The 53,577-nt window shown below is 37.7% G+C and overlaps 2 protein-coding genes across 3 annotated transcripts; one reads left to right on the top strand and one right to left on the bottom strand.

Moving 5' to 3' along the window:
- Positions 1-855: 855 nt before the first annotated feature.
- LOC149816007 (ATP-dependent 6-phosphofructokinase 5, chloroplastic-like) lies at positions 856-29,111 on the top strand. 2 transcript variants are annotated; one of them, XM_089986751.1, is made up of 13 exons: positions 856-1,385; positions 1,516-1,606; positions 17,318-17,391; positions 19,877-19,988; positions 23,709-23,804; positions 23,918-24,019; positions 24,102-24,176; positions 25,288-25,428; positions 25,571-25,687; positions 25,763-25,867; positions 26,272-26,352; positions 28,275-28,403; positions 28,580-29,111. In XM_089986751.1, the coding sequence occupies exons 1-13, from the start codon at positions 1,078-1,080 to the stop codon at positions 28,745-28,747; spliced, it is 1,599 nt and encodes a 532-aa protein (XP_089842877.1). In that variant the 5' UTR covers positions 856-1,077; the 3' UTR covers positions 28,748-29,111. The 2 variants fall into 2 exon arrangements, with proteins under 2 accessions (XP_089842877.1, XP_089842878.1); XM_089986752.1 differs by lacking the exons at positions 28,275-28,403; positions 28,580-29,111 and adding an exon at positions 27,840-27,976 and having other exon boundaries at positions 862-1,385.
- A 2,365-nt stretch (positions 29,112-31,476) lies between these two features.
- On the bottom strand, positions 31,477-33,598 carry LOC149816008 (cyclin-D3-1-like). Its single transcript, XM_089987749.1, has 6 exons — positions 33,317-33,598; positions 33,074-33,160; positions 32,822-32,920; positions 32,507-32,711; positions 32,244-32,365; positions 31,477-32,089 (listed from the first exon to the last, which is right to left on the bottom strand). The coding sequence occupies exons 1-6, from the start codon at positions 33,596-33,598 to the stop codon at positions 31,850-31,852; spliced, it is 1,035 nt and encodes a 344-aa protein (XP_089843875.1). The 3' UTR covers positions 31,477-31,849.
- Positions 33,599-53,577: the final 19,979 nt, after the last annotated feature.

Here is a 53,577-nt window from a genome sequence, read left to right on the forward strand (position 1 = left end):
CCCTAATTCAAATCCCAATGAAAGAAGATAAAAAAAAATCCTGATCAAATACAACAAAATCCCTAATCAAATTAAGTATAAGAAGCCCTAATTAAAAAAAATTGATTCAAAACCTCAAACAAAGAAAATAAAAAATCTAACCTAATCAACAAAAATCAAAGAAAAAACCCTAATCAATAAAAATCAAGGAAAACTTTCTAATCAATGAAAATCAAAGAAAAAAACACTAATTATTTAAAAGATCTAACCTAATCGACAAAAAACAAAGAAAAAAAGATTTAATCAATAAAAATAAAAAAGTCCTTTAATCAATAAAAATCAAATAAAAAACCCTAATTAAGATCTAACTTAATCAACAAAAATCAAAGAAAAAAAACTCTAATCAAGAAGAATAAAAAGGAGGAGGAGAGACACATATATAGAGAGAGAGAGGAACGAAGGGGAAGAAAGAAGAAAAGGAGAGAGAGAGAGAGAGAGAGAGAGAGAGAGAGAGAGAGAGAGAGAGAGAGAGGTCTCACGGAAGAAGAAAGATGAAAAAGGGTGCAAGGCAGCAAAGTGACAGTCAATGGAATTAAATGCTTTTAAGGCGCGGGGTTGCTATGAAGCAAAAAGAAAACTTTCAAAGTTTGAGTTGTCGTAAAAACTTTTCTTCCAAAAAAAAATTCTTGCAAAAATTAGAAAAAAGAAAACTTTTATGAGAAAATTTTCCGATTGGTCGATGGAGTAACCGTCAACTGCTTCCAGGCTCCTGCTTTTTGGGAAGGCAGGGGAATGAGGCAAAATTAAAGGCAGATGCAATTATTTTGGAATGCTTGGTAGAGAGCCAGGTGTCTTGATGCAATTCGGCGGCCAAGTGGAACACTTTTGTTGAAAAAGTGAGGTACATTGTGTTGTGCGGGTACGTCCCTTTCCTGGACTCAAAAGAAGACCGCCTGCACCCGAAAGGAGAAGAAGAAAAAGAAGAAATGGACTCCTCCTGCTTGGCTTTCCTAACCTTAAAACCGGAGACAGAGGGCGAGGTTTCCTGTTAGACTTTAGCAGCTTCCTTGTTTAACTGCTGGAGCTCGTGGTGGGGCAATGGAGGCCGTCTCTCCTTGTTTCTTCTCCATTGGAAACGCCTCCAAATCTCGCCGTTGCCTCCAATCCTCTCACAAGTCGACCACCGCCCCTGCTGCTGCTGCTTCCCTCCAGCCGAGAAGGATCTCAATTTCCGCAAGCAGGACCCGTTTCTTCGCTCGAGCTTCAAGTCAAGAACAGCTCGACTTCATCGATCCGGAATGGAAAACAAAGTACCGGCAGGAATTCGAGCGCAGGTTCAACATTCATCATGTCAGAGATATCTTCGACCTTCAGCCCATTCCCTCCACCTTTTGCCTCAAGAGCAGGTCTCTTCCTACCTCCCTCTTTTCCTTTTTATATATTATACACACAACCTGCAAGTGGTGGGATACTGTCGAGCATCGTTATAATGGTCTTGTTTTGGAATTAATTGTTTTCTGGCTCTTACTATTACAGGCGTCCTGTAACGGATGATTTCTTGAATGGGTATCCGTCAGATGAACGATGGAACGGATACGTGAATGATAATGACAGGGTGCTTCTCAAGGTACTTAATACCAAACTCTGCATTGATTTTCTTGTCAATTTCCATATCACTTTCGCTGAGGGCCTTCGTTTGTTCTTAGTCTTCCCATTTATCCGTCAATTAGTTTCGGCTCCTTCATGGCTAAGGCTAGCGGAATCCTTTTCTTTTTCTCTTAATCGTAACCTTAAAGTTCATGTATGTAGAAATTTGGTTTATCATTGATCTGCTTAACTTTAGTGTTGAGTAGCTCCGGTTGGGCCATAGGGGTTATCCATAAATATTCTCTCACAGTCAACGTGCAAACGGAATATCTTTGAGAGAAAGAGGAACATGTAGGTCCATGATTCTTAAGTTTCTGAACGTAATACACCCCTTTTCAATCCTAGATACATCATTGTATAATTTGTCCTGGAATTTGGCATCTTTGGTTCCTCAAGTTCAGCTCAACTGTTACTGATATATTATGAATAATGCCACTATTTTTGGAAGCCCTGATACCTTATCATTTGCACAGAGGATACCTTCAAGATCAATCAATAAAACGATTGGTGAAGATAGGCTCTCTCTTCCCAGATCATTAATTGTGAAGTCTGTCATCCCCTGCACCATAAATGATAACCAGAGTTTTTCCTGCAAGCAAGGTTACTAATATCATTCACTCTGCACAGTTTCAAACAAAGGGGACCCAGTAGTTTCGACATTTCATATCCCTCATATTCTGTTAAAGTTTTGATTGCCTTTTTTTTTACTCTTTTTTCCAACTATGCAGCAACTTATGCTGAAAAATAACTGTAAGAAATATGTAGTATAGAAACAAGTTGATCTTGCATTTTCATGTTTATATAATCATGACCCCTTTGTAATGAAGTAAAAAGAGCACTCAAATCAAACCTCACACAAGAGGTACAAAACACACTCAAAATGTGTTCACTCACATAAGCCATTAAGGGCCAGCAAAAACACACTTAAAAAATATATATTATTGAGAGAGGAATGCACAAAGAATGCATTAGGAAAAAACATAACTTGCTGATCCTCCATTGTGCACGTGTGATGGTCAGCATGCAAAAATGTGCAAAAGCCCTTTAAGACGCAAAAATGATGCTTTAGCGATACTTTTGAAACACCGCTAAAGGTCATAGTTCCACTGGGACCTTTAGCGGCACTTCGAAATGCCGCTAAATGGCCCAACGTGGGCATGCACAGTATTAATGGTTTGTGTTTTAGTGGCATTTTGAAGCGCCACTAAAAGTGTTTTTTTTTGCGTGTTTTGCACGTTTTTGCACAAAAAAATGCAGATGCTGTTCAAAATGGGACAAGAGGTCCCTATTTATATACAAACAAGAGGGCCAAGAGGACCCATATAACTGTTGGGAAAGGCCCCATCAACTGAAAATATAGTTGTCGGAGATTCTCTCAACAACTATATTGACCAAAAGACAAAACTAATTCTAGCTGTTGGAGATTCCCAACAGCTATATTGACTAAAAGACAAAAAAAGGCCAGTTCTGCCCCTAAAGGGCAGAGCCTATTATGTACAAAATTGTCATTTTTTCTCTAAAGGGCAAAGCCTATTATATGTACATAATTACCGACATACCCTATTATATGGTGAAATTACCAAAATACCCCTAGTGATTATTTCCTATTACAAGATAGAAAAAATATTATATATATGTGAATACACACACACACACACACACATATATATATATATATATATATACATGAACATAAAAATATGTATATATATTACTATTTATATACTATATATTCTGAGTAGAGCCTAGGTGCTTAACGATAGGTGTTTAATGATACATACTTAATAGGTTTTCTAAGTTTTTTTCGTTTCATTTTTAAATTCTGACTATATAGATGTGATCTATGTACTTGATTTTATAGGGATCAACTCTTGAAGTGTTTGATTCCGACACATGGGTTGGTTTTTATAAGGTTAAAAAAATCAACGGTTCAAAATCTTTATAAATATCATTTTTTTATTGAAAATGCATGATCTAGGTATGGATTCCTCGTAAATCGACCATGCCCAACACATTTATTTGGTCGGAACTGCAAAAAAAATATCAGAAGAGCAAAAAAAACCCATTAAGCACGTATCATTAAGTACCTATCATTAAGCATCTATACTCTACTATATACTATATATATACATGTTACTACATGTGTTACATATACATGAACATATTTTAACACCTCCTTCAAACTCACGATGTGACAACCAAGAGTTTTCCAATGAGAAAGTAGAATCTTTTAGACAAGCGCTTTGGTGAAGAAGTCCGCCAGTTGATACTCAAATGATACATATGACAATGTAATGGTATTCTTCAAGAATTCTTCTCTAACATAGTGACAATCCATTTCGATGTGTTTGGTTCACTCATGGAATATATGATTGCATGCAATATAAACAACGCTTTTGTTACCACAACATAATTTTGAAGGTTATGTTAAGTGGACAGAATGCCTGCAGTATATGGTACGGAATGTTGGGCTGCCAAGAGACATCATATTCAAAAAATAAGTGTAGCTGAGATGCGTATGCTTCGATGGATGTGTGGAAATACAATAAAAGATAAGATTCGAAACGAGGAGATACGTAAGAAGGTAGGCGTTGCATCCATTGAAAATAAGATGAGAGAAAATCGTTTACGGTGGTTTGGACATATTCGGCGAAGGCCTAGTGATGCTCCAGTTAGAAGGATGGACAAATGGAAAAATATATTAGTCAAAAGAGGTCGAGGTAGGCCTAAGAAGACTTGGATGGAGATGATCGGAAAGGATATGAATGCTTTGAACCTCACCGAGGACATGGCATTGGATATAAATGATTGGAGGAGAATGATTCATGTGGAAGACCCAGAATGATTTTCTTTTTTGGTTCATATCGCCGACCCTAATTGTTTTGGGATGAAGGCATAGTTGTTGTTGTTGTATGTTAAGTGGACACCTAAGTCTTCTAGCAATTGTCTCAACCACACTAGCTCTGAAGTCATAGTGGCCATGATGCAATACTCGACTTCAGTAGATGATAGAAACACCTTTTGTTGTTTCTTGCACTTCTATGTTTTTAAGGAGTCACCTACAAAAACACAAAATTCAGTGGTTGCGCATCGATCGTTTACATCTCCTCCTCAATCAGAGTCATTAGCAATAACTTCTAATGAGGAAGAAGATAACAAAAATAAACCCTGATTAATAGTGTTTCTAATATAACTAACTATCCTCATTGCAACACTTATATGTATTATAGTGGAAAAATGCTGGAATTGACTAACAAAATGAATAACATGTGAAATAGCAGGACAAGTAATAGAAAGATAAGTTAGAGCTCCAATCATTTGTTTGTATGGAATTGAATCTTTTAGAGGTTCTCCATCGTCTTTCTTCATTTTTACATTGATGACCTCTAGCGTATCAACTCTCTTTTCCTCAGTAAGCCAAAATCTTTCTATTGTCTCGATTGCATATTTAGTGTGTGATAAAAAGTACCTACGAGATGAATATGCAACTTTAATTCCAAGAAAATAATGAAGGAAACCAAGATCTATTATATAAAAATTTACCTTGAGCACATCTTTGATATGACTAACTCCATATTTATCACCTCCTGTGATAATCATGTCATCTACACAGAGAAGTAGAATGACTATACTTACAACAGAAGACTTAACAAACAACGCATTGTCAATATAACATGACTTAAAACCTAGTTGAACCATAACACTGCTACAAACGGTCATAGCAAGCCTTCAGGGCTTGTTTCAGACCATACAAGGCTTTGCGTAGATGAAGGACCTTTCTATGTGCCAATCCTAGTCCAGGAAGAGGTTCCATATAAACTTTCTCATTAAGATTACCATTAAGAAGAATATTTTTAATATCCATTTAAAAAATATGCCATTTCCTAATAAAGGCTATTAGCAATAAGAGTCTTCATCGTAGTGATTCTAGCTACTGAGACAAATGTTTCCTCATGATCTATTTCATATTCTTGACTATAACCCTTGGCTATTAACCTAGATTTGTATATTTCTAAAGTACCATCACTTTTAGTCTTAATTTTATAGACCCATTTATATCTTATTGTTTTCTTGCTTATAGATAAAGATTTAATTTTCCATCGTTTTTCTTTTTCTAAGGCTTCTAATTCATTATTTATGGCCTGAATCCATTCTTGGTGATTCTTAGCCTCATTATAGGAGGATGGTTCTATATATGAATGAATAGCCATAAGATACACTCTATACTTAGGTTCAAATGATTCATAGAATACAAATCTACTAGGTGCTTTAGAGATCCTCATAGATCTTTTAACACTAGATTGATCCATGACTTGATCTTGAGAGTATTTTTCCAAGCCACATGGGGGGATGGTTTTCAATACGGCTAGTATAAACTTAAATCTCATTGTGTGGTTCAACTACATCATTTTGACTATCATTGTCATTCTCATGTGCATCAGGAGTGTCATCATTGTCACTCTCATGCACATCATGAGTATCAATGTCATTACTCTCATGCATATCACTATTAAGTTTATCATTGACATTGGCATGCTTACTAATTAGATAAAAAAGAGAATAATCATGATGTTTCTTAGATTCAATTTTTCTAAAACCATTTTATTTTTCAAGAAAGTTAAATGTTTTTGAAACATTAAGTTTGTCCTTCTCAATCTCATAACATCTATATCATTTTTTATTTTTGGCATATCCTAAAAATACACAAGGAATGACTTTTGTGGAAAGTTTATCATTTTTGTTAGTAAGGACAAAACATTTACAACAAAAACTTCTCAATCTTTTTTAATCGGTGTTAAATTATGTTGTTTTGATATGCATATATATGTATATGTATATATGTATACATATACATATGTTGTAAACCGAAATACCCATTAAGGGTATTTCGGTACTTTCACTGTAATAGGCATCAGCCCAATAGGGGCTGACAACCCTTTTTTATCCTCTTTTTATTTTCTTTCATTCTTTTTTGTATTTTTTAAAGTTACTTTTTGGGTCATTGGGAGCAGCTCCAATATGACTGTTGGAGCTGCTCCCAACAGTCATTGACCGTTGGAATTCTGACTCTTTGGAGCAGCCCAACAGTCACATTGGGCTGCCCCAACAGCCCCCTCTTGTTCTATAAATTGGCCTTGTATTTTTGTATCACTCGCTTGAGAGATTATATGCAATATTAATTTTGCTAGACCCTTGTGTGGGTGGTTCAGTGATTCAATCAAGCATTCCACTTGATTGAAAATGTGTTCTTACATGTGTATCGGATTCAATCCACTTCATTACATGGTATCAGAGCTTTGGTGTTCCAAAAGACGCTTGTTAGAAAGAAGGTCGTGATCAAAAGGAGGATCTTGGACTTGGGAAAATTTTGAGAGTTGCATCAGGAGGCAGACCATCTCCAAAAAGGCCTTGTATCACTTTCTTCTTCTCTCTTCCACTCTTCTCCATCTTCTCTTGTTTTTTTATTCCCGCTTGTTGTATATGGAGAATGAAAGGGAAGTGATTGTCTCCATTCCCATACGCCTAAATGACACCAACTATGTGATGTGGGCATCCATAGTTAAACATAAGATATGGGAAAAAGGGCTTTGGGGGTTAGTTGACGGCACCGACAAAGAGCCTAAACTCATCCTTACAAAGTTGAAGAATGGAAAAGAAATTGCGCTTCAAGGAGAGGAAATGGCTAAAGTCGTTTCCGAATATGAGAAAAAATGGAAAGAATGGAGGATGGGTTACTCCAAAATTATTGGATGGCTCATTAATAGTGTGGACATTCACAAATGTTCTAGTTTGCCGAAGTTTGACTTCGCTAGTGATGCTTGAAAATACCTTAAAGACATGTATAGTCTTAAGGATATTGCGCATATATGTAATGTCCAAAATAAAGTAAGAACCATGATTCAAGGAGAGATGAGCATAAGAGAGTACTACAATGCTCTCTCTCCTTTGGGATGAATTGGCTCTTCTTGAGTCAAAGTGGCATTGCCCACAAGATGTTGAGCTCCGTGAAAATCAAATCAAAGCGTAGCATTTTTATCAATTCATAAATGGTCTTAGGCCCGAATTTGAAGGAACTAAGTCCTCTCTTCTTCATAGAAGAGGGGTCCCTTTCATAGTTAAGACACTTGAAAAATTAACTATGGAAGAGAATAGGTTGAAAAGGCCATCTACTTTTAAGGATGAAGAATCCGTGCTTGCTATGTCAAAGCCCGAAAACCATACGAAGAGTTATAAACCACCTCATTTTGTAAGAAATGAGAATGGAAGGAACCCCAACAACTATGAAAAGAGGGGTGATCATGAGTCAAAGAAAGGTGGAAAAATTATTTGCTATCATTGCTATGAGCCAGAATACATCAAACCTTTTTGTCTCAAAAGAAAGAAGGAGGATTATAAAGAAGACAAAATAGTGGCTTCGGTGGAAAAGAGTGAAGTAGACGACTCCAAATGCATCGGTTCACTATCCTTGGCTCAATTGATGGAAGCATTGCAACCTATGTTTAAAGCTCAATCTCTCTCTTATTCGGGAGTTGCCGTATCGACAAGTGACAACCATGGTAAGACCTCTTGGATCTTAGATTTCAGTGCTTCATTTCATATGACCCCTAATGAGTCTATATTGTCCGAATGCAAGTTTAACTCAAATGATTCTTGTGTTTCTACTGCCGATGGCACCTCTTTAAAAATCAAAAGTTTTGGCATTTATCGAAAAACACCTATATTTCACATACCAATTATTAGAGTAGTACCAAAATTAAATTTAAACATCGTATCGGTTTCTCAAATTGCGGACTATGGTTGCAAAATTGTTTTCTCATCTAATGATTGCCTAATACAGGATCTCCAGTCCGAGAAGCCGATTGGCAAGGCCATAGAAGATGAGATCTCTATGTTATGGACAATCTTGAATTGCCAAAACAATCTTTTTGTAATTTTGTGGAAAAGAAAGATGTAGGAATTTGGCACAAAAGACTAAGACATCCTAGTGTGACCAAATTACAATTATTTTCATTTCTTTCAAATTGTAAAAGGAAAAATTTTGTATGTGAAGATTGCATTCTTGGAAAAATGAAGTCTTTACCTTTTGGAACAAGACATCTTATAACTAGGAATCCATTTGAACTTGTGCATTCGGATGTATGGGGACCTGCACCATTCATATCCATTTTTTTTAAAACACAAATCAGAAGTATTTGATTGTTTTAAAAAAAATCATAGTTATATACAAAATCAATTTAAAACCAATATCCAACTTTTTAGAACTGATTCTGGGAGATAATTTGTGTCAAGAGAATTTAAAAATTATCTTGACACAAATGAGATTGTTCATAAAAAATCATGTCCCTATACCCCTCAACAAAATGGTCTTGCCAAAAGAAAGCATAGATACATTATTGAAACCACTAGAACTCTTCTAGTATCTAGAAATGTTCCAATTTTTTTTTGAGTTGAAGCTGCCCTTACGGCAGTCTACTTGATAAATAGAATGCCTTCAAAAAATATTGAAAACATTTCTCCTATTAAAAAACTTTGTAAAATATCTCTCGATTATAAAAGATTGAGGGTTTTCGAGAGTAAATGCTTTGTTCTTACCAACAAAAATGATAAACTTTTCCCAAAAGTCATTCCTTGTGTGTTTTTGGGCTATGCCGAAAACCAAAAAGGATATAGGTGTTATGACATTAAAAGAAACAAGTTATATGTTTCTAGAAATGTTACGTTTCTTGAAAATAAAAGCGGGTTTACCAAAGATAATATCCAATAGAGTTGTGATTATTCGTTCCTATTTGACCTAGTCAATGACAAGAGTGAATGTATTCATGAGAGTCAAAACATTTATGAGGCAAATGAGAATATGAGTAGGAGTCTTGACAATGTGGACCCACCTCACGATAATTTACACACCTATGCTCGTCGTACTGAAGATCACCCACAAAGTGCTTTAGAAAGATACTCCCAATGCCAAGAAGAAGATTCTTTCAACCTTAGAAAATCCATAAGAATTTCGAAAGCTCCTAGTAGATTTGTATCATATGATTCCTTTGAACCTAAGTTTAGATCCTGCCTAATGGTCATTCACTCGTATTCTGAACCTCAATCATATCATGAGGCTAAACACCGGCATGAATGAATTAAGGCCATGAATGAAGAGTTGGAAGCATTAGAAAAGACAAAAACTTGGGAGATCCAAACATTACCCAAAGGAAAAAAAACTATAGGATGCCGATGGGTTTACAAGGTAAAAACCAAGTACGACAGAACATTAGAAAGATATAAGGCTAGGTTAGTAGCCAAGGGATACAGTCAAAAATATGTGATTGACTATGATGAGCCATTTGCCCCAGTTGCTCGCATAACTACTGTTAGAACTCTCATTACTATAGCATCAATTAGGGAATGACCCATATTTCAAATGGACGTTAAGAATGCTTTTTTAAACGGCAACCTAGATAAATAAGTATACATGGATCCTCCTCCTGGTTTGTCTTTAACACATGTAAAAACTCTCTGATTACGTAAAGCCTTGTATGGTCTAAAGCAAGCTCCAAAGGATTGGTATGATAGGTTCAATGATGTGATGACACAACTTTATTTTAAATCTTGTTTTACTGATACTGCATTGTTTGTTAAGTCTTCTAATGTAGGAAATGTGATTCTACTATTGTACGTAGACGATATGATAATCATTGGAGATGATAAGCAGAGAGTTAACCATATCAAGGATGTGCTTAAAGACAACTTTGATATGACAGATCTTGGGTTTTTACGATATTTTCTTAGAATAGAAGTTGCTTACTCAAATCGTGGTTACTTTTTGTCACAGACCAAATATGCAACGAAGATCATTGAAAGATCAGGACTCTCGGATGAAAAATTATTAGATACTCTGGAAGTCATAAATGCCAAAATGAAGATAGATGATGGAGAGCTCTTGCAAGATCCAACGCCTTACAGACAAATGATTGGAGCTTTGTCTTATCTTTCAATTACTCGTCCTGATATATCTCATGCTATTCATTCTGCTAGTCAATTTCAGCATGCTCCCACTATAGTATATATGAGTGTTGTAACGAGAATTGTTAGATATATTAAAAAATCTATTAACCTTGGCTTGTTTTTATCATCCACTTCCTCACTAGAAGTCATTGCATATTCTGACTCTGATTGGGGAGGGGATGTCAATGATAGATGCTCAACCACTGGTCTATGTGTTTTTGTAGGTGATTCTCTAATCTCATGGCGATGCAAAAAACAACAGAAGGTGTCGCTCTCCTCGACTGAAGCTGAGTATAGGGCCATGACAACCACTACGTCGGAGTTAGTTTGGCTGAGACAACTTCTCAAAGATTTGAGGGTTCATACTGCAGAACCTTCAAAATTATGTTGTGACAACAAGAGCGCTGTTTACATTGCAAGTAATCATACATTTCATGAAAGAACGAAACACATTGAGATGAATTGCCACTATGTTCGTGAAGAGTTCCTGCGAAAGACTATCACACTACCTTATGTTCCATCAGAATTCCAACTTGCAGACTTCTTCACCAAAGCGCTACCATCTCCCAGATTCCACTTCCTACTTGGCACACTCTTGGTGGTTGTACCATGAGTTTGAGGGTGGGGGGGTGGGGGGGTGTTAAATTATGTTGTTTTGACATGCATATATATATATATATGTATATGTATACATATACATATGTTGTAAACTGAAATACCCATCAAGGGTATTTCAGTACTTTCACTGTAATAGGCGTCAGCTCATTATGGGATGACAACCCTTTTTTATCCCCTTTTTATTTTCTTTCATTCTTTTTTGTATTTTTTAAAGTTACTTTTTGGGTCATTAGGAGCATCTCCAATATGACTGTTGGAGCTGCTCCCAACAGTCAGAATTCTGTCAGAATTCTAACTGTTAGGAGCAGCCCAACAGTCACATTGGGCTGCCCCAACAGCCCCCTCTTGTTCTATAAATTGGCCTTGAAGGCCTTGTATTTTTGTATCACTCTTTTGAGAGATTATATGCAATATTAATTTTGCTAGACCCTTGTGTGGGTGGTTCGGTGATTCAATCAAGCATTCTACTTGATTGAAAATGTCTTCTTACATGTTCTTACATGTGTATCGGATTCAATCCACTTCATTACAATCGGGATGAGTTTTAAACAAATTTTCATTAGGAGACACTTTTTCAAGAATGGTTGAAGGCATCCTATTAATCAAGTAAACTTATCCAAGAATGACTTCGACCCAAAACATTTTTAAAACATTTTTAGATATGAAAAGAGTCCTAGTAGTTTCAATAATATGCCGATGTTTTCTTTCGACTAAGCCATTTTTTGGGGAGTATATGGACAAGATCTTTGATGAATAATTCCATGATGATCAAGGTAATTTTTGAAATCATTTGATATAAACTCTCCTCCAGAATCGGTTTTAAAAATTTTAATGTTTGCTTTAAATTGGTTTCTAACATAGTTGTGAAATTTTCGAAAACATTCAAACACTTCATATTTGAGTCTAAGAAAATATATTCATGTATGTCTACTATAATCATCCACACAAATAACATAGTATGATACTCTTCCTTTAGACATAATCGGTGCCGGTTCCTATATATTCGAATGTATTAACTCAAATGGTTCTTTAGAGATGAAGTGACTAGGTCCAAAAGGCAAACATTTTATTTTTTCAAGGATGCAACCTTGACAAACAAAATCTTTTTCATTACAATTTTCAATGAATGAAAACAAGTACAATTTAGACATACTTGGATGTCCTAATCTCTTATACCAATTTTCTGTCTTTCTTTTCAACAAAATTACAAAAAACTTTGCTTAATTGCTCAAGATTGTCCATGAAGTAGAGATCCCCACTTCTATGGCCTCGCCCAATCGACTTTTCGAACTAGAGATCCTTCACCAAGCAATCATTAGATGAAAATGAAAACCTACACCCATGGTTGGCGATTTGAGAAACAGATAGGAGATTAAAATTTAATTTTGGGTCTACTCTAATATTTGGAACATAAAATTTTTGAGTATTTTTGTAAGAATTTTGCAATGTTCCAAAACTTTTGATTTTTAGAGAGGTTCCATCGACGATTGAAATATAAAAATCATTTGGGTTAACATGACATTCGGATAATATGAAATTATTTGGAGTCATATAGAAAGATGCACTAGAATCAAGGATCCAAGAGGTCTTACTGGGGTCCACGCAAGTAGATATGCCCGCACCGAAGAGGGAGGAAGATTGCTTCTTGAATAGTGGTTGTAGTGCCTCCATAAGTGGAGCAAGCGACATGGATTCAATACCTTTAGAGCTTTCATCTATACAGTTTTTCTCAAATGATGGTCCTACGAAAGCCACATTTTCTTCTCTTCTATTTTCTTTCCTTCTCTTTAAGCAAAAAGACTTGATATGACTTGGCTACAACAACAACAACAACAACAACAACAACACTTTCATCCCAAAACAATTGGGGTCGGCGATATGAACCAAAATAGAAAATCATTCTGGGTCTTCCACATGAATCCTTCTCCTCCAATCATTTCTATCCAATGTCATGTCCTCGGTGAGGTTCAAAGCATTCATATCCTTTCCTATCATCTCCATCCATGTCTTCCTAGGCCTACCCTAAGCTCTTTTAACTAATATATTTTCCCATTTCTCCATCCTTCTAACTGGAGCATCATTAGGCCTTCGCCGAATATGTCCAAACCACCGTAAACGATTCTCTCTCATCTTATTTTCAATGGGTGCAACGCCTACCTTCTTACGTATCTCCTCATTCCTTATCTTATCTTTTATTATATTTCCACACATCCATCTAAGCATACGCATCTCAGCTACACTCATTTTTTTAATATGATGTCTCTTGGCAGCCCAACATTCCGTACCATATAGTAAAGCGGGCCTAATAGTCGTCCTATAAAACTTTCCCTTCAACCGCAATGGCATTCTACGATCGCACAACACTCCAGTTGCACTTTTCCATTTCATCCACCCAACCTTTATCTTATGATTTACATCTCCATCAATTTCTCCATACTTTTGAATGATAGATCCCAAATATTTAAAACAATCATCCACCTGTATTTCTTGCTCACCAAGCTTCACTACACTCCCATCACTACTTCGTTGCTTACTAAACCGACATTCCATATATTTTGTCTTACTCTTATTCAACTTAAAACCTCTTGCTTCCAATGTCTGTCTCCATAATTCTAACTTAGCATTAACCACAACTCTAGACTCATCAATCAAAACAATATCATCAACAAACAACATACACCACGACACATTTTCTTGAATTGATCTCGTAAGCTCATCCATCACTATAGCAAATAGGAAATGGCTTAAAGCAGATTCTTGATGTAACCCAACCGTCATAGGAAAATTGGTTGTCACCCCTCCACAAGTACGGACATTGGTTACTACTCCTTCATACATATCTTTAATTATACTTATGTACTTGAGAGAAACACCTTTCTTCATCATTGTCCACCAGAGAACGTCCCTAGGTACTCTATCATATGCTTTCTCCAAATCAATAAAAACCATATGCAAATCTTTGTTCCTCTCTCTATTTCTCTCAATAAGTTGTCTAAGAAGATGTATAGCTTCCATAGTTGATCTTCCAGGCATAAAACCAAATTGATTCTCCGATATCATGACAACCTTCCTCAACCTAGACTCAATCACCCTCTCCCAAAGTTTCATAGTATGACTCATGAGTTTTATACCACGATAGTTTATGCAATCTTGTATATCACCTTTATTCTTATATAGAGGTACCAAAGTACTCTTTCTCCACTTATTAGGCATCTTATTTGTCCGCCAAATCTTGTTAAAAAGATTTGTCAACCATTCTAAACCTTTCTCTCCAAAGCATTTTCAAGCCTTGATAGGTGTACCATCTGGGCCAACTGTCCTACTTGATTTAATTTTCTTTAAAGCCTCTGTAATTTCTTTCTTTTGAATCTTGTGCATGAAGTCACGATTCATCTCATGAAAAGGAATGGAGAAGTCTCCAAGATCCTGAGCATGACTTCCATTAAATAGCTTATCAAAATAATCTTTCCATCTCTCCTTAATCTCCTTATCTTTGACTAAAACCCTTTGCGTTTCATCTATAATACATCTAACCATACCCAGATCCCTCGATTTCCTATCTCTCATCTTTGCAAGCTTATAAATATCATTCTCGCCCTCTTCGGTATCCAACTTGTCATAAACCTCCTTATATACCTTATCCCTTGCGTTTCAAAGTACTTTTTTAGCTTTCTTCTTGGCTATCATATACTTCTCCAAATTCTCATTATCATGACTCTTACTTAGATTTCTATAACACTCTCTTTTAACCTTAATAGCTAATTTGACATCCTCGTTCCACCATGATGTATCCTTACCTAGTGTTGCACCGCCTTTAGACTCACCCAATACCTCCTTAGCCACCTTTCTAATGCCACCCGCTATCTTATTCCACATTGATTCTGAATCCTCCTCGAGACACTAATCAACTTCCTTAACTACCTGCTCTACGAACATTCCTTGTTTAGCTCCTTTCAGTGCCCACCACTTAATTCTAGGATCTATCCTATGTCTATCCCTTTTGCGGCATTGTCTAATTCTAAGATCTAAAATTAAGACTCTATGTTGTGTAGCTACACTTTCTTCCGGTATAACCTTACAATCGATGCAACAACTCCTATCTCTCTTTCTAAGTAGGTAAAAATCTACCTGACTCGTATTAACCCCACTTTTAAATGTTACTAGGTGAGACTCCCTCTTCCTAAACCAAGTGTTTGCTAAGATCATATCATAGGACAAACCAAAATCTAAAATCCTTTTTCCACTTTTGTTTCTTTCTCCTATACCATAGCCTCCATGGATACTCTCAAATCTATCTCTACTAATGCCTACATGTCCATTAAGGTCACCGCCGATGAAAAGCTTTTCTCCATAAGATATCCCTTGTACTACTCCATCTAAATCTTCCCAAAATTGACGCTTAATGGAATCATCTAAACCTACTTGAGGTGCATAAACACTAATAATATTAATAATATCCGTACCTAATACTAATTTAATAAGTAAAATCCTATCACCCTTCCTACGGACCTCAACTACATTATCTATAAACTCACGACTCATAACAATCCCTACTCCATTCCTATTCTTATTTATTCCTATATACCAAATCTTATATCCCCAATCTTCTATCACTTTTGCTTTCTCACCTACCCATTTGGTCTCTTGGACTAACTTTTTTACCCCCACCCATCCAACAAAGTGAGGGAACCCTTGCCTATTTGACACCACACCCGGGCGCCAGTGTGACGCGTCGCTTCTGGGCGATGACCTAACAACCCTTGTCCATTTATCACTGCCTCTGGGCCTATAGAGTACAGCGCGTCGCTCAATAGGGAACACCCCAATGAAATTCTCATATTGGTTCATATTCATAGGGTATGACTAAGTTTTTATACTAGCTCTCACTGGCCTACCACAACCCTCCTCCTTTATCCGGGCTTGGGACCGACAGTGTATAACTAAACAGTTATACATAGGCGGAGTTTTGATATGACTTGGCTAATTAAAAAAAATCTCGAAATGATCTATTTTCCATTCCTTTCATGTCTTCTCATAATTAGCAACGACTTTGATCATGTGATCTCCTTGAGGCGTCACTTCTTTTCCATTGTCATTCTTTGTAAGCTCAAGTTTTGGCTCCTTCCTGGTGCCATCCACCAAACCCCATAGACCCTTATTCCAAATTTGATGTTTGACGATCAATGGCCACATAACATAATTGAAATCATTGAGTCTAATGGGAATGGAGACTATGGTCTCTCGTTCCTCTTCCATAGTAATAACTAATATGAAGAGAGAGATAGAAGAAGAAGATAAGGGAAGAAAAGTTTTATTGGACACCAGGAGCTCACGATCACACGATCCACAAACTCACATCCATACAAACAACACGTCTTCAAGAATCAAAGCTCCAAAGCTCTGATACCATGTAATGAAGTAAAAAGAGCACTCAAACCTCACACAAGATGTACAAAGCACACTCAAAATGTCTTCACTCACATAAGCCACTAAGGGCCAACAAGAACACACTTAAAAAATATATACTATTGAGAGAGGAATGCACAAAGAATGCATTAGGAAAAGGCATAACATTTAATGGGACAAGTGGTCCCCATTTATATTCAAACAAGAGGGCCAAGATGACCCATATAATTGTTGGGAAATGCACCAACAACTAAAAATATGGCTTTTGGAGATTTCCAACAGCTATATTGACTAAAACACAAAATTGAATATAGCTGCTAGAAATTCTCAACAGTTATATTGACTAAAAGACAAAACAGAATATAGCTGTTGGAGATTCCCAACAGCTATATTGACCAAAAGACAAAAAAATGTCAGTTCTGCTCCTAAAGGGCAGAGTCTATTACATGTACATAATTAACATGATGAAAATACCAAAATACCCTTAGTGGGTATTTCCTATTACAAGATAGAAAAAATATTATATATATGTGAATACACACACACATTTATACATGAACATAAGAATATGTATATATATACATGAACATAAAAATATGTATATATATACATGTTATATATACATGAACATATTTTAACACCCTTAACCAATCTTTGTTTTTAATGCCAGGTTATACACTACTCTACACCTACTTCTGCTGGCGCTAAGTGTGTTGATCCAGATTGCACTTGGGTGGAGCAATGGTAAATATCCCAAGCCTTATTACATGCACACAAGGATATCAAGATTGATTTACAAAAAATGAAATATTGGGATTTTCTGCCTCTGGAGTGGATCTTTGTACTTAAAAATATGAGTTGGACGAAATATGGATTATTGTAGAATTTTTGATGAGTACGGTCTGGTTTGAATGGAAACTAAAAACTTTGGAATCTTATTTGAGGAAAATTCTGTCTGGATGATGGTTTGTTAATCAGTTCCCCTGAAATACTGTTTTTGTTCTAGGATAGTTCTTACAGTTGTACTTGTATGCTTATGTTAAAAGGTTTGCAACCGTATGTACTCTCTTTCTCTCTCTGTCTGTTCTTGCACGTGCATGCATGTGTTAGTGTGTGTGGAAACACAATAAAAGCCAGAGTCAATCCTCATTACAATGATAAAAAGAATAAGATGATTTTCTACTTTGGCTGAAGATTTGATAATAAATTTTAAAACCTGAAAATGTAAAATATTTAGAATGCTTATATCCCCTGAACTGTGTATATAAAAGCATCATTACTAGATAGAAGATCAGTATAACTTAATGTTAGTACGGTGTTAGAAGACACGTCATGGATTTTGTTCTCAAAAGATATTATTCAATTCCCTCCCGCCCCCCCTCCCCCCCCAAAAGAACAAAAGATATGCATACCTATGTAACAAATGTTGTTCCTAGGATTGATCATTTAAACAGTATGTTGGGAGGCCTATGCTGTAAACATTTCTACTTTTATGATCAATAAATTTATCTTCTTCCTAAGAAAAAAAGAGTACGTTGGGAGATTTTCTAAAATAGTTTTATTTTCCCAGAAAAATCTGGCGAAAAACATGACATACATTAAGAAAAATGAAAAAATAAAATATAAACAGAAGCTTGGTTTTGCTATTGTAAGTTATGGGAAGCAAGATAGTATTCTCATATTAGGATCACAAGTTGGGAATAATATCATGTTGAGTTTGGACTTGCTGATATTTGGAAATATCAGGATATATTGGGATCTTTTGTTCTAGAAAATCTTGGTAATTGTATTATCTTCAAAGTATTGGGGTAGTTTTCATGGATCTACAAACTAGAGTCATTATCTTTAGACTTCAATTTACATTCTATAATCAGCAAAGAAAAACTCTAATACTGCATTCTCCTACTCAGCAATGCACACATTGTTCTCATTTACTGAAGTAAGGCTACAACTAGGGGTGGCAATCGGGTCGGGTTGGCGGGTCGGGTTGGCGTGTCAGCATACCTCAACCCGAACCCGACCCGTTTATTAAACGGGTCGGCTGTGGCAAACACGAACCCGACCCGTTTAATAAACGGGTAACCCGACACGACCCGCCAACCCATTTAATAAATGGGTTGGGTCGGGTAAACGGGTTTTCAGGTTCGCGGGTTGACGGATCGGGTTGGCAGCTAGTCAGGTTGGCGGGTCGGGTTGACGGGTCGGATTGGCGGGTCGGGTTGGCAGACGGGTTGGCGGGTTGGCAGACGGGTTGGCGGGTCGGGTTGGCGGGTTGACCCACCCGCCTAACCCGTTTATTAAACGGGTCAGCCGGGTTGGCGGGTTGGCATACCCCCAACCCGAACCCGACCTGTTTAATAAACGGGTTACGCGGGTCGACCCGTTTATTAAACGGGTTGGCTTAAGCCCAACCCGAACCCGCCTAAGAGACGGGTTGGCGGGTCGGGTCAGAAATTGCCACCCCTAGCTACAACTAGAAGCTAGCCTATCCTTGAGCAGACAAAGTGTATCTTTAAACATTCCTTTAGCTACTTCATTTTGAAACTAACTTGTAGATGTGAGCTTGGCCTTCATCTTGGGAACAACAAAAATCTATCACAAAGATTAGACTCCAACAGAAGAATTGATAAGTCTAGCTTCTTTTTGGTTAATTGAATGTGTTGTGCACAGTCATTCACATGCGCACATACATGGAATGTTGCTATGACCTTTGATAGTAATACTATGAGCGGCATTGCTCTGAGTTGCTGCACCATTCTAAATGTAGCATTGTGATGAGTGACATCTGCGATGAGTGACATCTGCATCCATCTTCCTCTGTGTGTGTGTGAGAGAGAGAGAGAGAGGGGAGGGGGGGGGGAGAGAGGAATACAGTGAAAAAGACAGTTGAATTAACTGAAGCATTTGATCATTGTAGCACTCTTCTATTTTTACTGAAATTTGTCATGAGATCTACATAGGGGTCCCATGCCACAAATCTGAACTGCCTGCATTCTTTCTACAGTCAGCTGCGTGTTCCATTGGTTGTTATGCAGGAACCCATTAAACTCAGGAAAATTTTGTAAAGCCTATTCCTTATAACTACATCCCAATGAGTTGCTTTCTGTTTACTGAACTGCTGAAATATTGTACCTGTTTTCACAAAAAGTTGATGTTTGTGCATATTTTAGTGATTTGGCATAATTATTTTTGCTGCCTGATGTGGTGAGTATAAAGCAACCTATTTCAGGGTTCACCGAGCTGGGCCACGGGAGCAAATATACTTCAAACCTGATGAAGTAAATGCAGCAATAGTAACTTGTGGGGGTCTTTGCCCTGGTCTTAATGATGTTATAAGGCAGGTTGGTGTAGACCTTGTAAACTTATCTGTTTTCCTGATCTCATTTAACAAGAAAATTCTAAATTGTATCTAGGAAGTTGATCTTTGCAAATCACCTCTTCAAAGTAATTTGAAGCTGCTGGAGTGAATTTCTTATAGCTACTTATTTTGTCCAATTTTAAAACTCTATGTTGCATGTGGAACCCACATAAAATTTACTGATGGAGGGGCCTTATTATCAGTTCTATCATTCTATACAAAATTTCTTATATTTAGTTGTACAAGTTTCATGTTTTCCTATTCCTTTTTTGTGCATTCTCTTATTTATAATTTCCAATCATGATTTATTTGTGCATTTTTTATCTAGTGCAATATTTCCCTGAGATCATCATCTAATGAAATGGGTGAAAAGTGAAAACTTGTAGTCTGTGAGAATCAAAGAGACAACCATTGTCAGTGATCAATATAAGAGATGCCAAGTGTTATCACATTTAAACGAGAATATTTTTCTCTATTCATCATCCACCAATCATTATTTTGATCCACATTATAGTGTCAAGTATTCTGATACTGAAATTCTGAGAGTATATGGAATTTGATCCTTAAGTTGTACCACTGGTAATATTGCCTCCAATAATGAACTCAGGTATAATTCCTAAAGTCTATCATATGCATTTCACAAGAATCAATTCTATATCGAATGATGACTACCCTTCCATCAATAGAGCCACAAGTGTCTTGTTCTTGTTTGCTTAGGACGGCAACAGCTTACAGGAAATGGCAAATTTTTTTCACCTGATTATAAGTGTTGAGACATTGGCGAATAAACAAGTTAAATGCTATTTTTTGGTCTAGATGAGTGAATTGGTCAGGATATCGGCCTACTGCTATCAAATCATTTCAACTTGCCTTCATATATAGATTCTGTCAAAGGGTGTTCCAAAGGACTTTACCAATACAGTCTAGATAGAGTTGGCAGGTCCCTCCTGACAATGATGCATGCTTGTTGCCTAGAGTTTACCAGGAGACCTATTGGTGGGATAGACAGTCTTCACAATGCTTTCCAGCCTACAATTAAGAAAGATACTCTTGTGCAAGGTATCTTCTTTTGCATTTGTTATGCATTTTAGCCTATGAACAACTGAACTTAATCCCTCTTATACAGGAGAGCCTTTCTTCCGTGTACTCTACTGTCCAAATGCCTAAAATTCTCTTATAGACCTGTACAATTTCCTAGCAAGAATATCATCCCTTCTCTGCTTGAGCTGAAACGGAAAATCATAGAAAATCTTCTCGATTTTCTTCAGTCAACAACCATCAGAAGCATGAGAGATCGACCCTAGTATATGTGAAACACTAGTAAAACAGAATTGATGAGGGGAAAATTGGCCTAAAAGTTTGGATTTCGAATATATGATAGGAGACAACTTAAGCCTTCAACAAATTAATAATAGATTCAGATATTTGGCGTAAGAGATGTTTACCACTTCTTTTTTTAGCAATGGACAAGTTACATATGAAATCCGCTTTCTTTGTGAGAATCATGAGATGACCCTTATGGTTGTACATATTTGCAAGCCTTTTTTCCTTTTAGCGGGTAAATGCTCAATTCTTTTCAAGGATGCATCTTTGAATCACTCAGCGAAAAAAGTTAGATGGTTCTCATTCATCACCTATATCACACACCTCAGTTTGAGAAGTTGTACGTAAGCCTGTGGTCCAGTGAAATATTTCTAATGAGCATATGGCTGGGTCAAACAGACCTAGTTGTAATGAAATGGTGGCCTTCCACACAAGCACTTGAATCCACCACAAGAATGTCTAAAAAGACACTTCAAGTAAAACCCATAAAAGGGTATAAAAGGAAAGCACAATAATGAAATAAAAATATCTTTATTAATAACAAGAATGCTTAAGAAGCATTTTGGATGATTTACATGGAAGGGGTTCACCCCTATTTATACAAAGAAGAATAAATGGGGAGAGCTCATTTGGAGCTCTCCCAATCCAACGGCTCTTATTATAGCTGTTGGACTAGAGTCCAACAGCTATATCTCAGTCAAGTTCCAACTGGAACTTGACTGAAAAAGGGTATCTAGTTCCTATTGAACTAGATACAAAAAATATAAATAAAAAAAAGTAAAAAATAAAAAAAACAAATATATATAATAATAAATATAATATTATTATTATTTTATATATTTATATGTTACATTTTAACACTAGTAACCTGTGAAAATCTCCTTTCAGGTTGAATGGCTCAATTCAGCTTTTAATCATTTTATGGTTGCTATCTCTTCAATTTTGGAGCAAATTCAGTCGTCATCTGATCATTTTAAAGAAAGCACGGTCCCTTAAAATGTTATGGGAGTGCCTTGTCATTCTTTATGAATTTGTCCTGCATTGTTCCCAACAGAGGATGTGGACTATTTCCATGCTCAATGTTTCTTTTAAACAAATGTTGCCAATATCTAGGGTTAATCATGCAAAGTCTCTCTGCATGCTAAACTGCATTTCTAGTCCTCCATGTTGGAAGTTTAGTGGCTTAATCAAACAAGTCCAAAGTTTATTGGATTCTCACCTCCACAATGTTTTATGACTTGTGAATTCTAAGAAATAGCTTTCTTTTTCTTATTTTTAGTTCAGAAAAGGCATAGACTTATTGAATGTAGCCAAAACGCACATAAAATAATCCGTGAAACACAACTGAGATTGGTCATGATGGCATGACTAGAATCAATTCTTGTGAACGTCAGAACTTATCCTTACTGGTCTCAAGCGCTAAGTTATCTTCCTCAATTTTTTGTGTTGCGGCTGGAGTTCCATTGGTAGAATAGAGTGGGAGGATTCACATTATAACGACCTAGCATGTTAAAAACAGTTTATGTCAAAGACAGATGTTCGTGTTGAATTTCACATTCCCATAATTTCATGCACCCATCTTGAATTGGAGCAGGCAGGGTCACAAGGTCATGATGTAGTATTTATGCTCTAATAGAAACTATCCAATGATAAACCTGGCCCTGCCTACTAGTGCTTCTCTATGTGGATTTTGGTTAGATTACTGAATACATTTCAGTGTACTTCTCATCCTGCTACGTGTTTCACCTCCTTGCTTTGATTTTTTATCCAGAAAAGGAGCATAAATCTTTCAGTGACCACATAGGTCTGTCTCATATTATCTAGTGTAGAATACATTTTGAAATACCTCTGTATCTGTTGTTAATAATAAGCATTCAGAGTAAATTGGAAAGAGGGTGGGCGCTTATAAACATACTGTACCACAAGTAAATAAATATATGCAAATACAATTCAAGAAATTGTATATAAAACAGAAAAGGTTATGCTCAAATAAATACAATTTTCAGATGATCTTGTGAATAATGTGCAATCAACTTAGTTGGGATGACATTGGACAGACATTTCCCGGTCATCTCTATTTGTGCCCTGGCCATGTGTTGGAGATGGCCACAATCCTATTTCCTGTTTTACCTCTGGAAAAATTGTTTCTGGACTACTAAGGTTTGAAGCTATTAATGACCAATAATCTTCCCTTTAAGCTTGAAATCATTATCGTTATAGAGATCTCTTTCAGACTAAAAACCATATTAAAGTTAAATATCTTCATCAGCTATCTGGTTCAGTACATTTATTCACAGTTCCTGTGATTTGTCATATGCTGAATTGTTCTTTGTCAACTCAAGAGTTTATGATATTATTCTAATTGTATGTGAAACTGCAGATAGTTATCACACTTGAAATATATGGGGTGAAGAAGATTGTAGGAATCCCATTTGGATATCGGGGATTTCTTGACAAAGACATATCCAATATACCTGTAAGTTTTCTTGGGGCCATCTGGACCAATTCATACTGTGCTAATTCAAATGTTTTGTTCTTAAAGTCTTTGTACTGATTTTCCATGTACTATTCTATTCGTTTCTTTCTCAGCTCTCACGTAAAGTTGTTCAAAATATTCACCTTGGTGGTGGAAGTATATTAGGAGTTTCTCGTGGGGGCCCTCTTGTTAGTGAGATTGTAGACAGCATGCAGGTGAAGTAAAATCACTCATTGTTAGTTGGTGAGATTAATACTTCATGAAATCATTCTAATTTTCATCATATCCTAATATCAGGAAAGAGGGGTAAACATGCTGTTTGTGCTGGGCGGAAATGGTACTCATGCTGGAGCAAATGAAATACACAAAGAGGTTGTTGAACCACCTGCTTTCTCAGTTTAGCAATTACTGATTTATGATAGCCCTTCATTCAGTGCTGCTATTGTTTTCATTTTATCTAAAATGGTTTCATTTACAATGTTTTTCTTATTTTATAATTTTTTGTGAAAAGACCATCTATATCAGGAAATGTTTGGAATAGCATACTAGGTGACACTGTGATGTTCAAATGGTATTAATCAGTCTTTAAGGCCCTCTTTAATGATTTGGAGGTGTTTTGAGTGAATAAAATTGGTGGAATAGAAGAAAAAAATAAAATAGAAGAAGAGGGACATCAATAATGATTGAACTCGGAGCCTCTCTATTGACCCTTCTTTTCCACTAAACGTGAAGTGTACACAGAAAAGTTGATGCAAGTAGCTCTATCTACAACTATCACATAGACAAAACGCTATTGTTCAAAACCTTTGACCTTAGTCAATCCTACTTAAATAGGTGTAACCTTCATACCATGTTTTTGTTACATTTTGTTGACTTAGTTGAGTATATTGCTTTGTTTTCTCTTAACCTATTTAGAAATTACTAAAAGTAATAGATTATGTAATTTCCTAGACATTAAACATACCTGGCTACAAAAAGTAATTTGTAGCTTAAAGTGTGCATACTGGTTTCCTTGGAGCCTAGGGGAGGGAGACTAAAAAAAAGATTGTATTTGATAAAAAAGGTTTACATGTTTAGTAATCATTTTCTATTTTAGATTTTCAAATATTTCTAGTGATTTTAATTTTTGTTTATAAATTAGTTTATTTACTTTGGTCTCCTGCCAATAGGGGGCCTGACAGTTGATACCAAAGTAATCCCTTGAACCTCATCAAAATTTCCTGATGTTCATTCTTAGAAATATCATGTTTCTGCAGGGCTGGAGCCCTAGTGGATGAAATATCAAAATGCATGTAATCCAATTGGTACATGCAAAGAGGCCCTTATGTTTGATTTTCTTTCATCTGCTTCTTCTTAGCTTTTTACTTTGTCATCTAAGAGTAAATGACATGTTCTCTGTGTGATAGTTGGTTTTGTATTCTCAATGGGTTATTTGTTTTAAAATTTTAATCATACCACATTAAGAAGGTTCTATTTCATGCAGTGCTGGAGGAGACGCATGAAAGTAGTAGTTGTTGGAGTTCCAAAAACCATTGACAATGATATTCTATTGATGGACAAGACATTTGGTTTTGACACTGCCGTAGAAGAGGCCCAGAGAGCAATAAACTCTGCCTACATCGAGGTAAATGGTGGAGAAGCAGAAACCAATTATCCATCACTTTTAAACCATATTTACATTGTTTTGGAAGTTGAATTACATGATTTGATGCATAACTGATTTCATGATCCTTCTTGGTTGGTTTTTTTTATTTTTCTTATGACAGGCTCATAGTGCTTACCATGGTATTGGGATTGTAAAATTGATGGGGAGGAGCAGCGGTTTTATAGCAATGCAAGCATCACTAGCCAGTGGACAAATTGACATTTGTTTAATCCCAGAGGTAGAATGTAATTCTAGATGTGCTTTTATGACGTTATGGTGGTATACATGACTAAGCAATTCTTTCTTTATGAAGGTGCCATTTGAGTTGGATGGTCCACATGGTGTTTTAAGGCATCTAAGACATCTTATCGAGACAAAAGGATCAGCTGTGGTATGTGTAGCTGAGGGAGCTGGCCAAGTGAGTATATATCCCCTGTTCTTGAATCCAAGAACTGCCAAATATAATATTAGCATAAGTTATGACAAGTAATTATTTTTGTCCTATTACTAGCCTTTTTTCGCACTATACTTGTAAAAGGTAAATATAGTAAGGGCACATAATTCATTCTATGCACATTTAGACCTAGTTCATCACAATCAGGATTTCCAAAGCTGATTGCATATAGATGAGTCAAGGCATGATGTTTTTCCTGATAGCCATATAGTTACAGGAGTTGTTTCATTCCATTCAGGTATAGAACTTTAGTCAAATAGCCTGCATATGTCCATTGACCTTTTCTATAATTTCATCTTTCAATTTTGAAAGCTAGTTAATGACGCTTAGAAGCTGGGAATTTAGCATGGTTATGATTATTTCTGCAGACATTGCTGGAAAAGACTAATGGTGCAGATGCATCTGGGAATATTGTGCTTGGAGATATTGGTGTTCACATTCAACAACAGGTATCAGAGTTTATCCTTTCTATTTATTCTAGCTTATTACTTGCATAAAGACTTTAACAATCTAATCTAAGATAATAAATAGACTTTTATTGGACATGTTGAGAATATGATTAACGTTAGATGACCATCCGAGTCGGAGTAATTTGTGGCCAGGCCTGCTTTAAATGTTGATGTTGCTTGAGCAAGTATGGAGGTGCATTTCTTGGGATGGTTAAATATTTCAGTCAGTTGGAAGAATACCTTCATGATCAATTGCTCTCTCTCTCTCTCTCTCTCTATATATATATATATATATATATATATATATATATATATATATAGAGAGAGAGAGAGAGAGAGAGTATATACACATATAGAGCAAGAGAGAGCAAATAAATCTTTTGTGCTGCTGAAACATGATAGGGTATCATGAGAAGCCCATTTCTTGCTCTCTCCACATTATTGTTGTTTATGTATGCAATATGATGATTTAGGCTATTTCTTCATTATGTTTATCCCATAATCACATATATAGGCGATATTTTAAAAATATAGAGATAATATCACTATAAATTCATAAAACAATATTAAAGGCAAAATATCATGATATTTTGAAAATGTCAAAAATTTATATATATTGTGATAACATCACATTATTATCAATTACTTTTTCCTTTTTTACTTTTTTTTTATATCTTAACTATGCTTTTCTTCTTTCTTTTATATTTTTTTTACTTATTTCTTTTATTACATGTTTTTTTTATTATCTAAACATGTTATTTTATTATTTATTTCTGCTATTTTTATATTTTTTAGAACTTTTTGAGCCCCAAGTTTTTCCCGAGATTTATCAACTAAGCTTATATTATCACGAGAAATTGCCTTGCCGAGATATACCCGAGACCGACACTTGTGACTATGGTTTATCTTACCATTATATAGACTATTAATTTCTTCTTTTTTCTTCAAGAATGAATCTTATGATTTATTAGCTATAATCGAGCCTTTGAGAAGAATGGGTAGAACACATCAAACATATTTTATGATGCAATCAACCAATAGGGGTTCAGCTTTATATATATGCATCCTCATGTGTGTGTTAATAACCTTAGAATATTTCTGCTGCTTTGGTAATACTTGAGCAAGATTATGGTGGTTGGAATATTAGGCCAAATTAAGTTACAACAAGAAGGGTACGCTGCTTGATCTTAGTCAAACTGCTAAATTCTGTTCTACCATGTTGTGGGATAAAACATAGTTCGACCAGTCAACTGTGTTGTCCAGACAACCTCGGTTGTCAGTTGCACTATTCATGGACATGCAAGGATTTTTGCTTTTCTTGATGCTACGGGAGACTGGTTTGGATAATTTCTCAAGATGATGTTCATATATAGTCGTTCAGCAATAACCAGGGGAGTTGGATTTTCATGTCTTTAGATGCTAAATTTTTTCATGCTTTTTGCATAAATACCATGTCTAGGCTCACAAGCGCTCCGCTCATCTGGTAGGGGTGACTCGTGAGCTGAAGCGACACTGCGAGTTCGGAACCTACAAAGGGCGTCCCTTACCGCAAAGTCGAAGCTCGGTGTACTCCTTGGTTGGCAAAGGTGACCTCAAAGGTTTTACCGACTGGAGGCCTGCCGAAGTGTGGTTGTAGATTGGGCAGATTTCCCTCACCCTAGCCAAAAATAAAAACCATGTCTGGTCTTAATCGAAGAAAAAAAATGTCTGGTGAAACAGAGTCATATGCTGTGCGCAAGTCCAGCATGACTACCTGACCCGCCTCGTGGACGTGGATCGTATAGAACCTCCGAAGCATTGAGTAAATTAAGTTTGAAAATCAGGCTTCAGGCTCTTGATGTTTGAAGGATATATTCTGTTTTCTAGGACTGGTGACTTGTTTTGCTCAAGCTGCTAAGAGGCATCAAATGTTTCTGTTGCAGACCAAGAAATATTTCAAGCAAATTGGCGTCCCTGTTGATGTGAAATACATAGACCCAACATATATGATCCGAGCTTGCCGTGCAAATGCATCAGATGGAATTCTCTGCACCGTTCTGGGACAAAATGCGGTAAGAAACCATTCTATTTTAATAGGTGTATATGCCAGTTTTCTAATTGGATTCTTAATCTGAGCACCAACATTTTGGCGACCAGACCTGAGCAAGGTCCTGAAGAGGAGTGGTATGTCTACAGACAATTGTTTTTTGTTCAAATCTGATATGATTGCACGTATGTTGCGGAGCAGGTTCACGGTGCATTTGCAGGGTACAGTGGCATCACCGTTGGAATATGCAACACACACTACGTCTACCTTCCCATTCCTGAAGTTATTTCTTATCCAAAGAGTGTTGATCCCAACAGCCGTATGTGGCACCGGTGTTTGACATCTACAGGCCAGCCAGATTTTATATGAGGCTCGGCACTAAATCATCATCATCATCATCATCTTTAGTTTATAAGTCCTCTCCGACAAGGGATTCTGAATGAAGAATCACATAAGATTTTCCATCCTCGGTTTGGATTCGAGGAGAAATAAGGTTAACAGAGGAAAAGAAATAATAAGAAAGCTTATGTCACGAGGATACAATGAAACGGCTACGGAACACACCATTCTTGTGTAATTTTATGTTAAGAACAGTATATTAGAGGACACGACACATGAATAAATTAGAGTATCTTGTGACACAGAAGAAAGTTCCAATATAGAAATGTGGAAGTTAACCCCTTTCAATGTTGTTTGAAATGTGTAAGTTAACCCCTTTCAAGAAATTTTTTTAAGGTGAGCTATTTTCATAATAATAAGAGAAGTGGAAATTGCTTTGAATTTGAAGCTTGTTCCTTCCAATGTTGTTAGATTCGGTTTCTGATTTGGACAAAAAAAGCTCGAATAGGCCTGAAATGAATCTATCTGAATGTCTATTTAAAAAATCAATTTATAAAATAAAATAGAAAATCTCAAAAAATATTAAAAAAAGGAAAAATGCAGAAAGATTTCAGTTGAATTCTAAATATATATGTCTATAGACGATGATAGATGCTCTCACGGGCATAGAATTTTTTTGCAAACCTGCGATGCGTTAGACTACCCAACTTAACGGCCCAAGGTAGACAAACACTTTTTCATGTGCTGAATCATTTCATTTGCACCTCATGCACAAATGCTTAACAAAAGCTGATCAAATGCATCTTTAAATACGTATTTTATCTGGTCCATGCCACTTTGTGCATAGTTGTATCATACTCGCTATTGCTTTCGAAAAAAATACATACTTGCCTTAGCCTTGCGTGCAATTGAGCGTATTGCGGCTCCATGCGCACATTACAGCAAAACATCTTTACTGAAAGAACAAGACCTTGTGGCCCCCAGTCTAAAAACCAATTGATGATTGAACACCATAATGAAGGGCATCGCTCAAACTCATTCGTTGGCGCCTAAGCATTCAATCGCCTAGCCCCGAGTCACCATACTCGGTTGAAATCACCTAAGGTGATCCTTGAAAGAATTAACCCTAATCAATACGATCCCCGTGCATCCAAAAGATAGTATGAAAAACTCCTCCAAGTCGAGAGGGCATTAACCAAATCTCCTAAAACAACAATCTCTAATAAGCTGCACCAAATAACGCTCTACCTTTGTGCCACCACACAACCATGCACTAACACACTTTCAAAATGATGTAACGTCTTCAATGCTCTGCAAATGCAATAAATTCAGCACAAACCTCAAAACCTGCTGTTAAAGAGGTTTTCTCATGTGTAGGGTTTTAGTTGGGTTGGATTTGAATGAAACTCTGCTTCCTTTATCATCAAGTTACCCTCAGGACCTTCTAGAAATCATAGTTTTAAGTGTTTTATGCTTAAATACGAACCATTTAGATGTGTTTATCATTGTTTACTCAATACAAAACATGTTTTTGATTAAGCATATTTATTCTCATGTGTACTTTAAAAAGGTAAAAAATCAATGATTGGTATTGTATTAAAATTTAATGATAAAATATTCATATTTTTACATCAAATCAAGTCTAAACAAAGTTTGTTATGTATATAAGGAGAGTATAATATATGAGCTGATACAATTGAATGGCTGATTTTGGAGGATGCATGAATCGGATTTTACATTAAATAGATAAGAGGCCGATTTGGTTCAAATTAATAACATCGGTTCCTTTCCTTTGTTGCATTGCCCGCCTCTAAGTTCACTTATTCTGTCAATTTTAGAGTATAATTGCAGCAAACTCCTAGATGTAAGTTAATTTTGAAGGTTGGTTCATGCTTGGGTAAATGTGAAACTACAAGATGAACTTGAAATAAATCATTCTAACATGGCCACCTGACTGGCTATATTAATTATTAACCTCCCACAGGAAATGGTACCTTTCGACTGCAGAAAGTCTCTCTCTCTCTCTCTCAACAGAGGCTCTGTCGTGTGCACCACCAAAGTTTGCAAAGGTAGGGGTGAACAAGAGGCCAGTCAAAGCTCTGGCACATTACATTTGAAAACTAACAAAACAACCGAGACACCACGCTTAGTTCTCTTTGCCTCTAAGATTGCTCAGATAATATGAATTAAAAAAGATAGTGGATTGAGTGTTAATAAAAGAAAGCAGGTGCATAGTATTATTTGTAACAATAAATACAAAAAATTGACAGAAGGGAATAATTCATCCATCAATTTTCCCTGCTTTTAACTGAAACTGAACAACGCCCCCCCCCCCCCCCCCCCAAAAAAAAAAAAAAAACACACACACACACACCACATTGAGATTCCCTTCCTATAGAATATAGAGCGCTTGTTTGTGTGGGTGTGTTCCTTCCCGAGATCACTTCGCTCATGGATCTGTTTTTATCACAAGAGGCAGCAAGCCCCAGATTCTAACCAGACAGACAGTCAAACCAAGTGTGGCATGCACCAGAAATTACAGAAAAGTAGCAACATTAAATATTTGGTAATAAAAAAAATGGACTCTTGCAAAGAACACCAGCTCTCTCTCTCTCTCTCTCTCTCGTTTTGCTTTCATCTTTTTACCTTACACCCAGTGGTGTTTTTCCTGGATGTCCAAGCAAAAAATTAATAAAAAACAAAAAAAACATTTTTTCCTCCATTTTTTTTTTTAGTTTTTCTTGTAATTTTGAACAGGAAGCCTCCTACAACAACAAAATGCACCATCCAACATGTAATTTTTCTTTGCTGTAGTCAGTTTATTTCTTTTTTGCCTCCTCTCAACCCTGCCTGCAGGATTCTCATAACAGCTGGTGGCTGTTCATTCATGGCAAAAGCATGATTCCCACGTCCCCTCTCTTATTCCAGTTTTTCTCTCCCAAACAGCCCCCACCCCTACTCTTTTTTTTCTTTTTTTTCATGACACAGTAAATCTCCCGTGCATGTTGGCTATTCTTTTCAAGTTTCGCAACCACACCAAAACCCCACTCAACCAAACCAAACTAATCATGAATGCAGATGCTACTCTAACAAAAATGTGCATATGTACCACCGCACCCATGATTGCCTCATTCAACTCCCTCCACTTAATCTGTTCAATTTCCTTCTCTTAGCAACAGGGCTGATACAAGAATGGGCACACCACCCATGGTTTGTCTCATCACTTTTACAGCTCAAACAGGTAGCATCCAACACGCCATTTGGGCTCTGCCGGGTGGACGAAACAGAACCCGCTGAATCTTTTTTAGGCCTACTCGGGTTCCTAATCAAAATGGCCTCTTGCATAATCTCATAACATCTCAAAACGCTTTTCTGCAGCAAAAGACGAGGAGAACAATTAAGATAGCAAGAAAAAGGCAAATAGAGAAACCAACGCTAAGGGGGGTAATTTAAAGGGTGTAAAACAAAAACGCTGTAAAAGGGATTTTTAGTGGGGGGAGGCTTTTTTATTTATTTTTCCTATTACCTTTTCTACCAGGGCCCAATGAGATGCAACTTTATCGAAATCCACTGTTTCGTTTTCTTCTGATACGGATATCGCCGCTGCTGCAGCGATGACAGAAGGTCTGAATTCCAGGAAATTAATTCCTGCGTGCCAATTTTGTTTTCAATACAGACTCATTAATCATCGGAATAACTTTACATCCACAACAGCCGAAAAAAAATAAAGAACAAGACAAAAAAATCAAAAGAAGTATGGTGCAGCAGCAGTGGAAAATTCCAACAGACCTCTGATGCTGCTCAGTATCAGTTCGATGGAACGGGCAATTGCAGTTGGGGAGGGAGGATTGCCACCGTTGTTGATCCGGCGAAGGAAGTGGTCGATGAAGGAAAAAGGCGTCACGGCTCTCATCTTCCACTTCAAAGTGCTCAGCACGAGCAGCTCCATTCTCTGAATGGTGCGAGCCTCGAACACGAATTTCGCTTCGAACACCTATAAACAAATTGAAGGTTAAGAAAAAAAAAGACTCTTCTTTCCCATTCACTCAATCCAAACAAACAGAGTTCTCTGTCAGCATTCATTTTGTTCATTTGTTCTTTCACCTGAAAATCTATAGACAACGGGACATCCGCTTCTTCCATCTTGGCCGCGAGCGACAAGCATGCTACAGCCAACAACTGCATCATCCAAGCTTTACCTTGCTACAAAATGTCGAGACCCCATAATCAGGACCAAAGACAACAATCCCATGTCATTGAGAAATTCGACAACATACAGAAATAGTTGTTTTTTTATTTTTAAAGAAAAACAATATACAGAAATGATTGAAAGAGCAGATTCCAAATCTAACTTACTGGAAGCTCATAGCATGAAAGAAACCTGTCCAGATAATTCACAGCCAGGTATGCACTCAGTGGTTGGAAGTTATAATGTGCATGAACCTGTTAACTCAGCAACATCACAAAACCAAATAAGAAAACAACAGAGGACGCCATGAGAGAATCAAAACATAAAGAAAAAAAAGAGGAGAAGAAAAAGAGCACACATTTGACAGAGAACATGAAAAAGGCAAGGCAACTTCAGAAAGGAAAAAATACCTTCCACATCCAATCTATGGCATCTCTACGAACCGAAACGTCCAAAACCCCTCTCTGAAATCTGGAAACATAATCGATCTGGGGTAGATGCTCTGTTTCTTTCGTTACCAATGCCTCGATAAATTCATCACTGCATAACGGCAAATGCATGACGAACTCCCCATTAGCATGGTGGGATTCCGGTCTCACACTCTCACCCACCACCTCATCATCCCAACCCATGATGCTATTGTTGTCCTCTGCACAGAGGAGAGCGAGCATGCAATCGAAACTAGGAGCCATGATCCAACTCTAATAAAACCCTCCAATCAATATCATCAAGATGACACTCCGCTCTTTCTTTCCTCTACTCCTTTTGGCCCACTGGTTGCATCAGTCTCCGTTGTATCAATAACCCATTGAAAAAACGAAGTCTGAGAGGGTGTGGGATAGATAAGAGGGGGAGGAGGGTTGGTTTGGGGAGGAGAGTCTGCTTAGGGGAAAGAAGGCACTTAAAAGAAATTACAGGGATACCGAGATGGAAAAAAAGTTGATGAGATCATAAAAAAGGATCCTTGGCTTCCATAATTCGTTCGTTATACAATCCATAATGTACATACATATGACATAGTTGCAGATTGAGGATGATTTTATTATTATTGTTATACCACCAACTAGTCTAAGAAGTTATTTAATTATTCTGAGATTGTGATTTTTTGCGGTGTTAATTAGACATCATTCTTTTATTGCCTCTTTGGGAAAATGAGAACGTGCTTAAGAATTTAGGTTAATTACAAAGGTAACCCTTTTGTTTTGCCAAAACCCAAAGTAATGGGGCAGTTGCAATAGTTTTTTCCAACTGGGCTGCCTAAAATGCACATCATAACATTCTCTAGTAACATGACTACCTTGCCTTCCCTTTAAAAAAAAAAAATGGTTTTTTTTTTTCAATATTGTTCCATGTCTTATTAGCCAAAGACACATCCACCCCTGTCGCATGCCTGTTTGCAAAACCATCCGTCTTATTCTACGTTGGGACAACTACATCCTAAAGTACCGTCAAACAATCGTTGAACTAACAGGTGATCAATGATAGACCATGGTCTCAGTGATCATCAAAATGGCCATGTTACCCTTTTCTAAACATTTTTTTTTTAAAGATTTTCCATTAGGCTATTACCATCTCTCTCTGTTGGCACTGAATGAAGACGTAGGTGGCACTGGCCATGAGAAAATCGCAAGGGAGAGCACCCAAATGGAGCTGCCAAAGGGTATGGGAAAGGGATACGTAGAACCCGTGCCTGTGTGTGTGAGAGAGAGAGAGAGAGAGAAAGAGAACATTTATCATTCAACATTACCAAAATACATCCAACCGAATATTGAATGAGAGAGGAACATAAGAGTAAGACAACCACCATCTAGATGGTGACTGTGCACAGTTCAGAGTACAAGTAGATCCAAACCCCGTCTCTACTATGTAATTTAAGAGTCAGATACACATCAAACATAACCCGCTGACGTAGCCTTTCAAAATTGAATTTGATGCCCCTCAGAGAGAGAGATATCCTTGGAGCCCAGAATGGACTGTTTTTTTATGAGAATGTGAATCATCAGTTTGTTTGAGGATTTTTGTTCATTAGAAAAAGTTGATGGAAGATGCATGGTCAATCGAGAAGACTCGCGCTTTCTCCTCTCATTTTATCATAAAGTGGAAATTTAACAAATTCAAGAAGATTGCAAGATTACTTGACAAATGAGAGTCATAGATCCAGTGACATTTAAACCCATGAAATTCATCAGAATCGAATACCAAAACCTTGCTTCCATCAAGCCAATCAAAAAGAAAAAAAACTTATCTTCCATAAAAGTTTCCCTAATCTTTCACAAATTGGGATTACTTGACAAATGAGAGTCATAGATCCAGTGACATTTAAACCCATATCAAGCCAATAAAAAAACAAAATAAAAAAACTTAGCTTCCATCAAAGTTTCCCTAATCTTTCACAAATAGGGAGCCCTTGAGGGAGCATTAACGGTACTTAACCTTTTGGACCATTTTGGTAGGGTTATAAATTATTAAAAAGATGAGGGTGATTTTTGAAATGGAGTTAAAGCAGGGATGGATTTGTCTTTGGTTAATAAGTCAGGGGTCAATATGTAAAAAACTCAACCAAAAGCGAAAAAGACTACTTTGCTATAATTTTGTGAGTGGGGGTGGTTCACAGAATTTTAAAAACCATCGACATTAGGAAACATGTCGGTGATGGAAAATGAGTCCTCCTAAAAAATGATTCCTACTTATTTAGAAAACAACAAATAATAGCTCACAAGGGCTCCACCCATCTGCTAGGGGCCAATAAGTTGACAGGATGTTGCAATTTCAAAACCCACCGGTGGTGTCCTTTGTTTGAAGAAGGTCCAAGTTGGGTGTATGGACAGAGGGGACTTCAAGGGTTTTACCAACAGGAGGCCATCTAATGTGTCATCGTTGATGGTTCAAAAAAAAAAAAAAAAACAAAGAGAGAAAAGAGGGGGGAATCGTTTGCAAACGCAGGGTCTGTTTCGTCATCCAACAAAAGTGCTGCATGACACGTCCACGCCCTCCGGACCTTCTGTTTTCCGGGTTCGTACTCGGACATAAATTGCATCGTGGTGTAGGTACAGGCTGTAGGTGGACATTTTTACCAGAAATAGCCCTTCAACTCTTGGAACGTTACGGCGACGATCTTTTTTTAACCCCCATGAGTGAGTAGTGGGTGTCAACGGGTCGGGTTTAGTTCGGATTGAAACCAGACCTGGCCCCGATTTTTGGGCATGGTATCGGGTCCGGACTCGGATTTAATTGAACTCACTATAAGAGAAACCATACCCGGAACCGATAAGAACTACATGAACCATACCTGGTAAAATACTATTTTTTCTATCAATTTTACATTGAAAAATTGCCGGTCTTAATCGAAACCCGAGACGGGCCCAGGTCTGGTATACAATTTTACAAACTATGCTTGGCTCCATGTATTAATCTAACCTTTAGGTCTGGATCTGGGTCTTCTTATTTATCACTATTAGGGGTGTCAACGGGTCAGGTTTGGTTCAGACTCAAGTGGAACCAGACTTAGACCAGATTTTCAGCTATGATATCGGGTCTGGACCGGGTCTAATCATGTCTACTATAAAAGAAAGCATACCCGGACCCAACAAGAACTACATGAACCAGACCCAATAAAATAATATTTGTATCATTTTTGCATTGAAAAATTGCAGGTCTTAATCGAAACTCAGGTCGCGTTCGAGCCTGGTATAAAATTTCACAAACTATACCCCGGTCCTTGTATTAATTGGACCTTTGGGTCTTAATCATGTCCTCTTATTTGTCACCATACCCGGATCCTATAGGGTTTGTTACAGGTCAGATCTAGGTAAACCTGACCCGTTGACACCCTTATCCATGATGCTATGACCAAGGGATACCTAAGAAAAAAAAGAGAGAGAGTAGTCCCTGTCCTGATGGGATGTTGTGTATGTAATCTGGATTGGGTTAAATGTGGGAAGTGGAGTGGAAGGGTTGAGCCTCAGGCCTGAAGTGGATCGGAAATGCAGAGTTGATAAAATTGTTTTATATCAAGCAAGAAGGACACAAGGAAAAGGAACAAAGACAGGGAGGAGGAGAGAGGAGGCATGGAAAAAGAGATTCCACCTAAAACCTCTGACCCACCACACCTTTTCATATGAACCACACTGCCTACCATGTGTGTCTTATCCAGCACCCTAGTAACGGTGAACACCCTTTATTATTATTATTTTTAATATTAAGAGTTGAGTATAAAATGATTTTAAACTGATCTGAAAAGGTTTATTTATCCCCTTTAATTTTTGTGGGGGAGGGGCCAACAAGGTGAGATTCTTGTCATTTTGGAAAAGCTCGAAAGGTTCCTGTAATGGCTTTGAGCCTTCTTTGACCTAGAGAGGTAAATTTCTGGTATTTTCATGTTTCACGAGGACCCTTTTTTCTCTTGGGACGCATTCCTTTCCTTCCTTCTCTTTTAAAGGTTCATCTTCTTGCTTTATTTTTTTTACCCCTGTACTCAAGGTGCGAAGACTGTACCCCCTTCTCCCATTGGTAAATTTTTTTTTTTTTTACTATTATTATTTTACGGGTGGACGAGCACCGGGAAGCTGTGGTCAACAAAAGAATCCTTTTGTCTGAAGGGGGGGCATCCAGCGAGATTCGAGCCCTCGGTAAGCATCATTATATACAATTTGATTAATATTGCACCTAAAAGTAAGTTAGGTATCACACACCTTACTATTCTCTCACTCACTCTCTCCCTGGCACATAAATTTTATAAAAATTTCGGCCTCAATACCCACCTTTTCACTTTTATATTTAAAAACAAGACTCATGTTGTTTGAAAAGACATTTCAGGACCAAACTGCAACTGAAACTATATAAATGGAGATCTCACGTAAAAACGTGAGGTTTGGAGTTGTCGTACAAAGACAAAAGGAAAATACGATTTTAAAGTGGTTTGATCAACTGTAACCTACATTTACGATGGGGTCTCTCTCTCTCTCTCTTGATTTTTTTCACACCCAAAAAAGAGAGGGTCTCTCCCTTTTTTAAATAAATGGCCCAAAGGTTACACGGTTTTGGGACTTCTCCATACATAAGGAGACCAGGTTACAAATAGACTTCATGTGAGTATTATGTTTTTTTCTTTATATATAGGTCTTCATTCTTCAAAGAAGAATTATTCATTGCTTGAAACAACTATCCAAATAAAAGACCTGTTTGGGATCTATATTTTCAACATGATAATCCACTTTCACATGTAGGCCAAGGATCCACCTCAATGTGTTGATATATATGTCTCATAGAGATCCCACACAACATGTCCTGAATTTGAATCTTCCTTCACATGTTCCCTCGAGCTATTAATCTCTATAATTAAGATTCAGCTTAATTTTGGACCAGATAGTACCTTGATAAGAATGTTTGTTATTTGATTTTTAAATGAGACGGACTGGACTCGATCAACATCACCGTGAGAAACCTTTTCTCCCACAAAGTAATACTCAATATCTATATGTTTTGTTCTGGCATGAAATACATGATTGACTGTTAAATATGTAGTTTCCAGATTGTCACACGATCGAGAATACTAGGACTCAAGGACAATTGAATCCGAAATCCTTCGAGAGTTGTTCAAGACGCATTAATTCTGAGACAACCCCTACAATGGCCTTGTACTCAACTTGTGTGTTTTTTGGAAGAACTCAATGAAAACAGATTGGGTCCCAAAAAAGTGAAGTATCCACCAGTGGATTTTTAGTCATCCTGGCAACCCGTCCAGTCAACATCAGAGAATCCGGCAAGATATCAAATAACTCATTTGGCATGAGTCCAATTGTTCTGTGTGAGCTCATGCATAAATTGATAGGCCTTGGCTATGTATGTACAACCAAATGTGGCATACTGAAGAGCTCGCACAATATTTCTGTACTGAGTTTGATTTTTAATAATTTTTTTTTTTTTTAAATGAAAGAAAAACATTAGCAACTGTAGGAGTGAAAACATTTTTGCAGTCTATCATGCTTTATTTAATCAGGAGAGGAGACCTGTAATGTATTTTCTCATGAGTCAAAACAATTTCTGACATGTCCTGGACAACTTCAATGCCCAGGAAGTAGTGTAAAGAGCTTAGGTCCTTAATTGAAAATTCTTGACCAAAGGTTTTAATGATGTTTCTGACCTCACGGGGAGAGCTTTCCATTACAATTATGTCATCTACATATATTAGAATATACATTTTTACACTACGTTCTTGGTTAATAAACAGGAACGAATTCACATGACTTCATAAAATTGAGTTTCTCTAAGCATACCTTCAACCTTTCAAACCATGCACGTGAGGCCTGCCTTAAACCATATAAGGTCGGACTAAGCTTGCATACATAGTCATGGTAATGTCTATCTTCAAAACCTGAAGGTTGACTTATATACACTTCTTTCCTTAGAAATTCATGCAAGAAAGCATTATTAACATCCAGCTGGTGAATCTGCCAACCACAACTAACTACAATAGATAATACTGTTTTGACGGACATGAGTTTAATGACAAGACTAAAGGTCTCAAAGTAATCTACATATTCCTGTTGATTGTACATTTTGATAACTAGCCGAGTTTATATATGATGATTATTCCATCAACATGATACTTTATTTTTTTTTATCCATTTACATCCAATCAGGTTATGGCTACTAGTAGAAGGAATAAGAGTTCGAGTCTAGTTTTTATGTAGAGCATGGATTTCATCTTTCATGAAAGATTGCCGATCCTCTATGGCTTGACTAAGGTCACATGGTTCTTTATCTTCTTGAAATACTTCTGTCAAGAGACCTATAAAAATGTGATACTTTATGGTAAGAAAAGATTTGGGCTTTAACGTGCCATCCTACGACCTAGTTATCATATGGTGAGTCCTAATGGGAGTCAAATTTGTATAGTTGTCTTCAAGAGTTCGATCGCATAATTCATGGAAAGGTACTGGGTTCAACAAATTGGAGGGCACACCATGTGATTCACCTGACGAATTTGGGTTAGAGTTCATATCTCCAAGGTTTTTGATTCTTGAGGGAGACTATGACTATGACGAGTTAACACAAGATTAGGCAAGGTGAGAGGTGAAGATGTTTTAAGAGTTTGGATCTGTGAGGGTTTCTATATCCAAGAGGCGGTTTCCTTGTCACCCACAAGAATCTTGAGGGAGAAAACTAGATTTATCAAATACATGTTTGAAAATAAAAACTTTCTTTGAAATAGTATCATAGCAGATATAATCTTTGTAATTTATATTATGTCCAATAAATATGCATGCTTTGGACCTAGGTGATAATTTTGAGTCAACATATGGTTTCAAATATGTGTAACACGTGCATTTAAAAAATTTGAGATACTTATATACATGCATATAATTTAATAATAACTCATATGGAAACTTGTCACTTAGGTTTGGGCTTGAAAGCCAATTTATCAAAAAACTATAATGCAAAAAGCATGAATCCGGAATTTTACATCTAAAGATGCATGAACCAAAAAACTCATCCTTATGTCACGAACATACCTATGTTTGTGCTCAATAATACCATTTTGTTGAGGCATATGTGGGCAAGTGAGCCATCTCTTTATCCCATTGTTCAAAAAATTAGAGAAGGCACAACTTAAAAAAAAAAAATTATAGTTTTTTTTCAAGTTGATTTTCAATTATGACTTTGAAATTTTCAAAACATGACAAGACATCTGATTTTTTAATCAAAGAAAAAAATTATGAAAATCAAGAATAGTTATCAACTAGAAGCAAATAGTAAAAATACCCTTCTCTCGAAGGAGGAGTAGCCCCCCACAGGTCGGCATGCACAACTTCAAGAGGCAAGTTAGAAGAAAATTATGCACTTTAAAAGGGGAGTTTATAAATCTTGTTCATAATACAACTAGAGCACAAATAATCACCACATGAATTTTGTTTTTCGTATGATATCAACTTGTTTTTCTCAAGCAAATTTAAAAAATTTAAATTAATATGTCCTAAACGATAATGTCAAACATTCTTTGAAAACTTGCGAGAGACATAAACAAAATTAGTTTCTCCAAAAATAATTCTACAAATTTTCCTCTTACTTTAAGTTTGACTCAGCCAGGGGTACAGTCGACCTCTACTCGATCTTTTTAGGAGAATAGTCATGTTTCTCTAATCCTTCATATAAAATTTGTCAACATTGAATTCAAAAGCATAATTGTTATCTTGAGTGAACTTGGCTAAAATAGCAATCGTAACTCTGTCCTCACCATGTAGAACAATTGTTATCTCTGTAAGGGGTTGGAACATGAAGAACATCTAAAATAACAATCTGATTTAAAAAATATTACCTATGTTTGTAATCAATAGATTCACATCATTGCCAATCGTAACTTCGTCATGCTTATGATATTTTGACTTGTTCACCATGCTTTGATCATCTGTGGCCATGTGATGTGTGGTTCCTGTATTTGGGTACTACGTGTTGTCCTGCATGTTGTTTAAAGTCATAACATCAAAGGCTTTCGGGATATCATAACATGTACATGCCGTGTGGTTCATGTATCTACAAATTTGACACAACCTGTCCATCCCTACAATCACGTTGGGGGTCCTTTGTTGTCCCTGATTTTCTCTAGCATCGATATTTTCAGAGTTTTGAAAGAAGGGGTTAAACCAGCCAACCCTTCTCTCATGACTACCGCTACCTCTAGCTTGACCTCTTTAAGAGAAGAAATTTGTCGTAGAAGTTTCAGCTTATTAAAGAAACTTAAGATTCAATAGTTGAAGTCTCTTATCTTGGTTTAGCAGAAGGTTAAATAACTACCTAAACTTTGGATGCTTATTGAAAGAACATGTGGTATCAGTGATACTAAACTCTTGTACTCATGAATCAAATGTTGGGATGGCTGGGGGTTTTCCGGCGAAGTCGAAATTGGCTTCCTGCAGCGGAGCGGTGGCCCTGCATAAAACAGAAACACGCAGAGCGTACCTGAGGCTGCCATTGACGGAGGGCAGAGGTCGCCGGAGTTGGTCGCCGGAATTTTTCTGCTCAGCCGGACTGCAGCCCTTCACGAGCCCAGGCTACCAGATGCATTCGGTGAGTAGACCTTTGATTTCCTTCACACAGGGTCGCTCATGATACCCTGTTCTTATACGCATAGGGTGGGAACGGTTTGCATAACCGTTCCCATTCATCCTATGCTGATTTATCGGCAGGATCACCCCTCAAAGGGGATGTATCCACATTGTGGATAACCACCACGTTAATCGTGGTGGTTAATCCAACATTCTCCCACTTGATCCGACGATAAATCTTTTTAACCAGAAAAAACTTATGGAAATAACTTGATGAATAGATTGGCCTTTATAATCTATTCTAAAGGTCCTTAGTTGAATCTCTAATCCTTAGGAGATTGACAACAACCATAATGAGAATAAAAAACTGAAAGTGATCACTTTATTTATATGCATATGTCAAAAAGACGTAGTTGTTGTTGTTGTTGTTGTTGTATGTCAAAAAGAGTTTAACAATCCCATCCTCATTACATGTTCGGAATATAATCCCGATGCTAGCCCTTTAGTAAGAGGATCAGCGATCATCTTTTTGGTACCAATATTGACAATATGCACTAAATGATTCTTCGTCCTTTCTTTAACAACAAAATACTTCAATTTCATATGCTTGCATGACGTAGTACTTTTGTTGTTGTTCGAAAAAGACACCGCAGCTTCATTATCACAATAGACCTTCAGTGGCTTCCCAATGGAATCGACCACCATTAACTGTGATATGAAGTTCTTTAACCATATAGCCTGCGAAGTAGTCTCGTACAATGCAATGAATTCTGCCTTCATGGTGTGGGCACCAGTGGTCGTCTGCTTTCCACTCCTCCAAGAGATCGCTCCCCCAGCAAGTAAGAAGACGTACTCAGTAGTAGACTTTCTACTATCAAGGCATCCTCATAAATCCGCATCTGAGTAGCCAATGACCTCGAGGTGATCAACTTTATGATATGTTAACATATAGTCTTTTGTCCCTTGCAAGTACCGCAAGACTTTCTTGGCAGCCTTCCAATGGGGTAAACCTGGGTTAGACTGAAATCTGCCAAGTACCCCTACTGCAAAAGAAATATCTGGTCGAGAACATGTATGCGCGTACTGCAAGCTGCCAACAACTGATGCATATGGATAAGCACTCATTTGTGCTTTGTCAATATCGTTCTGTGGACAATCCTTTAGGCTCAGCTTGTCACCTTTTGATATGGGTGTAGAAGTAGGAGAACAATTCTCCATCCCATATCGCTTTAATACCTTTTGTATATAGGATCTTTGGGAGAGGCCTAGAAACTCTTTTGCTCGGTCTCGACGAATCTCAATGCCAAGAACGTAAGCAGCCTCACCCATATCTTTCATATCAAAATGTGATGCAAGAAATTGTTTTGTCTCTGAAAGCAACTTTATATCGTTGGTTGCAAGTAAGATGTCATCTACATACAACATCAATATAATGAACTTACTCCCACTTTCCTTAAGGTATATACATTGATCAATAATGTTTTCTGTAAACCCGAAAGTCACAATGACTTGGGAAAATTTAATATACCACTGTCGGGAGGCCTGTTTAAGTTCATATATTGATTTGTTAAGCTTACAAACCAAACGATCATTTTCAGAGAAACCAAGAGGTTGTTCCATTTATACCTCTTCATTCAGATCCCCGTTGAGGAATGTTGTTTTCACATCCATCTGATGTAGCTCTAACTCATAATGAGCTACGAGGGCCAGAATAATCCTCATTTACTCTTTAGTTAAGACAGGAGAAAATGTCTCATTATAGTCAATGCCCTCCATCTGGGTGAATCCTTTAGCAACCAATCTTGCTTTATGTCTCTCTATGTTACCTTTGGAGTCTTTCTTGGTCTTAAAGACCCATTTACACCCTACGGGCTTTACTCCTTTAGGTAACGTGACAAGATCTCATACTTGATTTTTAGCCATAGAGTCTAACTCTTCTTTCATGACTTCTATCCAATGTAAAGATTGTTTGCTTTCAATAGCTTCCATAAAAGTCAACGGGTCATCATCCATATCTATGAAATCACCAGGCTCCTGAAGGTACACCACATACTCAGGATGTATGGCAGATCTCCTAATCCTTGTGGATCTCCAAACAGGTCGTTTTTCAAGCTCAGATGGAACCTGATCATCCTGTTCATGCTCTTTCGCATTGTCCACAATAGGTTCACTTTGGATTTGTACATTAACAATCGAATGATCAACCACACCATCATTAGGAATAACAATGTGGTATTTTTCGATGTTTTCCTTAACAGGTGATGAAACTGAATCCTGTATTTCCTCAAAACCAATGCTTTGAAGTGCACTTAATCCTACTGAACCATCTTCTAGGAATTTAGCCTTATCTGTTTCAATAATCTGTGGTGAGTGAGATGGGCAATAAAACCTGTACCCTTTTGATCTTTCTGGATAACCAATGAAATATCCACTGGTTGTTCTTGAATCAAAGGCTTTAATGTGGGGGTTATATAGTTTAGCCTCTACAGGACATCCCCATATGTGCATATAAGAAAGTGATGGTTTCCTACATATCCACAACTCGTAAGGAGTTTTAGGCACAGATTTCGTAGGAACCTTATTCAAAATATGCACAGCAGTCCTTAAGGCTTCGCCCCACAACTTTATGGGAAGTGTTGAATAATTCAACATAGCTCTGACCATTTCTTTAAGCATACGATTTCTCCTTTCAGCTACATCATTCTGATAGGCACTACCAGGCATGGTATATTAAGGCACAATGCCTTCCTCTTTAAGAAATCGCCCTAATGATCCTTCCCTTTGCCCCATCTCAGTAAACCTACCATAATATTTGCCACCTCTATCAGACCTGACTATTTTAATAACTTTATCGGTTTGTTTTCTACTTCTTTCTTAAATTCCTTAAACATCTGAAAAACATCAAATTTTTCGAAAATTAAGTAGAGATACATATACCGAGAATAGTCATCAATAAAGGTGATGAAATATTTTTCGCCTGTGTAACAGGGAGAAAACGGTCCACATACATCCGTATGGACTATTTCTAATATCTCACTACTGCGTTTGGCACCCTCTTTATATGTGTTTGTATGCTTAGCCTTTATGCAATCAATACATGGGTCATTGTCAGTAAAATTTAGAGATTACAAGATCCCTTCATTTACCAGTCTCTTTATTCTCTTTTCATAGATATGACCCAACCTTTGATGCCAAAGCATGTAAGATTTATCATCTATCATGCTACGTTTATTTCCAACCAATGCGTATTCAGAAGTCAAAGACTCCTGAGTTTGGATCTTCACATTCAATCTATATAAACCATCATAAACTGATGCAGAACCAATTTCAATTGAATTTCTAAATATGAACAATTTGGAATTTTCAAACTTAAAACAATATCCAAATTTATCCAACTTTGAAATTGAAATTAAGTTTCTACTATACGATGGAATATAAAAGATATCATGAAGATCTAAAACTATGCCTGTATCCAGAGTAATCCTGCAGGTTCCAACACCCTTCACATGTAAACACATCTTGTTTCCCGAATAGATGCTTTTCTCATGCATTGTTGGTTCCCTTCTGCTCAAGAACAACTGTAGACAGTTGGAAATATGAACAGTAGCACCAGAATCAATCCACCAGCTATTTTCAAGAATTTGTAATAAATTACATTCATGAGAAACAAATGACAAATTACCTCTCTTTTCCAACCACTTTTTGTACTTTATGCAATCTGCCTTTATGTGTCCCTTCTTCTTGCAAAAGAAGCACTTTATGGGAGCAGAGTTGGATTGCTTATCTTGAGATGACTTATCCTCAGTTGGCTTCTTCCTAGCATTTCTCTTAAATGCATTCTTCCTTGGTCCTACTTTGGACGTATGAGAAGTCATATGTGCACTCTGCACCTTCTGACCTTTCATCCTCTCTTCTTCTTCAACACACTTCGACATGAGTTCATTAAATGTTCATTCATCATTATGTGTGTTGTACGAGATTTTGAAAGGTTCATATTCCAAGGGTAAGGATGTTAGGACTAAATACATTAGGAAAGAATCAGAGATGGTGAGCTTCATGTCATTCAGCTGAGATGCTATGTTTCTCATCTCCAAAATGTGATTTCGAATGTTTTCCCCTCCAGTATATTTCATAGATATCAGTTTCGACATCAGGGTACTGGCTCTGGCCTTGTTTGAACTCACAAATTGTGCCTCAATGGCATTCATGAATTCTCTCACTGTTCTGCATTGTGGGATAGCACTTCGAATGTTCTTAGCTACTTTAGATTGCAAAAGCAACAAGCTAAGTCTATTCGAGCGCTTCCACTTCTCAAAAGCAATCTTTTGATCAGCAGTACTCTGATCAGTGAGGGCAGCGGGTTCATCTATCCTTAGGGCCAGATCTAGATCCATATACTCTAATGCAAATAAAACATTTTCTTTCCAATCACTAAAATTAGATCTATCTAGAAAAGGTATAGAGCTAAAGTCATCTAAAACCATAGAACTTGAAACTGCATGACAAAAAACACGTATCAGGAAGCATTCATACGAGACTAAAACTTTAGTGGAAAAAACAAAATAATAAAGGCCCTTGATATGCTTCTTTCTAGGCGAGTAAAGGGGGTCATCGGAGTCCTACTTTGGTAAGAGCTCCGACACGCGAAACCACTTCGCCTACCGACCATATTCGGTAAAACTAAGGTTCTTGTGAAGATAGACCATCAACACAAGGTATCTTTGGATACTCATGTGTGATGTATCTCGACACATTTACCTTATTCTACCCTACTTAAATTTCAAACACGATAAAACTACCTTTGGGTCGTTTATCGTTTCATAAATATAAGTACAACATTAATATTGACTAAAACCATATGATAGTACAACATTTTGACAACATACGTGTATTCAGTCACTTTGGTGACATGAATACACTAAGTTATCTGACTATCCTTAATGTCAATATTATATATAAAATAATATCTTAAAATAGTCCGTAAACCGAATGGACTAGACATATGACTCTAGAAATGGTTCTAAAACTGAATGAACCTGTCATATGTTTCACGAACCGGTCTGAAACAGCCCCGAACCGGTCATCCAAGGGTCCGAAACGGTTCTGAACCTTATGAACCGGGTCAAATATGAACAAAAGTTCATTAAAACCCTATAACCGTATGCCAAAATCCATGTATTTTCTTATATTTAAGAAAACAGGGTCTTAGCATCTCAGAACCGGTGAGAAACTGGAAAGAACCGACCAAAAATGGCTCTGAACCGGTCCCGGAAGGGGGCTGAGTCAGTCTCTGATCCGGTTCAGGCCAAATAGTGCCTGGACCCTTCTGGATCCGGGTCAGACCCGACTGCAAACTGGATCTGGGTCAGACCCGGAGTTATCCGGATCAGGGTCGGACCCGGTACAGTCCGGATCCGGTATGATCTGGATCCGGGTTAGACCCGAGGTTATCCGGATCCGGGTCGGACCCGGTTAATATTTGGATTTGGGTCAGACCCGGTAAGGACTGGATGTGGGTCAGACCCGGTAAGGACTGGATCCGGGTCAGACCCGGTATGGTCTGAATCCGGGTCAGACCCGGGGTGGTCTGGATCTGGGTCAGACCTGGGGTTATCCGGATCCGGGTCGGACCCGGTTAATGTCTGGATCTGGGTCAGACCCGGTAAGGACCAGATCCGGGTCAGACCCGGTATGGTATGGATCCGGGTCAGACTCGGTTAATACCCTTATCCGGGTCGGACCCGGTACTTACCGGATCCGGGTCTGACACGGGGCATACCGGATCCGATAAATGGATCCTGATAAAACACATGAAATACGAAATAGGGTTTTTCAAAACACCCTATTTCGCAGTTTCACTCATCGCCGCCACCTGCCGGCGATCAACACCGCCGCCTGCCGGCGATCAACGTCGGCGCCTGCCGGCAACCAATGTCGCCGTCCGCCGGCGACCAACGCCGCCGCTTGATGGCGCTTCATATCCGGCGAAAGCAACCATCCGCCGGCGAAAAATGAAGCCGCAGAAGCCTTTAGAAATCCGGCGACTCAATAGTCGTCGACGACGGCTCCTGCAGTCTTCTAATGGCGGATGGAGAAGTAGACGCCGGCGGGGTCCTCGCCGACAGGAAAAACCCCAAAAATAGAGGTAAGCCCCCTTTTTTTTTTAATCAGTCTGTCGCCCAAACGGCGACAGTCACCGCTGCCGGTGACAGGCGTCGGTGACCAGCAGCAGCGTCACCCCACGGTGACCTGCGTTGCTGGTCAAACCGGAGCACACCCCGCAGCGGAAGCGGGGTGTGGGCCCATAACCCAATGTTGGGATGGCTGGGGGTTTTCCGGCGAAGTCGAAATCGGCTTCCCGCAGCGGAGCGGTGGCCCTGCATAAAACAAAAACAGAAACACGCAGAGCGTACCTGAGGCTGCCATTGACGGAGGGCGGAGGTCGCCAGAATTTTTCTGCTCAGCCGGACTGCAGCCCTTCACGAGCCCAGGCTCGATGAGTAGACCTTCGATTTCCTTCACACAGGGTCGCTCATGATACCCTGTTCTTATATGCATAGGGTGGGAACGGTTTGCATAACCGTTCCCCTTCATCCTATGTTGATTTATCGGCAGGATCACCCCTCAATGGGGATGTATCCACATTGTGGATAACCACCACGTTAATTGTGGTGGTTAATCCAACATCAAACCATTTAGAGTGGACTAAACCAAATCTCCGTTAGAGATTAGTTATTCAACAATACAAAGGGAGTCCATAATAAACTTAACATGATTCGGGTATTTAATAATGACTTTATCCTCCTTTATGTTTTGAAGGTCACATTTTAACTTAAGGATCCTGAGACTTCAGTGACACATATGATTGTTCCAAAGTAATCCATGCATCCCGAGCAGAGAGAATTCTAATGATTTGCTCCAACATGACTTCAGTGATAATGAATTTAATCCAACTCAACACGAGTTAGTCTGCTCGTATCCACCTCAACGTGTGAATATGTCTGGTAGAGATCCATCGCAGCACATCTTGGATCTGAATCTGAATCTGAATCTTTCTTCACACCTCAATCGTGAGACACTTCCAAACCAATCATTAAAAATGATACTTCATATGAATCTTGATCATAAAATTAGTCAGGTATCTATTTGATGGTTTCATGAAAAGTTTGCATCATGAAATACTTGTACAGAAAACATGTGACTCTCATTGGAATATTGGGGAGATTAAAGGTGGAGTTCTAAATGAAAATTTTGCCTAAATTTTACTGTATCTGGTTCGGCGAACAATGGCCTAAGGATTCACGGAGTCCCAACATGGGCAAGGCTGTGGGCAGCACGGGGTTGATGACCCCAGAAAAGGACTTGGATGAGACTTGTGACTTTTTCTAAAGCAAGTTGGGCAGGCACCAGCCCAGTGATCCCCTCCCCAGTATTAATATGATCACTCACTCAGTCCGACAACAACTTGGACACAAGGACTAACCCGGGTGACATCTCGGGTGTCAACTAATGCATTCCTTGCTAAGCAGCACACACAGACTCTCTCTCTCTCTCTCTCTCTCTCTCTCTCTCTCTCTCTCTCTCTCGTGTGTGTGTGCACACACGCGCACTTGTCAGTGGGGTCCCACGCAATGCATTCATTACAATATCGGGACGTTAGGTTTCTGAAATTTAAGAGTAGTACTGTGTGAACAGAATTTATTTTGTCACAGCCATCTTACATTTCTCAAAGAAAAGGAGGAAAGTAGACTGTTAGCTCTTTCCTCGTGTTACTGTGTAATATGAATTCTTAAAACAAAACTCTTAAATGTATGGAGTCTATGGAGTTTGGACTGGACTTTCATTCCACAAAGCAGTGACATTTCTTTAGCTAGCTTTGTATGGGATCAAAACTGCTCTCACTCTCATCTCATGTGATAAAGAAACAAAATTTATCTGAGAAGAAGCGTTTTCGTTGCACTCACTTGAATTTTAGATAATGTCAAGTAGATGATGCGTAAATCGTTTACAAAATTTAAAATAAATAAACCTGTCCAGCCATGTCTGAAGATCTCTTTTCAATCACATACATAGCACACGCTCGCACCCCACATGCCCACACATGCCATATATATATAAAGTGGAAAAATATTTATTAAAGTTGTCATTACTGAGAAGTCCTTTTCACTGCGTAGGAATTGTAGCTGTTTGCTCCCCCTACACACGTGAGGCCTTCTAAACGCCGTGGTCTGCCATCCAGAACATCAGCCATATCTTCCGTTGCCCCCAAACTCTAAGGGTAAAGCCAGCTCCTCTCTACTTTGTAAAATATCTAAAATGCTTTGAATAGTGAACACCCCCCACAAGCCATTACATGGCAATAGCAGTGCACACATATGTGAACATGCATACACACACACACACACGCATAGAAGAGGGGGCCGGGGGGGAACTCTCTATGCCTTAAAAGCTCAGGCACCTCTTATTTAGCTTGAAAATGCTTCTGTTAGGACATTATACGTGAAATGCAATTTTGTCTGCTAATAATAAGCACACCACTTCTTCTTTTTTCGACAGAGAAAGCTGGGGTTAGGCAGACCCTACCAGTTATACAACCATACCATGGGGTTCGAACTTGCAACGTCCCAACACGAGGTGACGTGCACTAACTGCTCCTTCAGACAAGCGGAGCCCCCCCCAGTTGGTAAGCACACCACTTCAACTCAAAGCACAACAGCCAATATGGATGAGACAATGCTTGATGATGATGAAGTCCGTTCAAGATACAGAGGGGCATCCTTGTTGGGAGAGGCATTGAGCATATTTTTCTAAATGCTAATTTCCTAGGGTTAATGGAAACCTACAAAATTGGCGCGACCCTAAATGAAACATGCTATTAGATTTTCTGTCTTTTTTTTTCTTCGAAATTTTGACTGTACAGATGTGATCTATATGCTTATTTTTATAGGAATCACTTCTTGTAGAATTTGATAAGGTTTCAAACATCAGCAGCTTGTAATTTTCATAAAAATTTTAAGGTCCCAAATACCATCTTTTTCATCCAAAACCCATAAACCAAGTGTTGATTTCTAGGAAATCAATAATGCTGAACAGATATACTGGGTCAGAATTAAAAAAAAAAAACACAAAAAATCTTATTAGCATATTTCATTTAGCACCGTGCCCATTTTGTAGGTTTATGTTTCCCTAGCTAGCCTCTCACATAAAAACTAGCAAATTAGACCATGAAGTATAATCAGGCTTAGGAAGAAAAAAGAAAAAGCCACACTCATTGACACCTGATGACCCGATCCGGTGGGTGTTGGAATAGAGAAAGGGCAACTTTTAATTATGGTAGAGCATTGCTGTTCAATGTTTTAGCTTTCACGTTTTTGTTCTTTTTTTTTTTGTCCTGTTTCGTGGGTTCAATCTCTTGGTAACATTTTCCTTTAATTATTTTATGTTTATTGATGAATTTTCGAGGTACAGCAATCATTATTTGCCCATATTGTTTAAAGAAATAAAACAAAAAACTTAATAGAAAAGCTTAAGTGCTTAACCTTACTTGATTAGACAATTAATTAGGACATAGTATTAGGTTATCGATCAGTCAAGATTTTCCAATAAATTAATTGTCCATTGAGGTTGACTGCTTTTTTTATGTGGATTAATTGTGACTTGCCACGTCATTACCATGGTAATTCCCAAAGAAATGCCGAGGACAACCATGACTACCATGCCCCATGGGGCAAAGCCAACGCCTTGGCTTAGAAGAAGGATACCATCCTACGACATATGATGGGATCCATCATTTCTCGATCATAGCCATCCAATCCATAGTTTGGTGGAATGTGAACTAATCTTAGCTGTCCAGATGCATGGGTTGGACCATTATTGTTAATATCGTATTGGACAATATTGAATTGCTTTTGAAAACGATTCATGTGAATCATCAGCCAACTTTTAACCAGAAAATAACATGTGTCACAAAAAATAATAAATGTATTTTAATTAATTAATTAAAAAAAACACAAATCAGCCCTGTACTGTATCAATTTCTGTCCGATTCAAGCTTTTATTGGGTCCGATACTGACAACATTGGGTTGGACACTTGAGATGGGCATATGGCCCATCATGTACGGGAAGATAGGCATCTTTCCTCCCGGGCTCAGTCCCAACAAGATAATTAATGAAACAGTCAGGGAGGATAGCTACTCACATTCACAGAGGACTACGACAACTGATCAGACCAAGTCAACTTGATTTTAGAGTTGGCTCTCCCTAGGCAAAATTGTGGTCCCTGACTCTTCCTTGGTCATCTAGAAATCGCAACCAAGGGTTCGAGGATAACCCACTTGGATTAAAACAGAATTGTTTAAGTTGTAATTCTCTGATTTTCAGTCGCTTGGAAATCTTATTTCTTGAATGATAGATCTCTTAGTGGGACTCTTCTCTTCAGCTGCTTGGAAATCTTAGTTCTTGAATGATAGATCTTCCAATGGGTATTGTATAATAAACAATGCTTGCCTGACCATATATAAAAGATGATGAAACACATCACATGCATTCAGACATCCTATCCTACTAACCCCAAATCAAAATAAAAGCAGATGAAGCATGGGTAGTGAAGGCCAAAAAGTTTTTTTTCTTCTTAGAAATGACATCTTTATCAGGTGTCTTTAATTAAAAGATTTTTTTTGGGCTTTTGCAAATTCTTTTTTAAAAAAACAAATGTGTTATTATATGGCACATTTGTAATTTTTTGCACAAAATTAACAGTAGCAGTTTCATATATCCCAAGCATCTCTCTCTCTCTCTCTCTCAATTTTCCCAATATCCAACTTTTTTCCTTTTTTTGTCCTTTCAAAAACTACTTAACCCTTTGATAAAACTAAAAGCTGCACGACCCTACCAAAAATCACACCCCTGCCTACAATTACATCAAGCCCTCTCCTCCATTTTTGCCTTTTTACACAATTTCTCATGAAAACGTTTTACTTTTTTCTTTTTCTTTTTCCTTTCTTTCACTAGATGGATGGGTAAACAAGATGCTTCGTTTTTTTCTAGAGCTTTTCTTTCTCAACTACAAGTGTTATACAAATGTTCTTAGTAAGAAAATATTTTATTTTAAATATACAAATGAATTGAGAGTATATATATGCGGATGTACTAACGGGGCACCGCTTGTCTGGTGGAAGCAGTTAGTGCCCGTCACCTTGTGTTGGGACGTTGCAAGCTTGAATCCCAATGGTATAGTTGTACGTATAACCGGTAGGGGGTCTGCCTAACCCTAGCTTTCTCTGTCGAAACTATATATGAATGTGGCATTTCCGATGTGCTTTATCCAAATGTGACCCTGCAGATGGTTCAACATGCTCCATTTGTAGGAATCGATTAATAAATCGTGTTTTTACAATGAAAAAGCCTGATTTTTTTTAGTATTGAAAATCTATAAGAATTTTGGGATTTTAATTTTCAAACCATATAAAAACTTAGGCTATGTTTGGGAGCCTTGATTCGGAGGTTGTGTTGCGGTTTGCACCATGCTCTCATTTTTTCTTTGAAGGAATTCCCACCCTATGCTCTCATACTCTCTTGCTGTTTGGGAGCAGTGGCGCGTTGCTGAAACAATGCTTGGTACTGGTGT

This window comes from Nuphar pumila, chromosome 14 (assembly GCF_984573655.1).
Source record: "Nuphar pumila chromosome 14, dmNupPumi1.hap1.1, whole genome shotgun sequence".
Lineage (NCBI taxonomy): Eukaryota > Viridiplantae > Streptophyta > Magnoliopsida > Nymphaeales > Nymphaeaceae > Nuphar > Nuphar pumila.

Excerpts from the sequence above, each read along its gene's own strand:
- LOC149816007 (XM_089986751.1), top strand. The coding sequence starts at position 1,078 with ATGGAGGCCGTCTCTCCTTGTTTCTTCTCCATTGGAAACGCCTCCAAA. Across the intron at positions 23,805-23,917 it reads AAGACATATCCAATATACCT|CTCTCACGTAAAGTTGTTCA; the intron begins GTAAGTTTTCTT and ends TTTCTTTCTCAG. Across the intron at positions 28,404-28,579 it reads CCGTTCTGGGACAAAATGCG|GTTCACGGTGCATTTGCAGG; the intron begins GTAAGAAACCAT and ends GTTGCGGAGCAG.
- LOC149816008 (XM_089987749.1), bottom strand. The coding sequence starts at position 33,598 with ATGGCTCCTAGTTTCGATTGCATGCTCGCTCTCCTCTGTGCAGAGGAC. Across the intron at positions 33,161-33,316 it reads CCATAGATTGGATGTGGAAG|GTTCATGCACATTATAACTT; the intron begins GTATTTTTTCCT and ends CTGAGTTAACAG. Across the intron at positions 32,712-32,821 it reads CGTTGTCTATAGATTTTCAG|GTGTTCGAAGCGAAATTCGT; the intron begins GTGAAAGAACAA and ends ATTTGTTTATAG.